Here is a 68,539-nt window from a genome sequence, read left to right on the forward strand (position 1 = left end):
AGAAGATGGCTGCCTCGAGTGTTCAGACAACAACAAAGACTTTACAAAGCAGTAATAACAAAACCCACATGGAAACATAGCAGGGACTTCACAGTCCTTTGCACAAAAGGCCGGAGAGGAGCAGAAAATGACCAGACCCACAGCATTAGTTGACAGTGATGAAAAGCGAATGCAACATTTTCCTTTTAGGATTTTCTGGAAGTTTATGATAGTTTTGTTCTATAAAAAAAAAGACTGTGAGTGTGTTATGGGGGCTTAGATTTCTTCCTGGGCAGGTGGATATAATCTGTGGAACAGATGGAAGGAAGGAAGGAAGGCAGAGAGAGAGAGAGAGAGAGGTCTGAGCAAGAAAGAGAGAGCAAGAGGTCGTTTATCAGATGTTGGCAGAGCAAAGCAGCGAGTGAAGCAGAGGAGAGTAGAGTAAGGTAACAGTGGATCGATAAGGCTTTAGCCAAACACAGAAAGACAATAGCTGGATGCTTGCCTGCCTCCACCCTCCATTCTCCCTCCCATTGATCTTCATTACTACCTCTCACTGAATTGGACTGGACTGGACTAGACTAGAGGAGAGGAGAAGAGACATGGTGATGCATGAGCGGTGTTGTACTTCTGAACACAGACGTAGTGGTTCACCTCACACACCTCACACACCTCACCACTCATACACACCTAGACAGACAACAGATGATGAATAACCTTGGCTGGGACCTGATGTCTACCTTTAGCTACCCCAGAGCTGATACCTCAATGTTAGCTTAGGGAGATAGCACAGGCTTGTGGGATGTAGAACCTACATCAACACAAACACACACTCCTTCATGCATCACAATCCATCTAGCTTCACTTTAAACCAGCCACTCCAAAAAAAAACTCATAAGAAAATCAACTAACCTCTTCAAACCTGCATCTTTCAATCTAGAATTTGCATATCTCCAGTCAAACATTATTAGCATCCAATTCATTACATGCTTCAAAAGCAAATAAACATTCTGAACATCATCAAAACCACTATTTTCAATATTTGGTTATGACAGACAGACGGACAGACAGACGGACAGAGAGAGACAGAGGCAGAGATAGAGCGAGAGAGAGAGTGAAAGAGAGAGCGAGAGAGAGAGCGAAAGAGAGAGCGAGAGAGAGAGCGAAAGAGAGAGCGAAAGACAGACAGACAGACAGACAGACAGACAGACAGACAGACAGACAGACAGACAGACAGACAGACAGACAGACAGACAGACAGACAGACAGACAGACAGACAGACAGACAGAGACAGGGACGGACAGAGAGAGAGAGAGAGAGAGAGAGAGAGAGAGAGAGAGAGAGAGAGAGAGAGACAAAGAGACAGAGACACAGAGACAGAGACAGAGACAGAGACAGAGACAGAGACCAAGAGAGCGGGAATGAAGGAGTGAATGAATGAATGAATGAATGAATGAATGAATGAATGAATGAATGAATGAAAGGTGGTTTATTGAATAGCTAAAGATCCCAGATGTTATTCTGTCTCAGTGACTAAGGCCCTGCATGTCCCCAGGCGCTCTCATTTGTTGACTTCTGTAACCGGAAAAGCCTTGGTTTCATGAGGAAGCCTCCTCCCTAAAGTTTGTTTTACTCACTGCTTTAGCACACTCTCTCTCTCTCTCTCTCTCTGTCTCTCTCTCTCTCTGTCTCTCTCTCTCTCTCTCTCTCTCTCTCTGTCTCTCTCTCTCTCTTTACACTCCGCCAAACCTGATGCCCTTGCCGTGTCTAAATCCTCGCTTAGGAAGGACACCAAAAATTCGGAGATTTCCATCCCCAACAACATTTTCCGTCAAGATAGAACTGCAAAACGGGGAGGAGTTGCAATCTACTGCAGAAATAGCCTGCCGAGTTCTGTCATACTTTCCAGGTCCATGCCCAAACAGTTCGAGCGTCTAATTTTAAAAATTAATCTCTCCAGAAATAAGTCTCTCACTGTTGCCGCCTGTTATAGACCCCCCTAAGCTCCCAGCTGTGCAGTGGACACCATATGTGAATTGATTGCCCCCCGATCTATCTTCAGAGTTCATTCTGTTAGGTGACCTAAACAATCTAAGCAAGATGCCCTCAATCTCACACAAATTATCAAGGAACCCACCAGGTACAACCCTAAATCTGTAAACATGGGCACCCTCATAGATATTATCCTGACCAACTTGACCTCCAAAAACACCTCTGCTGTTTTCAATCAGGATCTCAGCGATCATTGCCTCATTGCCTGCATCCGTTATGGGTCCGGGTCAAACGACCACCCCTCATCACTATCAAACGCTCCTAAAACACTTCTGCAAGCAGGCCAATCTGATCGACCTGGCCCGGGTATCCTGGAAGGATATTGACCTCATCCCGTCAGTTGAGGATGCCTGGTTATTCTTTAAAAGTAATTTCCTCACCATCTTAAATAAGCATGCCCCTTTCAAAAAAAAAGTAGAACTAAGAACAGATATAGCCCTTGGTTCACTCTAGACCTGACTGCCCTTGACCAGCACAAAAACATCCTGTGGCGTACTGCGCTAGCATCAAACCTCAACGCAGACAACCCCATTCTATATACATCTGGCTCTTCTTTGGACACTGTGTTAACTAACCTCCAAACGAGCTTCAATGCCATGCAACACTCCTTTCGTGTCCTCCAACTGCTCTTAAACGCTAGTAAAACTAAATGCATGCTCTTCAACCGATCGCTGCCTGCACCTGCCCGGCAGACTAGCACCAATACTCTGGACGGTTCTGACTTAGAATATGTGGACAACTACAAATACCTAGGTGTCTGGTTAGACTGTAAACTCTCCTCCCAGATTCACATTAAGCATCTCCAATCCAAAATTACATCTAGAATCGGCTTCCTATTTCGCAACAAAGCCTCCTTCACTCATGCTGCCAAACACACCCTCGTAAAACTGACCATCCTACCGATCCTTGACTTCGGCGATGTCATTTACAAAATAGCTTCCAACATTCTGCTCAGCAAACTGGATGCAGTCTATCACAGTGCCATCCGTTTTGTCACCAAAGCCCCACATACCAAACCACTGCGACCTGTATGCTCTCGTCGGCTGGCCCTCGCTACATATTTGTCGCCAAACCCACTGGCTCCAGGTCATCAATAAGTCTTTTCTAGGTAAAGCTCCGCTTTATCTCAGCTCACTGGTCACCATAACAACACCCACCCGTAGCACGCGCTCTAGCAGGTATATCTCACTTGTCATCCCCAAAGCCAACTAATTTGGCCGCCTTTCCTTCCAGTTCTCTGCTGCCAATGACTGGAACGAATTGCAAAAATCGCTGAAGTTGGAGACATATCTCCCTCACTAACATTTTGCATCAGCTATCTGAGCAACTTACCGATCGCAGCAGCTGTACATAGCCCATCTGTAATAGCCCACCCAACTACCTACCTCATCCCCATATTGTTTTTATTTACTTTTTGCTCTTTTGCACACCAGTATTTCTACTTGCACATCATCATCTGCACATCTATCACTTCAGTGTTAATTTGCTAAATTGGAAGATCTTCGCTACTATGGCCTATTCATTTCCGTACATCCTTACTCCATTTGCACACACTGTATATAGATTTTTATATTGTGTTATTGACTGTATGTTTTGTTTATCCCATGTGTAACTGTCACGACTTCCGCCGAAGTCGGCCCCTCTCCTTGTTCAGGCGGCGTTTGGCGGTCGACGTCACCGGCTTACTAGTCATCACCGATCGATGTTTCACTGTTCGTTTTGTTTTGTCTTTATTATACACACCTGTTTATGATTCCCTGATTATGTTCATTATTTAACCCTCTGGCTTCCCTGTTTGTCTTGTCCGTGATTGTTCATGTTTAGTGGTTGTTGGAAGTGTTTCTCCCAACCCTGTTATTTTGATGTGGGAGAAGTTTTATTGTGTTTTTGAGTAAACAGGTTTTGTTTGCACTCATCCCTGTGTCCTGCGCCTGAATCCTATACTTCTCCAAACATATTCGTTACAGTAACTCTGTAATGTTTTTTGTCGGACTGCTTTATCTTGGCCAGGTCGCACTTGAAATTGACAACGTGTTCTCAACTGGCCTACCTGGTTAAATAAAGGTGAATTTAAATATATATATATATATATAATAATAATTCACTTCCCCTCCCTGTCACATCATCAAACCCTGTCCCATCACACCCTGTCACATCATCAAACCCTGTCCTGTCCAACCCTGTCCCATTAAACCTTGTCCCATTAATCCCTGTCCCATCAAACCGTGTCCCATCATCAAACCCTGTCCCATCAAACCCTGTCCCATCATCAAACCCTGTCCTGTCCAACCCTGTCCCATCAAACCCTGTCCCATTTAACCCTGTCCCATCTACCATGTCCCATTAAACCTTGTCTGTTAAACCCTGTCCCATTAAACCCTGTCCTATCAAACCCTGTCCCATTTAACCCTGTCCCATTTAACCCTGTCCCATTTAACCCTGTCCCATCATTAAACCCTGTCCCATCATTAAACCCTGTCCTATCAAACCCTGTACCATCATTAAACCCTGTCCCATCATTTAACCCTGTCCCATCATTAAACCCTGTCCCATCATTAAACCCTGTCCCATCATTAAACCCTGTCCCATCATTAAACCCTGTCCCATCATTAAACCCTGTCCCATCATTAAACCCTGTCCTATCATTAAACCCTGTCCCATCATTAAACCCTGTCCCATCATTAAACCCTGTCCCATCATTAAACCCTGTCCCATCATTAAACCCTGTCCCATCAAACCCTGTCCTATCATTAAACCCTGTCCCATCATTAAACCCTGTCCTATCATTAAACCCTGTCCCATCAAACCCTGTCCTATCATTAAACCCTGTCCCATCATTAAACCCTGTCCCATCATTAAACCCTGTCCCATCATTAAACCCTGTCCCATCATTAAACCCTGTCCCATCATTAAACCCTGTCCCATCATTAAACCCTGTCCCATCATTAAACCCTGTCCCATCAAACCCTGTCCCATTTAACCCTGTCCCATCAAACCCTGTCCCATCAAACCCTGTCCCATCAAACCCTGTCCCATCAAACCCTGTCCTATCATCAAACCCTGTCCCATCAAACCCTGTCCCATCATTAAACCCTGTCCCATCATTAAACCCTGTCCCATCAAACCCTGTCCCATTTAACCCTGTCCCATCAAACCCTGTCCCATCAAACCCTGTCCCATCAAACCCTGTCCCATCAAACCCTGTCCTATCATCAAACCCTGTCCCATCAAACCCTGTCCCATCAAACCCTGTCCTATCAAACCCTGTCCCATTTAACCCTGTCCCATCAATTCCTGTCCCAATAAACCTTGTCTGTTAAACCCTGTCCCATCAAACCCTGTCCCATTTAGCCATGTCCCATTAAACCTTGTCCCATTATACCCTGTCCCATCAAACCTGTCCCACTAAACCCTGTCCCATCAACACCCTGTCTGAGAACAGATGACATCAAAAGCAGCACCAGGAAACTCAGAGTGTGTCTGTGTGTGTGTGTTTGCGTGTGTATCTGTGTGTGTGTGTGTGTGTGTGTGTGTGTGTGTGTGTGTGTGTGTGTGTGTGTGTGCGCGCGCGTACACACACAATCTATGAGTAGTCTTTCAGAAGCTTCATTTCTTTATTGGTCGACTTGTGTCCAAGCTAAAACGAAACAGTCCTGTCAGGGGCAACAAACACTAAACAAGGAACAACTACACACAAAATCCCATAGAAAAAACACCCCTCTTAAATAGGACCATCAATTAGAAGCAACTAGGAGCAGCTGCTTCCAACTGAAGGTCAACCCAACAAACACCACATAGAAATAGACATACTAGAACTAACGTAGAAATAGACTAACAAGAACATAAACCAACAAACCCCGAAACACTCTAAACAAACACACCCCTGCCACGTCCTGACCAAACTACAATAACAAGTAACCCCTTATAATGGTCAGGACGTGACAAGCAGCTGGTTGTCGTTGCTTCTAATTGGAGGCCCAAAAAAAGTTCAAATCATTTGGCGAAAACAGGCACATACTGGTAACCTCAGAAAAAATACTAAAGTTATTTTGCCAACACATACATTTTATTCACTTGCCTAATTTTGAAGTTATTTTGCACACACACACACACACACATCGTAATGTATTTGCATGTGTTGTGTAATATGAAATATAATTTTCCTGTTACATGTTTACTGTAATTGACAGACAATCAAGAAGAATTAGAGACTGACTGTGGTTTTTTAGAAGTGTCTCTCTCCATGCCTTCACCTCTACCGTCACAGAGCATTGTGAACGACAGGCCAGAGAGTCACCATGGATGAGGCTGGGGAGTCTTGTTCGCACCTGTCAATAAGGAGCAGGGCAGAATTGAGGAAAAAAGAGAGACACATTTATATATTAGATGTAATAGAAATATAAGTTTACTGTACCCATACATTCTGCCACCTGTACCCATACACTCTGCCACCTGTACCCATACACTCTGCCACCTGTACCCATACACTCTGCCACCTGTACCCATACACTCTGCCACCTGTACCCATACACTCTGCCACCTGTAGATGTACACTCTACCACCTGTAGATGTACACTCTGTCACCTGTAGATGTACACTCTGCCACCTGTAGATGTACACTCTGCCACCTGTACCCACACACTCTGCCACCTGTAGATGTACACTCTGTCACCTGTAGATGTACACTCTGCCACCTGTACCCATACACTCTACCACCTGTAGATGTACACTCTACCACCTGTACCCACACACTCTGCCACCTGTAGATGTACACTCTACCACCTGTAGATGTACACTCTGCCACCCGTAGATTTACACTCTACCACCTGTACCCATACACTCTGCCACCTGTAGATGTACACTCTGCCACCTGTACCCACACACTCTACCACCTGTACCCATACACTCTGCCACCTGTAGATGTACACTCTACCACCTGTACCCACACACTCTACCACCTGTACCCATACACTCTGCCACCTGTAGATGTACACTCTTCCACCTGTACTCATACACTCTACCACCTGTAGATGTACACTCTACCACCTGTAGATGTACACTCTGCCACCTGTAGATGTACACTCTGCCACCTGTACCCATACACTCTACCACCTGTACCCATACACTCTACCACCTGTAGATGTACACTCTGTCACCTGTAGATGTACACTCTGCCACCTGTAGATGTACACTCTACCACCTGTACCCATACACTCTGCCACCTGTAGATGCACACTCTGCCACCTGTACCCATACACTCTACCACCTGTACCCACACACTCTGCCACCTGTACCCATACACTCTGCCACCTGTAGATGTACACTCTGTCACCTGTAGATGTACACTCTGTCACCTGTAGATGTACACTCTACCACCTGTAGATGTACACTCTGTCACCTGTAGATGTACACTCTGCCACCTGCAGATGTACACTCTGCCACCTGTACCCATACACTCTACCACCTGTACCCATACACTCTACCACCTGTAGATGTACACTCTGTCACCTGTAGATGTACACTCTGCCACCTGTAGATGTACACTCTACCACCTGTACCCATACACTCTGCCACCTGTAGATGTACACTCTGCCACCTGTACCCATACACTCTACCACCTGTACCCACACACTCTGCCACCTGTACCCATACACTCTGCCACCTGTAGATGTACACTCTGCCACCTGTAGATGTGCACTCTACCACCTGTAGATGTACACTCTGCCACCTGTAGATGTACACTCTGCCACCTGTAGATGTACACTCTGTCACCTGTAGATGTACACTCTGTCACCTGTAGATGTACACTCTGCCACCTGTAGATGTACACTCTGCCACCTGTAGATGTACACTCTGCCACCTGTAGACGTACACATACACTCTGTACCTTTAGACGTACACATACACTCTGTACCTGTAGACCTACACATACACTCTGCCACCTGTTTTAGAGGGCAGAACTGTGGTTTTAGAGGGCAGAACTGTGGTTTTAGAGGGTAGAACTGTGGTTTTAGAGGGTAGAAATGTGGTTTTAGAGGGTAGAAATGTGGTTTTAGAGGGTAGAACTATGGCTTTAGAGGTTAGAGGTCAGAACTATGGCTTCAGAGGTTAGAGGTGCAATTTTCTGTTAATGGTTCAGAGTTGTTTTGTGATGGAATGTGCACACACACACACACACACACACACACACACACACACACACACACACACACACAGGCGCTATAGAGGACAGTTGGTTTGATCTACCTGGGATAATGAAGGCACAGAATGTTACAGATCAATCTATGTGATGAAAGACGCTGTGTGTGTGTGTGTGCGTGTGTGTGTTTGTTTTGGGGATTTTACTGTCCTCGTGGGGACCAAAATTAATGACAGTTTTCGGAGTTACCTTAGATTCATTCTGGGGATTTTGAGTGAAATGTCTTACGGCAAACAAATATCATGAGCATCATTAACCAAACGTGGAATCGGTCAGGAAACACACCTCCAAGACAGAAATCTTGTTTTTTTAATGAGCTACAGAGCTACAGAAAAACCAATCGGCGTGTTCAGTGGCTGTTTAATGTCAGGTTTAAATCAAATCAAATCACATGTTATTTGTCACATGCACCAAATACAAATACATTAACCAACAATGCAGTTCAAGAAATACAGTTAATAAAATATTTACTAAATAAACTATAGTAAAAAAAATGTATAAAAAGTAACACAATAAAATAACAATAACGAGGATATATACAGAGTGTACCAGTACCGAGTATGTGTGGGGATACAGGTTAGTCAAGGTAATTTGTACATGTAGGTAGGGGTAAAGTGACTATGCATAGATAATAAGCAGCAAGTAGCAGCAGTGTAAAAACAAAGGGAGGGGGTCAATGTAAACATAAAAGGCATCTTTGTATTTTGTAATAGTTTTCAAGCCCTGCCACATCCGACGAGCTTCAGAGCCAGTGTAGTACGATTCAATCTTAGTCCTGTATTGTTTTTTTGTTATTTTACCTTGGCCACTTTTTCCTCCCCAATTTCGTGGTATCCAACTGTCTCATCATTGCAACACACCGTACGGACTCGGTCAAGACCATACGTCCTCCAAAACACGACCCAACCAAGCCGCACTGCTTCTTAACACAATGCCTGCTTAACCCGGGAGCCAGCGTACACCTGGCGACCGTGTCAGCTTGCATGCGCTGGAGTCACTAGTGTGAGTCGCTAATGCGTGATGGGACAAGGACATCCCTGCCGGCCAAACCCTGACCCTAATGCAGACGACGCTGTGTCAGAGCCGGTGTAGTAGGATTCAATCTTAGTCCTGTATTGATGCTTTGCCTGTTTGATGGTTCATCTTAGGGCATAGCAGGATTTCTTATAAGTGTTGGGATTAGTGTGCTGCTCATTGACAGCGGCATCTCTAGCCTTTAGCTCGGTGCGGATGTAATCCATGGCTTCTGGTTGGGAAATGTACGTACGGTCACTGTGGGGACGATGTCGTCGATGCTCCTATTGATGAAGCCGGTGACTGAGGTTGTATACTCCTCAATGTCATTGGATGAATCCCGGAACATATTCCAGTCTATTCTAGCGAACCAGTCCTGTAGCTTACCATCTGCGTCATCTGACCACTTCCGTATTGAGCGAGTCACTGGTACTTCCTGCTTTAGTTTTAGAATTATAGTCAGATTTGCCAAATGGAGGGCGAGGGAGAGCTTTCTACACGTCTCTATGTGTGGAGTGAAGGTGGTCTATAGTTTTTTCCTCTGGTTGCACATGTGAAATGCTGGTAGAAATGAGATAAAACAGATTTAAGTTTGCCTGCATTAAAGCCCCCGGCCACTAGGAGCGCCACCTCTGGATGAACGTTTTATTGTTTGCTTATGGCCATATGCAGCTCGCTGAGTGTGGTATTACTGCCAGCATCGGTTTGTAGTGGTAAATAGATGGCTACGAATAATATAGATGAGAACTCTCTTGGTAGATAGTCTACAACTTATCATAAGGTATTCTACCTCAGGCGAGCAATACCTCGAGACTTTAGTATTAGACATCATGCACCAGTAGTTATTGACAAATAGACACACACCCTCGCCCCTCATTTTACCAGACGTAGCTGCTCTGTCCTGCCCGAAACACGGAGAAACCATATGTGTGTAAACTTCAGCAACTTCAGCATGTTTGTAAAATGGCTTGAGGTATATTAGGCTTTATTAGTTGAGTGACAACTATTAGAATTTGCTACGTTATTTTTTATCAAATGTGGTGTTGACAATTTCGGTCCCACTTTAAATGACGTTCCTCTTATAAAAGCTTCATTAAGCCTTCATCATGCCTTCATAAGGACAACGTAAGTGTGTTACAAAGCATCTATAACAGTATGTGATACTTTATAAAAGGGTTCATAAATGTGGCATAACTGCGTGACATAATCACCAATGTCAAATGTAACATAACCCACTACATCAAATATAATAATGTACTGTGTCACAACTGTCGGAAGGATTGGACCAAGGCGCAGCGTGTAAAGTGCTCATCTTCTTTTATTAACGTGAACACTTAACCAAAAAATAAACAATACGACAAAACAGTTCCGTAAGGTGCACAGACTATACGGAAAACAACCACCCACAAACCCATAGGAAAAAAACAGGCTGCCTAAGTATGGCTTCCAATCAGAGACAACGAAAGACACCTGCCTCTGATTGGAAACCATACTCGGCCACACATAGAAAATGAACATAGAAAATGAAAACTAGAACAAATCCCCATGAAACAAACCAACCCTAAAACACACCAAAAACAACACCCCCTGCCACTCCCTGACCATACTACAATGACAAATAACCCCTTTTACTGGTCAGGACGTGACGTGTACTTTATTAAAAAGGGTGACATATTGTGCTGAAGGACTCTAAAGGGCTCTAAAGTGAAGTCATGTAAGTCACATTGTAGCTAATGTCATTCCAAGACACTTCCACCAAATTTGGCCTTTATTAGTTAGGGTTTTGTTTAAAATCAACATTTTAAGAAGATACATTGTAGAAATGGGCAGGGTTTAGCCACGTGTTTTACTTTTTTGACTGTGTTAAGTAGTAACAATGACAAATATTTTACCCGGTAATGTCACTCCTATAGAATTCTATGGTCACTCCCATTAAGGCCAACTCTGAGTGGTTGATATCCCAGGCTTATATGTGCTGTGTGTGCATATAGCCTGGAGATGACGTTACACTGTCACGTCCTGACCAGTAAAAGGGGTCATTTGTCATTGTAGTTTGGTCAGGGCGTGGCAGGGGGTGTTTGTTTTGTGTGTTTTGGTGTTTTTGGTTTAGGTTCTATGTTTTCTATTTCTATGTTTAAATCTAGTTTTCTATTTCTACGTTGGGTTTTTGGTAGGACCTCCAATAGAGGCAGCTGGTTGTCGTTGTCTCTAATTGGAGGCCATATTTAGTTGAGGTTTGTTTCACTTGTGTTTTGTGGGTGGTTATTTCCTGTATAGTCTGTGCACCTTATGGGACTGTTTCGTCGTTCGTTTCTTTTGTTTAAGTGTTATTTCTAATAAATTAAGAAGATGAGCACTTTACCCGCTGCGCCTCGGTCCAATCCTTACGACACCAGTAACATACACCTAAAAACATGGAAACATAAAGAAAAATGAAAGTGTCTTTCTTCTGGAACCAAGTTCTTCAGTACACACACCCACACACACACACACGGTGTGGTGCAGTCAGTTCTTTGACACATTCATTCATCCACTGAATCAGCCATTAAATGTTGGCACCATTGTACAGGTTGTAATCAAGCCCAGCGTGGGAACAGCATGGGAACAGCGTGGGAACAGCGTGGGAACAGCATGGGAACAGTGTGGGAACAGCATGAGAACAGCATGGGAACAGCATGGGAACAGTGTGGGAACAGCTGGGAACAGTGTGGGAACAGCGTGGGAACAGCGTGGGAACATCGTGGGATGTCTGTGATCTTTTGCACATCTTAATCTTTTATTTTTATTGGCCAGTCTGAGATATTTTTGTATATATTTTTTTTATTTCACCTTTATTTAAGCAGGTAGGCCAGTTGAGAACAAGTTCTCATTTACAACTGCGACCTGGCCAAGACAAAGCAAAGCAGTGCGACAAAAACAACAACACAGAGTTACACATGGGATAAACAAAATGTACAGTCAATTACACAATAGAAAAATCTATATATATTGTGTGCAAATGAAGTAAAGATGTAAGGATTTAAGTAGGCCATAGTGGCAAAGTAATTACAATTTAGAAATGTACACTGGATTGATAGATGTCTAGATGAGGATGTGCAAGTAGAAATACTGGTGTGCAAAAGAGAAGAAAAAAATATATAAGGGGATGAGGTTGGTAGTTAGATGGGCTGTTTACAGATGGGCTGTGTACAGCTGCAGCGATCGGTAAGCTGCTCTGACAGCTGACGCTTAAAATTTGTGAGGGAGATATAAGTCTCCAACTTCAGTGATTTTTGCAATTCGTTCCAGTCATTGGCAGCAGAGAACTGGAAGGAAAGGCGGCCAAAGGGGGTGTTGGCTTTGGGGATGACCAGTGAAATATACCTGCTGGACCGCGTGCTACGGGTGGGTATTGTTATCATGACCAGTGAGCTGATATAAGGTGGAGCTTTACCTAGAAAATACTTATAGATGACCTGGAGACAGTGGGTTTGGCGACGAATATGTAGCGAGGACCAGCCAACGAGAACATACAGGTTGCAGTGGTGGGTAGTACATGGGGCTTTGGTGACAAAACAGATGGCACTGTGATAGATTGCATCCAATTTGCTGAGTAGAGTGTTGGAAGCTATTTTTACGAGGGTATGTTTGGCAGCAGGAGTGAAGGCTTTGTTGCGAAATAGGCAGCCGATTCTAGATTTAATTTTGGATTGGAGATGCTTAATATGAGTCTGGAAGCAGAGTTTACAGTCTAGCCAGACACCTAGGTATTTATAGTTGTCCACATATTCTAAGTCAGAACCGTCCAGAGTAGTGATGCTAGTCGGACGGGCGGGTGCGGGCAGCGATTGGTTGAAGAGCATGTGTTTCATTTGACTTGCATTTAAGAGCAGTTGGAGGCCACCGAAGGAGTGTAGCATTGAATTGAAGCTCGTTTGGAGGTTTGTTAACACAGTGTCCAAAGAAGGGCTAGACGTATACAGAATGGTGTCGTCTGCGTAGAGGTGGATCAAAGCATCAGCCACAGAAAGAGCAACATCATTGATATATACAGAGAAAAGAGTCAGCCCGAGAATTGAACCCTGTGGCACCCCCATAGAGACTGCCAGAGGTCCAGACAACAGGCTCTCCAATTTGGCACACTGAACTCTATCTGAGAAGTAGTTAGTGAACCAGGCGAGGCAGTCACTAGAGAAACCAAGGCTGTTGAGTCTGCTGATAAGAATGTGGTGAATGACAGTGTCGAAAGCCTTGGCCAGGTTGATGAAGACGGCTACACAGTACTGTCTTTTATCAATGGCGGTTATGATATCGTTTTGGGCCTTGAGCGTGGTTGAGGTGCACCCGTGACCAGCGCGGAAACCGGATTGCACAGCAGAAAAGGTACGGTGGGATTCGAAATGATCGTGATCTGTTTGTTAACTTGGCTTTCGAAGACTTTAGAAAGGCAGGGCAGGATGGATATTGGTCTGTAACAGTTTGTGTCTAGTGTCTCCCCCTTTGAAGAGGGGGCTGACCGCGGCCACTTTCCAATCTTTAGGAATCTCAGACAATATTAAAGAGAGGTTTAACAGACTAGTAAATAGGGTTGCAACAATGGCGGTGGATAATTTTAGGAAGAAAGTGTCCTGATTGTCTAGCCCAGCTGATTTGTAGGGCGCCAGATTTTGCAGCTCTTTCAGAACATCAGCTGTGGATTTGGGTGAAGGAGAAGTGGGGGAGGGGGGGCTTGGGCCAGTTGCTGCAGGGGGTGCAGAGCTGTTGGCCGGGGTTGGGGTAGCCAGGTGGAAAGCACGGCCAGCCGTAGAGAAATGCTTACTGAAATTCTCGATTATCTTGGATTTATCGGTGGTGTCAGTGTTTCCTAGTCTCAGTGCAGTGGGCAGCTGGGAGGTGCTCTTATTCTCCATGGACTTTACAGTGTTCCAAAACTTTTTGGAATTAGTGCTGCAGGATGCACATTTCTGTTTGAAAAAGCTAGCTTTTGCTTTCCTAACTGACTGTGTATATTGGTTCCTGACTTCACTGAAAAGTTGCATGTCACGGGGACTATTCGATGCTAGTACAGTACGCCACAGGATGTTTTTGTGCTGGTCAAGGGCAGTCAAGTCTGGATTGAACTACGGCCTATATCTGTTCTTAGTTCAACATTTTTTGAAAGAGGCATGCTTATTTAAGATGGTGAGGAAACCACTTTTGAAGAACAACCAGGCATCCTCTACTGACGGGATGAGGTCAATATCCTACCAGGATACCTGGGCCAGGTCGATTAGAAAGGCCTGCTTGCAGAAGTGTTTTAGGGAACGTTTGACAGTGATGAGGGGTGGTCGTTTGACCGCGGACCCATAATGGACGCAGGCAATGAGGCAGTGATCGCTGAGATCTTGGTTGAAAACAGCAGAGGTGTATTTAGAGGGCAAGTTGGTCAGGATGATATCTATAAAGTTGCCCATGTTTACGGATTTGAGGTTGTACCTGGTAGGTTCCTTGATAATTTGTGTGAGATTGAGGGCATCTAGTTTAGATTGTAGGACGGCCGAGTTGTTAAGCATTTCCCAGTTTAGGTCACCTAACAGTATAAACTCTGACATTAGATGGGTGGAAATCAATTCACATATGGCGTCTAGGGCACAGCTGGGAGCTGAGGGGGGTCTATAAAATGCGGCAACATTGAGGGACTTATTTCAGGCGAGATGGATTTTAAAAGTTAGAAGCTCGAACTGTTTGGGCATAGACATGGATAGTATGACAGAACTCTGCAGGCTATCTCTGCAGTAGATTGCAACTCCGCCCCCTTTAGCAGTTCTATCTTGACGGAAAATGTTGTAGTTGGGGATGGAAATTGGACTTCCTAAGCCAGGATTCAGACACGGTTAGGACATCAGGGTTGGCGGAGTGTGCTAAAGCAGTGAATAAAGCAAACTTGGGGAGGAGGCTTCTGATGTTAACTTTTATGAACCCAAGGCTATTACGGTTACAGAAGTTAACAAATGAGAGCACCTGGGGACACACAGGGCCTGGGTTAACCTCTACATCACCAGAGGAACAGAGGAGGAGTAGGATGAGGGTACGGCTAAAGGCTATAAGAACTGGTCGTCTGGTGCGTTGGGAACAGAGAATAAAAGGAGCAGATTTCTGGGCGAGGTAGGATAGATTCAGGGCATAATGTACAGATAAGGGTATGGTAGGGTGCAAGTACAGTGGCGGTAAACCTAGGCATTGAGAGACGATGAGAGAGGTTGCATCTCTGGAGGCGCCAGTTAAGCTAGATGTGGTCTCCGCATGTGTGGGGGGGTGGGACACAGGAGCTATCTGAGGCATGTTGAACGGGATTAGGGGCTCCGCAGTAAAATAAAACAATGAGATCTACCCTAAACAACAGTATACAAGGCATATTGACATAAGAGAGAGGCATAAAGCAATCACAGGTGTTGATTGGGAGAGCTAAGACAACAACAGGTAAGACAACAACGGATAAATAGCTAAGACAACAACAACAGGTAAATGGCGATGAATGGGCACAGAGGGTCAGTTAGCTACACACAGGGCCTGAGTTCGAGGCTGGGGCCGACAGACAAACAAAATGAAGTACTGTGTTAATGAACAGTCCAGTAGGCATTAGCTGTGTAGCCGAGTGATCATTGGGTCCAATGAGCTGCAATAGATGAAACAGGGAGCCGTTCGGTAGTCGTTACTATGCTAGGCGAGCGGGAGACACGGCGTTCAGAAAAGCTAGCGGGCCGGGGCTAGTAGCTGGGTCCTCACTGACATCCACGACGCAGAGGCCGGTTGAGAGCACATCGGCTGAATTATGTCAGCAGACCAGCAGACCAGTCGTGATAGATCGGTGGGGCTCCGTGTCGACAAAGGGTCCAGGCCAATTGGCAAGAGAGGTATTGTAGTTGGTGTACTTCGTTTGCTAGCCGGGAGATGGGCCTAGCCTGAGGCTAGCTCGAGGTTTAACTGGTGCTTGCTTCTGGACAAGTGCGTTAGCCACAATAGCCACTTGGCAGCAGCTAGCTAGCTGAGATGATCCGGTGTAATGGTCCAGAGCTTGCGGCAGGAATCCGGTGATGTAGTGGAAAAAGCAGTCAGTTATGCTCAGGGCTGATATCGCGCTGTGCAGACTGGCATGTATTATGCAGGCTAAAGCGGCGGGTGTCTGAGCTGAGGGTAAAGACCGCTAGCAGTGGCTAACAATGACTAAATAGCTAGTAGCTAATTAGCTGGCTAGCTTCAAATGGCTAGCTTCTGATGGAGGTTCCAGTTATAAGGTCTAAAAAAAATTTGCAGATCCGTACCACATTGGATGAGGCGGTTTGCCGTAAGGTATATTTAATCCAAAAAAGGAAAAAAGAGATTGAAATATATTGAAATGTATACAAAAAAAATGAGAGAAAAAAAGGAATATTTACACAAAATTTAAACGGGACAAAAACAAACACGTCTTATTTCTACGCCGTCATGAATGAGTATGGTTTTTGCTTTGCAACTTTACCTAGAAGGCCAGCATCCCGGAGTCGCCGCTTCACTGTTGACGATGAGGCTGGTGTTTTGTGGCTACTATTTAATGAAGCTGCCAGTTGAGGACTTGTGAGGCGTCTGTTTCTCAAACTAGACACTCTAATGTACTTGTCCTCATGCTCAGTTGTTCATTGGGGCCTCCCACTCCTCTTTCTATTCTGGTTAGAGCCAGTTTGCGCTGTTCTGTGAAGGGAGCAGTACACAGAGTTGTACAAGATCTTCAGTGTCTTGGCAATTTCTCGCATGGAATAGCCTTCACTTCTCAGAACAAGAATAGACTAATGAGTTTCAGAAGAAAGGGCTCTGTTTCTGGCCATTTTGAGCCTGTAATCGAACCCACAAATGCTGATGCTCCAGATACTCAACTAGTCTAAAGAAAGCCAGTTTTAGGCTGTGCTAACAAAATTGCAAAAGGGTTTTATAATGATCAATTAGCCTTTTAAAATGATAGACTTGGATTAGCTAACACAACATGCCATTTGAACACAGGAGTGATGGTTGCTGATAATGGGCCTCTGTACGTCTGTGTAGATATTCCACTAAAAAATCTGCAGTTTCCAGCTACAATATTCACTGAATATTCACTGTATACTGAATACAGATTGGTTTAGAGCAATTCCACCCATTTTATTGGCCACAATGTGAATCACTGTCTAAGGAATACATAAATAACATAAATACATAATCATCACGTGCTCTTACTGCACTACAGAAAACCCAAACAACAGTGCAGGGTATGCTCACTGAATTAAAGGGCATCTACACAAACAAAGTTTCTTAAATTTATCCCAGACCTCAAAAGTAATCTCCTGATGTGGTTTAAGCATTGTTGTTAACACAGAAAATCTAATTTGGTTGTAAAAATAAATAAAAATAACTGGGGTAAACCAGAAAAAGTCTGGGAAATCCAAAACCTGGAAAAGCAAAACGAAGAAAACGGAATTTGGGGGAAAAAAAACTGAAGTATTTTAATTTAAAATGATTTATAAGGCCTATATTAAGCGGTGCTTATGCCACCCTTTATAAAGCACAGGTTTATGTCATATTTGACATAGTGGGTTATGTCACACAGTTATGCCACGTTTATGAACCCTTTATAAAGCATGACATACAGTTCAAGATGATTTGTAAACAAATTTATGAAGGCTTTAAGAAGGCTTTATGAAGGCTTTATCAGCTGCACATCATTCAAAGCGGGACCAAAATGTTGTTTTACTGGAATAAAAGTAGCGTAGCTCCTGAGTGGCGCAGCGGTCTAAGGCACTGCATCTCAGTGCTAGATGCGCCACTACAGACCCTGGTTCGATTCCAGGCTGTATCACAACCAGCCATGATTGGGAGTCCCATAAGGCAGCTCACAATTGACCCAGTGTCGTCCGGGTTAGAGTTTGGCCGGGGTAGGCCGTCATTGTAAATAATAATTTGTTCTTAACTGACTTGCCTAGTTAAATAAAGGTTAAATTAAGGTAAAATAAAGGTAAAATAAATCAATAAAAAATACCTCTGGAGGAACAACTCTCATCTGGCTATAGGTAGGCTAAATGCTGATCAGGGCTTACATTAGATTTTATTTTGATTGTTCAGGTTTACAATCAGCAATAGTTTTGGTAGTTTTGCTTGAAACAATCAGTATATATAGTCATTTTTAGATATTCAGGCCAAGGTAAAGTTGATCATTTCATAACGAGGACAGCGATCATTTTTTGCTTCTCCCCCACTACAGCAGAAGAAGAAGAGAAGTCCTCTCCAAAACCATGAAAACTTTCAAATGGTCTAAACTATTAGAAAATGAGACGGGGGTGAAATCCCAAGCTGTGCTTTGCAGTATATTTATTGGCTATGTCATAGATCATTTTCTGAGATAAATATTGATACATTACTAGCTCTAACACTTTGAATTTGCAAAAAAAAAATGACATTAATTAGCGGATGATGGTGACTTCCGATCAAAAAGCAAACATTGCCCCCTCCCCCCCCAACTGATAGGTGGTAGATGCCCAGCTTCCCTTATGGTTCAGTTCAGATGCCTACAATACATACACCATAGAAATATACACTATTTACACACACACACACACACACACACACACACACACACACACACACACACACATCAGCTCAGAGAGGCCCAGCTCATGAGCTCAATCAACAGCAGATTTGAATTTAAATGGAAAATGAATGTATTTGTATAACAATTGTTAATATCATATCTTATCGATTCGTTCCTCTAATCAAACTAAATCGCACGGAATCGTTTTCTTAGCAAGGGAGGAGAATTATCAAACTGGGCAGACAGTGAGAGGATCACGTACAAACGCAATGATATCCTTGGGGGCATGCTGCAGTCGTCTTCCAATCTGGTTGGAGAAGTTGTCCCTCAGCTGCTTGATGAAATCTTCCATGCTGCGGGCTGGTCCCTCTCTGCCTGTCATTTCTTCTTTGTGCCGAAGTTCAGTAGCCTTCCCGGATGACAAGTCCAAATCGCACAACTCAAGCTTCCTAGTTAAGGCCTCTTGTTTTTTCCACCATGTCCACGAGTGTTTTCCATCTTCCTTGTAACTAGAGATTTAACCCGTTTTAAGTGACAGAATATGTCAGCCCCCAAAAAGCTGTGTGTGTAGCTTGCAGTTAACGCTTCGATGTTTCTGCGTCGGGCCTCTGTCTGGGGGCGGGGAAGGCCACTTTGAAAGTTCCATGCTTGGATTCATAATGACGTCTGATTTTGAATTCTTTGCAAACAGAGACGTTTTTCATTGAAAATAGGACACAAGGGCTTTGGCATTTTTGGGAAAAGATGGTAAGTTGAGCGCATATCTCCGTGTACATTTCTTTTCTCCCCTGAAACTTAGATTTTCATTATCCATCCTTTCTTTCTATACTTTTTTAAGAGCGACATGTCCTCTTGCTGAAGGAAATGTGCGACGTGGGCTACGGTAGGCTACGTAGACCTGTTATTCCCCAACCAATCAACGCACAGAGAAATAGACCAAAAAATAAATAAAAATTGAATAGAGACTTTATGACCGTAATTAGATCGAAATTATTATGTTATTGTCAATTAATGTATTGTGCGTTAATCAGATGTGTTTAAAATATTGTTGAATTTGTAGTGTAAGCCAATTAATTGCGATATTACAATATACTATTTATGTTCTGGAACGTCAACTATAAGTGCAGAAATTTCTAGTTGACGAACCCTCGTTTAAACAGTACAATGCTATAGAATAAAATGTGTGAGAAGAGACAGACAGTAAGACAGTCAGAGTGGGGAGGTGGGGGTAAGAGAGACAGTAGGAGAGAGAGAGAGAGAGAGAGAGCCCTCAACAAATATTTCACAGGGCAAATGGAAAAATCCCCTTTTGCAAATTGTCCAACAAAACCAATTTCCTGGAGTGTGTGTGCGCACGAGAATGCATGTGCCTGTGAGTACATGTGTGCATGTTTGTCCTTAGTGGAGAGAGCTGAGAGAGAGAGGGGAGAGAGAGAGAGAGAGAGAGAGAGAGAGAGAGAGAGAGAGAGAGAGCTGAGAGAGAGAGAGAGAGAGGAAGAGAGGTAGAAAGGTAGAGAGAGAGAGAGAGAGAGAGAGAGAGAGAGAGAGAGAGAGAGAGAGAGAGAGAGAGAGAGAGAGAGAGAGAGAGAGAGAGAGAGAGAGAGAGAGAGCTCTCATTTTCTGCCACTCAACCCTTTCAGAGTCATTTTTCCAACCCCATGTCCAGAACCACTTTACGACCAGCTGTTTCGGTTGCTTTCCAGGGTTGGCGATAATGAGTTTGACTGTAATCAGCCCTCTCTTGTCTGCCTGTTTCAAGCCTCTCTTCTGAATCACATTTTCTCTACAGTATATCCAAACTTCAGTACTTTTGCTCATTCGTTGCTATAGCTGTCTGGCTCAATTGTTAGCGTCTCACTCATGTTGCACAGAATTTAACACACTTGAATAATGCAACACGGCATTTAGAAATTGTTCATTAGGTTTCATTTCTGTTTGCAAAACCAATGTCCGTACAGGCCAGAACACGTTTACAATGCAAAATGACACCTGTAGCTTCCAGCTTTAAATGTGTAGGCTAACTTTCCTTGCTAGCTGACAGCTAGGGAGGGAGGGGGGGAAGAGGGAGGGAGGGAGGGAGGGAGGGGGGGGGAGGGAGGAGAGAGGGATGGTAATGGGCAGTAATGGACAGAGACAGGGGATGGACATAAAGCTTTGTCTACACTACAGCCTTAATGGGTTTTTTTTAATCCGTTTTGGAATACTGATTGACCTAACATCAAATTACAAGTGACCAAATCTAATTTATGTGTGTTCAGACATAGGGCTGTTTACACCGGCAGTCAATAGGGCTGTTTACACCGGCAGTCAATAGGGCTGTTTACACCGGCAGTCAATAGGGCTGTTTACACCGGCAGTCAATAGGGCTGTTTACACCGGCAGTCAATAGGGCTGTTTACACCGGCAGTCAATAGGGCTGTTTACACCGGCAGTCAATAGGGCTGTTTACACCGGCAGTCAATAGTCATGAAGTGTAGCAAAATTCCACGTGAGTCACGCTAATCTCCTTTTATGCACTCTGGACATGCGTTGGTAGTAGCCAACTTGCTAACGATCATCAGGTCCTAATGGTCTGGTTAGTTAGTGCTCTATTATCCCTCTGACCACATGCAATCGAAAATCATCAAAACCACTATCATCCTTTTAATAAACTCACCTCACTGTGATGATCCATTAGAAGAAAGAAGTTCAATAGCAGGTTGAAACTGAGTGTAAAACATGGTCGCTCTGGTTGTTTCAAGGTCTAACACAACGAAATGGACAGTACTTCCTAAAGGTGATGATAAATTCATAACCCCCCAGACCTTATCTGCCCAAACCAGAAAAAAAAACGGGATTAAAATAACGATTATGCTGTTATACAACACGTAGCCTACCGTATATTACACACAGCGGAAAAACATGAAACAAAAACTGATTTATAGTTGGTCTAGACTTTAACTCCAATATTAAACTAATTAGAGTAACCACCTTGGAGTGTAGACTGTATTATCATGCATACTGGATGGACTGGTTACCTTATGCTACACTAAAACAGGTCTATCCATGAGTCTAGGAGAGAACACTAGGCGATGCTGTTGGTTCATTGATTGTGCAGGGCGGCTAACAGGTAGCTTACAAGTATAGTGAATTTGTATTTGATTTTGAATAGCCTAGTAATAGGGAATGTATTATATTTTCCTAATTAGTTGGTGGCACTTTACCTTTAGTTATACAGAATATCTCACCAGTGTGCGTTTCCATCTCATCCTCTCTCTCCTTTATTCCGATCTTGAGCTCGCAGAGGGGCTGTCAACAGTTTAGTGAAACATGTTGCTATCGATGTTCCCGAACAGATTTCCCAATTTAATCAGTGGGACATGGTTTGAAGAGCCCATGGCTCAAAGAGTTTGTGCAGAATATCACGTCACGCAGCAGGAGCCTCAAACAATAGTTGATTCTGGAGTGAAATAAGTATTTTATATTTATTTCTCAGCTCATATTAAGCTCCGCTATAAAACCGACGTAGCCCAACAGGCATCATTGAAAAAACGAACCAGCAGGAAAGCTCTCGGCCTCCATTCGCCACCATGTTTTTTACCCCCACCATTGCCAATATTCCTGCCCATTTGATAATGGGCCATTCTAAATCAAAAACGAATTTTACATACGAGTAAAGAGAAGATTACAATGAGAATAGTCTGATGGGTGAAAATATGATCACTTGATGAGAAAACAGCATTTCAGCCTGAGGCAAGGAACAGAGAGCTGCAAGCTTTTATTGCGACTTACTCCAATCATCAATAGCCTATCGTCGCATCATGCAGCCCGTATATGTTTTGATTTCTAAGACATTCTAAGGTTTGTATCATTCACAAGCAAAGTTGGCAAATGACTCTAAATCTTATAGGACCTGTTTCAAATGTTCACTTTTACGGGTCAACAGCCACTTATTAATATGCGCACTCACTCCGGAATGGGAAAAAATATCCTTTATATTTTATTCAGCTAAGTTCAATTATATTCTTCTTACTATAAAATCATATCATATAAAATATTGCCACTGGACTTATAAGCATATAACTTATTTTTCTGCTGTATTATTGACTGTATGTTTGTTTTACTCCATGTGTAACTCTGTGTTGTTGTATGTGTCGAACTGCTTTGCTTTATCTTTGCCAGGTCGCAATTGTAAATGAGAACTTGTTCTCAACTTGCCTACCTGGTTAAATAAAGGTGAAATAAATCAAATAAAATATCTTGTCAGCTAAATGAACAAGCCTATGGCTCATAGCCAGATAATACATACACTCATATTCTGTTCTTCTTCATATCATATTGTTTTTGTTAGACCTCACTAAAACTAAATCATGGATGTATTGTGATGGTGTATATTAAATAGATTTATTAGACTTTTTTAAATGATGATTTTTCCAAAGTTGTGCATCAGTGGCTTGTATGCTAGAATGGAGGCCTGGAGATGCTAAACTTGTTGATGTTAATTAACGGTCAAGTATCGTGGAAAAACCCGGAAGTCATTTTAAATGACTATAACCTGGCTGACAAAAATGTCATGACCTACAAATCAGACAGCAGCCGTTTGCTGTCATGGCTAAGCTATTTGTAATAGTAACGAGCGCTCCGTGGTGTAGTTTGATTGGTGATTGGTGATCGTGCTCCTTATCACTCAGAAGTTATGTATTTATTAGGGATCCCCATTAGATGATGTCATGGCAACAGCTACTCTTCCTGGGATCCAAACACATTGAAGCACATTACATTACATATATAAAACAAAATATCAAACACTACATCATATAACATTATTGCACCACTACATATCTACGGCAGGTAGCCTAGCGTCTCCTCACAGTCCCCGCTGTTCCATAAGGTGTATTTTTATCTTTTTATCTGATGTGAAATAAAGTTCTATGTGGTCATGGCTCTATGTAGTTCTGTGTGCCTCCCATAGCCTGTTCTGGACTTCGGGATTGTGAAGAGACTTACACTTAAGTCATTTAGCAGACGCTCTTACAAAGAGCGACTTACAGTAGTGAATGCATTCATTTCATACATTTTTTTCCTGTGCTGGCCCCCTGTGGGAATCGAACCCACAACCCTGGCGTTGCAAACACCATGCTCTACCAACTGAGCTACAGGGAAGGCTTCTGCTGGCGTGTCTTGTGGGGTATGCATGGGTGTCCGAGATGTGTGCTAATAGTTTAAACAGACAGCTTGGTGCATTCAGCTTGTCAACACTTCTTACAAAAACAAGTAGTGATGAAGTTAATCTCTCCTCCACTTTGAGACATAAGAGATTGCTCATTAATGATCATTAATGTTTGCACCCTGTGTACATTTATTAAGGGCCAGACATGCTGCCCTGTTCTGAACCAATTGTGATTTTCCTAAGTCCCTCTTTGTGGCACCTGACCACATGACTGAACAGTAGTCTTGTTGGTAGTGCTGTTAAAAAGGCAGAGAAACACTTTATTATGGACAGACTTCTCCCCATCTTAGCTACTGTTGTATCAATATGTTTTGACCATGACAGTTTACCATCTAGGGTTACTCCAAGAAGTTGGAGTAACTTCAATTTCTACATTATTCATTTTAAGATTTAGTTTATGTTTAAGGTTTAGTAAATGATTTGTCCCAAAAACAGTGCTTTTAGTTTTTGAAATATTTAGGACTAGCTTATTCCTTGCCACCACCCATTCTGAAACTAACTGCAGCTCTTTGTTAAGTGTTGCAGTCATTTCAGTTGCTGTAGTAGCTGACATGTATAGCATTGATTCATCCACATACATAGACACATTGGCTTTACTCAATGCCAGTGGCATGTCGTTAGTAAATATTGAAAAAAGTAAGGGGCCTAGACAGCTGCCCTGGGGAATTCCTGATTCTGCCTGGATTATGTTGGAGAGGCTTCCATTAAAGAACACCCTCTGTGTTCTGTTAGACAAGTAACTCTTTATCCACATTATACCAGGGGTGTAAAGCCATAACACATACGTTTTTTCAGCAGCAGACTATGACTGATAATATCAAAAGCTGCACTGAAGTCTAACAAAACGGCCCCAGTATCTTTTTTTATCATCAATTTCTCTCAACCAATCATCAATCATTTGTGTAAGTGCTGTGCTGTGCTTGTTGAATGTCCTTCCCTGTAAGCGTGCTGAAAGCCTGTTGTCAATTTGTTTACTGTAAACTAGTAGAGTATCTGGTCAAAGACCATTTTTTCCAAACGTTTACTTGGAAACAGGCTGATTGGTCAGTAATTTCAGCCAGTAAAGGGGGTTTTACTCTTCGTTGGTAGAGGAATGGCTTTAGCTTCCCTCCAGGCTTGAGGGCATACACTTTCTAGTAGGCTTAAATTGAAGATATGGCAAATAGGAGTGGAAATATCGTCCACTATAGGTCCTCTGTAATTTTCCATCCAAGTTTTCAGACCCTGTTTGCTTGTCATAGTTGATAGACAACAATACTTTTTTTCACCTCTTCCACACTCACTATACAAAATTCAAAATTCCAATGCTTTTCTTTCATAATTTGGTCAGATATACTTGGATGTGTAGTGTCAGCGTTTGTTGCTGGCATGTCATGCCTAAATTTGCTAATCTGGCCAATGAAAAAAAATCATTAAAGTAGTTGGCAATATCAGTGGGTTTTGTGATGAATAAATAATCTGATTGTGATGAATAAGCCATCTGATTCAATGAATGATGGAGGTGAGTTTGCCTTTTTGCCCAAAATGTAATTTAAGGTGCTCCAAAGCTTTTTACTATCATTCTTTATATCATTTGTCTTTGTTTCATAGTATAGTTTATTCTTCTTTTCATTTAGATAGTCACGTTTTCTCAATTTGCAGTACGTTTGCCAATCGGTTGTCCAGCCAGACTTATTTGCCACTCCTTTTGCCTCATCCCTCTCAACCATACAATTTTTCAATTCCTCATCAATCCACAGAGATTTAACAGTTTTTTACAGTCATTTTCTTAATGGGTTCTTATTAGTAACTGGAATAAGTAGTTTCATAAATGTGTCAAGTGCAGTGTCTGTTTGCTCCTCATTACACACCACAGACCAGCAGATATTCTTCACATGAACAACATAAGAATCACTACAAAACGTATTGTATGACCTCATACACCATATTAGGCTCAGCCTTTGGAACTTTGCTTTTCCTAGATATGGCTTCTATATTGTGATCACAACATCCTATGGATTTGGATACTGCTGTAAAGCAAATTTCAGCAGCATTAGTAAATATTTGACAACACATGTTGATGATTTCATTCCTGTGCTGTTTGTAACTACCCTGCTAGATTTGCTGATAACCTGAACCAGGGTGAAGGCACTGGTTACAGTTTGAAGCTTTTTCTTGAATGGGCAGCTTGATGAAAGCCAGTCAATATTGAAATCACCCAGAAAATATACCTCTCTGTTGATATCACATAAATTATCAAGCATTTCACAAATATTATCCAGATGTTTCTTACAATAGAGCTGCCGATGACGACAGCTGGTGCAACGGCTGAGGAGGCCGTTATTTTGCCTCGAGCGGTTTCGCAAACCACTCGAGGACCAAAGGGCGGTGGGGCCCGATGGTACCTGTGCCAGCTGTAGTATCCACATGGATGATGAATGGGCCGGTCTCTCAGGCAGCCTCACGGTCTGGTGAGGGTGGGAGCTCTGAGGATCTGAACCCAAGGTAGGAGCCACAGGAGAGGGAGACAGAGCAGAGGACGAAGACGCAGGTACCTCCGGCTCCGATCTCAAATCGGAACCCCCCCCCCAGGGATGAAGGCGCCAAAACCTCTGGATCCAGAGTGGCGAAGCCGTTTCTGGTCTGTGTCCGGGTTTAAAATCTCAAGGAGGCCCCCGTTGCCAGAGGACGCTGTCTTCGACTTCCACGGCAAAGTGACATATCTCCATGGCTGGTTGGTACTGTACGGTGGAGAATAGGAACATCCCCCAAGCTAAGGTAGCATAGCTACGCTAGTTGTCATGGTAACACTGGGTGTGTATGTGCAGTGGCGTAGGCTGCTTGTGTTTTCTATCACTTAGAAGTTATGTAACAAGCTAAGGTGACAACAATGCCTGCCAGGGATGTTCCCCAGTTGCTATTAGTGTTCAACATCATAGTGTAAGAACACTTAAAGCTTCAAAGGATCAGATGATCCAACCTTCAAAACAAGTTATTTTTGGCTAGCCACAGCGGTCAACCAGCAAGCTAGGTCGCTGTTTAGCTTTCAAGCATATTCACTAAAGTGCTTGTAAACAATTAACAAGTTAGTTAGCTACCACGTGTTATTGTCAAACTGTCAACATAGTAGCTAGCAAGCTGCAGGATATGCCAAAGAACTGTCTAAAAACTACTTGGGGCAAATAAAATCAGATTTGACCATTCAGACACAAGTCACATGCCCAGGAATCAGATATGTTTCTGACTTCAAACCAACTACAAAGGCAGTTTGAAATTAACCTTTAATTGTACGATTATATGTGCTTTTTGGCTGTTCAGAATACAGGAAGAAAAAAGTATTTGAATAAGATATACAAAAAATATATATATTTAAGTCATTGTTAACTGATGACAGTTTAAGAGACACCAGATGAAAGAAAGTGAGGAGAGGGGGAGGTCAGGGAAGAGGTGGGGGAGGGCTGGTTTAGACTGTCTTCACTGTCACAGGATAGAAGGGAGGGCTGGTATAGACTGTCTTCACTGTAACAGGATAGAAGGGAGGGCTGGTTTAGACTGTCTTCACTGTCACAGGATAGAAGGGGGGGCTGGTATAGACTGTCTTCACTGTCACAGGATAAAAGGGAGGGCTGGTTTAGACTGTCTTCACTGTCACAGAATAGAAGGGAGGGCTGGTTTAGACTGTCTTCACTGTCACAGGATAGAAGGGAGGGCTGGTTTAGACTGTCTTCACTGTCACAGGATAGAAGGGAGGGCTGGTTTAGACTGTCTTCACTGTCACAGGATAGAAGGGAGGGCTGGTATAGACTGTCTTCACTGTCACAGGATAGAAGGGAGGGCTGGTTTAGACTGTCTTCACTGTCACAGGATGGAAGGGAGGGCTGGTATAGACTGTCTTCACTGTCACAGGACGGAAGGGAGAGCTGGTTTAGACTGTCTTCACTGTCACAGGATAGAAGGGAGGGCTGGTTTAGACTGTCTTCACTGTCACAGGATAGAAGGGAGGGCTGGTATAGACTGTCTTCACTGTCACAGGATAGAAGGGAGGGCTGGTTTAGACTGTCTTCACTGTCACAGGATGGAAGGGAGGGCTGGTATAGACTGTCTTCACTGTCACAGGACGGAAGGGAGGGCTGGTTTAGACTGTCTTCACTGTCACAGGATGGAAGGGAGGGCTGGTATAGACTGTCTTCACTGTCACAGGACGGAAGGGAGGGCTGGTTTAGACTGTCTTCACTGTCACAGGATAGAAGGGAGGGCTGGTTTAGACTGCCTTCACTGTCACAGGATGGAAGGGAGGGCTGGTTTAGACTGTCTTCACTGTCACAGGACGGAAGGGAGGGCTGGTATAGACTGTCTGCTTGTCATGGGCAGGAATGGATAGTGATGTGGCTGCAGACATACATGGCATTGTAGCTGATGCATACATCTTAGCCTGGCGTTGCAGAAAGCAAGTGTTTCTGCTCCCTTCAGTTTACTGCTCCCTTCAGTTTACTGCTCCATTCTGAGAGATAACCAGAGAAGGAGGCATCCAAAGAATCAGAGTTCATAACTAAATGCAGAAACAGATCAGTCCAGATAAAGGAAAAGAGACCAGGAGAGGAAGACACTTAAGTCACTTTCAGAGATGTAACCTAGATCTTGTACCCACTACAGAGGGAAGTGAGAACGGCCCAGTACATCACTGAGAAGTGAGAACGATTCAGTACATCACTGAGAAGTGAGAACGGCCCAGTACATCACTGGGTAGTGAGAACGGCCCAGTACATCACTGAGAAGTGAGAACAATTCAGTAATCCACTGGGTAGTGGGAACAGCCCAGTACATCACTGAGAAGTGAGAACGATTCAGTACATCACTGAGAAGTGAGAACGATTCAGTACATCACTGAGAAGTGAGAACAATTCAGTACATCACTGAGAAGTGAGAACGATTCAGTACATCACTGGGTAGTGGGAACGGCCCAGTAATCCACTGGGTAGTGAGAACGATTCAGTAATCCACTGGGTAGTGAGAACGATTCAGTAATTCACTGGGTAGTGGGTATTGTCCAGTACATCACTGGGAAGTGAGAACGGCCCAGTACATCTCTGGGAAGTGAGAACGGCCCAGTAATCCACTGGGTAGTGAGAACGATTCAGTAATCCACTGGGTAGTGAGAACGATTCAGTAATCCACTGGGTAGTGGGTATTGTCCAGTACATCACTGGGTAGTGAGAACGGCCCGGTACATCACCGGGGCCAAGCTTCCTGCCATCCAGGACCTCTATATCAGGCGGTGTCAGAGGAAGGCCCTAAAAATTGTCAAAGTCTCCAGCCACCCAAGTCATAGACTGTTCTCTCTGCTACCGCATGTGAAGCGGTACCGGAGTGCCAAGTCTAGGTCCAAGAGGCTTCTAAACAGCTTCTACCCCCAAGCCATAAGACTCCTGAACAGCTAATCAAAGGGCTACCCAGACCCCTCTTTTACTCTGCTGCTACTCTCTGTTTATCATATATGCATAGTCACTTTAACTATACAGTCATTTACATAATACCTCAATTACCTCAACTAACCGGTGCCCCTGCACATTGACTCTGTACCGGTACCCCATATATATAGTCTCGCTTGTTATTTTACTGCTGCTCTTTAACTATTTGTTACTTTTATTTTCTTTATTTCTTTATGTTTTTTTACTTATCTAACACTTGTTTTTATTACTTAAAGCATTGTTGGTTAAGGGCTCGTAAGTCAGCATTTCACTGTAAGGTCTACACCTGTTGTATTCGGTGCATGTGATAAATAACATTTGATTTGATGTTCTCTTACAACTCTTGCCCAGCTATCTCTCCTCCATATCTTCCGGGATACAGTACTAGAGGATTACAGCAGGGTAATGTGATAGAGCACTACCACCCTCTAGTGGTCAACCTCTGAGACAGTACTAGAGGATTACAGCAGGGTAATGTGATGAAGCACTACCACCCTCTAGTGGTCAACCTCTGAGACAGTACTAGAGGATTACAGCAGGGTAATGTGATGAAGCACTACCACCCTCTAGTGGTCAACATCTGAGACAGTACTAGAGGATTACAGCAGGGTAATGTGATGAAGCACTACCACCCTCTAGTGGTCAACCTCTGAGACAGTACTAGACTACAGCAGGGTAATGTGATGGAGCACTACCACCCTCTAGTGGTCAACCTCTGAGACAGTACTAGACTACAGCAGGGTAATGTGATGGAGCACTACCACCCTCTAGTGGTCAACCTCTGAGACAGTACTAGAGGATTACAGCAGGGGAATGTGATGGAGCACTACCACCCTCTAGTGGTCAACCTCTGAGACAGTACTAGAGGATTACAGCAGGGTAATGTGATGGAGCACTACCACCCTCTAGTGGTCAACCTCTGAGACAGTACTAGAGGATTACAGCAGGGTAATGTGATGGAGCACTACCACCCTCTAGTGGTCAACCTCTGAGACAGTACTAGACTACAGCAGGGTAATGTGATAGAGCACTACCACCCTCTAGTGGTCAACCTCTGGGACAGTACTAGACTACAGCAGGGGAATGTGATAGAGCACTACCACCCTCTAGTGGTCAACCTCTGAGACAGTACTAGAGGATTACAGCAGGGTAGTGTGATGGAGCACTACCACCCTCTAGTGGTCAACCTATGGGACAGTACTAGAGGACTACAGCAGGGTAATGTGATGGAGCACTACCACCCTCTAGTGGTCAACCTCTGAGACAGTACTAGAGGACTACAGCAGGGTAATGTGATGGAGCACTACCACCCTCTAGTGGTCAACCTCTGGGACAGTACCAGAGGATTACAGCAGGGTAATGTGATAGAGCACTACCACCCTCTAGTGGGCAACCTCTGAGACAGTACTAGAGGACTACAGCAGGGTAATGTGATGGAGCACTACCACCCTCTAGTGGTCAACCTCTGGGACAGTACTAGAGGACTACAGCAGGGTAATGTGATGGAGCACTACCACCCTCTAGTGGTCAACATCTGAGACAGTACTAGAGGACTACAGCAGGGTAATGTGATGGAGCACTACCACCCTCTAGTGGTCAACCTCTGAGACAGTACTAGACTAAAGCAGGGTAATGTGATGGAGCACTACCACCCTCTAGTGGTCAACCTCTGAGACAGTACTAGACTACAGCAGGGTAATGTGATGGAGCACTACCACCCTCTAGTGGTCAACCTCTGAGACAGTACTAGACTACAGCAGGGTAATGTGATGGAGCACTACCACCCTCTAGTGGTCAACCTCTGAGACACTGATCTTCACCCTGTTAAAATATCCACCCTCTTAACATTTGATCGTCACCCAGTTAACATCTGATGATCTCCACCCTGTTCAGTAGGAAAAGTTTCCACATCATTAGGGCTGGTTTCCACATCATTAGGGCTGGTTTCCACATCATTAGGGCTGGTTTCCACATCATTAGGGCTGGTTTCCACATCATTAGAAGACTATTAAACCGCGCTGTCATCAGAGTGTCAGTCCTTCAGTTTACCGAGAATCAGAAGACTATTTTTTTCTCCTTTTCTCCAATAATTTCCTGCAATTCTACATCATTTTACATGACTGGAGACATTACAATAAAAAAATGATTTACCACACACACACATGACCATAATGATAAGCTACTATGACACTGACATACTGAGATCAATACAACAAACGAACCATCACTTAAATTGTCATGCTCTTGACCTATGAGAGCTGTTTTTTCTCTGTGTAGTTAGGTCAGGGTGTGATATGGGTGGGCAGTCTATGTTTGTTGTTTCTATGTTTAGTTCTTGATTTTCTATTTCTATGTTGAGTTTTGGGATGATCTCTAATTAGAGGCAGCTGGTTCGTGTTGTCTCTAATTGGAGATCATATTTAAGTTGGGGGTTTTCTATGGTGTTTTGTGGGTAGTTGTTTTCCGTTTTGTGGCTGTTGCCTGATGGAACTGTTTGCTGTCGTTTTTGTTCCTTTGTAAAGTGTTTTATTTTTTCATTAAATAAGAATCATGAGCACTCAACACGCCACGCCTTGGGCCCCTCTATGCGACTGCCGTTACATAAATGCAACCAATAGCATAGGCCGCTGGAAAGTTGGTGGACAATAATGTTCTCTTCATACCGTGGACAGTTCTTAGGCCTACAATAAATTCAGGAGATTATAGTCCACCAACTTTCCAGTGGCACTCACGTATCCAAACTGTTTTTTCCAGAAAATGTATTTAGAAATATCGCGAAAGACCTTTCTGCTGCTGCCAGATAGTTGATATATGAGGTGCGGTCTGCGGGACTGTAGGCCTTAATCTATACAATCTACAGCAATTGTTTTTAAAGAAGCCATTGGATTCTCTATGGTTAAATTATGCTCTCTGGAGTAATATTTTCAATGATTTAATTTATTTCCGTACAGACAGGAGTAATTATGCAATTTGGCACATTTAATTAACTAATTAATCTGCAGCCCTTCTAGCAGCTCTTCCTGCGGCTCTGTGTTCCTCCTGCAGCCCTTCCTGCGGCTCTGTGTGTTCTTCCAGCAGCCCTTCCTGCGGCGCTGTGTGTTCGTCCTGCAGCCCTTCCTGCAGCGCTGTGTGTTCTTCCTGCAGCCCTTCCTGCAGCGCTGTGTGTTCTTCCTGCAGCCCTTCCTGCAGCGCTGTGTGTTTTTCCTGCAGCCTTTCCTGCGGCTCTGTGTTCTTCCTGCAGCTCTTCCTGCGGCACTGTGTGTTCTTCCAGCAGCCCTTCCTGCGGCGCTGTGTGTTCGTCCTGCAGCCTTTCCTGCGGCTCTGTGTTCTTCCTGCAGCTCTTCCTGCGGCTCTGTGTTCTTCCTGCAGCTCTTCCTGCGGCGCTGTGTGTTCTTCCTGCAGCCCTTCCTGCGGCACTGTGTGTTCTTCCTGCAGCCCTTCCTGCAGCGCTGTGTGTTCTTCCAGCAGCTCTTCCTGCAGCGCTGTGTGTTCTTCCTGCAGCCCTTCCTGCAGCGCTGTGTGTTCTTCCTGCAGCTCTTCCTGCGGCGCTGTGTGTTCGTCCTGCAGCCCTTCCTGCAGCGCTGTGTGTTCTTCCTGCAGCCCTTCCTGCAGCGCTGTGTGTTCTTCCTGCAGCTCTTCCTGCGGCGCTGTGTGTTCGTCCTGCAGCCCTTCCTGCAGCGCTGTGTGTTCTTTCATGCGCTGTGCTGTCCTCAAGACAATCAACACTTCTTGTTATTGGTTCAATGGATTGTGGTCAGTAACCTCATATGAGGTTATTGTGTAGGTAGGCCTACTGTTACAATAATACTTAAAATAATCTACCAGCAAGTAGCCTTGCCTACAATTACAAGAGAATAAATTCAGTAAGTCAATGAAGCCAATATTGGCTTCAGCTATATTGTTGTAGAAATGATATAGGCCTTATGACCTGTTTAACCAAAAATAAAATATGTCAATTGACTTGAATAGCCTAGGAGAAAAGTGTCAAAATGTGTATTTGCATCATTAACAAAAGTATTGGAAAGTTCAGGAAAACAATAGAGAAGTTCAATTGCTTTACAGTTGAATGAGTACTCACCTGAAATTACAGTTGAATGAGTACTCACCTGAAATTACAGTTGAATGAGTACTCACCTGAAATTACAGTTGAATGAGTACTCACCTGAAATTACAGTTGAATGAGTACTCACCTAAATTACAGTTGAATGAGTACTCACCTGAAATTACAGTTGAATGAGTACTCACCTGAAATTACAGTTGAATGAGTACTCACCTGAAATTACAGTTGAATGAGTACTCACCTGAAATTACAGTTGAATGAGTACTCACCTGAAATTACAGTTGAATGAGTACTCACCTGAAATTACATTGATGGATTTATGAAGAGGACTTGCCATGTTTGTCTCAAAGCAACGCAATGATGCAATTGAAACATATTGGTATTATAAGTTGACTACACAAGTCAATTGCTGTACATGTGTAATAACCGGTGGTGTAGTGGTCTTGTGTTATGTAGCCTACTAGAGCACCATTTAAAAAATATATATTATTATGTCATCATTTCTGAATGAAAGTTGGTAACTTTTCATGTTCAAAATTGTGCACTCTCCTCAAACAATAGCATGGTATTCTTTCACTGTAATAGCTACTGTAAATTGCACAGTGTAGTTAGATTAAGAAGAATGTAAGCTTTCGGCCAATATCAGATATGTCTATGTCCTGGGAAATGTTCTTGTTACTTATGTAACAGTGTAGGTTCCGTCCCTCTCTTCGCCTCAACCTGGGCTCGAACCAGGGACCCTCTGCACACATCAACAACTGACACCCACGAAGCATCGTTACCCATCGCACCACAAAAGCCGCGGCCCTTGCAACGCAAGGGGAAACCCTATTTCAAGTCTCAGAGCGAGTGACGTCACTGATTGAAACGCTATTAGCGCACCACCGCTAACTAACTAGCCATTTCACATCGGTTACACTGACATGTAGCCTATTATATAAAATAATTTTAGAATGTACAGTTGAAGTTGGAAGTTTATATATACCTTAGCCAAATACATTTAAACTCAGTTTTTCACAATTCCTGACATTTAATCCGAGTACAAATTCCCTGTCTTAGGTCAGTTAGGATCACCACTTTATTTTAAGAATGTGAAATGTCAGAATAATAGTAGAGAGAATGATTTATTTCAGGTTTTATTTATTTCATCACATTCCGTGGTCAAAAGTTTACATACACTCATTTAGTATTTGGTGCCATCGCCTTTTAATTGTTTAACTTGGGTCAAATGTTTCAGGTAGCCTTCAACAGGCTTCCCACAATAAGTTGGGGAGAATTTTGGCCCTTTCCTCCTGACAGAGCTGGTGTAACTGAGTCAGGTTTGTAGGCCTCCTTGCTCGCACACGCTTTTTCAGTTCTGCCCACAAATGTTCTATGGGATTGAGGTCAGGGCTTTGTGATGGCCACTCCAATACCTTGACTTTGTTGTTCATAAGCCATTTTGCCACAACTTTGGAAGTATGCTTGGGGTCATTGTCTATTTGGAAGACACATTTGCGACCAAGCTTTAACTTCCTGACTGACGTCTTGAGGTGTTGCTTCAATATTTCCACATCATTTTCCTTCCTCTCAATGTCATCTATTTTGTGAAGTGCACCAGTCCCTCCTGCAGCAAACCACCCCCACAAAATGATGCTGCCACTCCCGTGCTTCACGTCTGGGATGGTGTTCTTCGGCTTGCAAGCCTCCCCCTTTTTCCTCCAAACATGACGATGGTCATTATTGCCAAACAGTTCCTTCTTTGTTTCAACAGACCAGAGGATATTTCTCCAAAAAGTACAATCTTTGTCCCCATGTGCAGTTACAAACCTTAGTCTAGCTTTTTTATGGCGGTTTTGGAGCAGTGGCTTCTTCCTTGCTGAGCGGCCTTTCAGGTTATGTTGATATAGGACTCGTTTTACTGTGTATATAGATAATTTTGTACATGTTTCCTCCAGCATCTTCATAAGGTCCTTTGCTGTTGTTCTGGGATGGATTTGCACTTTTCGCACCAAAGTTCGTTCATCTCTAGGAGACAGAACGCGTCTCCTTCCTGAGCGGTATGACGGCTGCGTGGTCCCATTGTAACGCCCTGGCCATAGAGAGGGGTTTTTTGTTCTTTATTTTGGTTAGGCCAGGGTGTTACATTGGGTGGGCGTTCTATGTTCTGTTTCTATGTGTTTGTATTTCTTTGTTTTGGGCCGTGTGTGGCTCCCAAATCAGGCACAGCTGAAGTTCGTTGCTGTTGATTGGGAGTCACACATAAGTGCATGTTTTTCCGTTGGGGTTTTGTGGGTAATTGTTTCTGTTCGTGTTACTGTTTAGTGTGTTTCACCTGACAGGACTGTGTTGGCTGTCAGTTCCTTGTTTTGTTTGAATAGTGTTACGGCAATAATTAAATATGTTGAACACTAACTCCGCTGCATTTTGGTCTTCTTCCGACGACAGCCCTTACACCCATGGTGTTTATACTTGCGTACTATTGTTTATACAGATGAATGTGGTACCTTCAGCTATTTGGAAATTGCTCGCAAGGATGAACCAGAATTGTGGAAGTCTACAATTTCTTTCTGAGGTCTTGGCTGATTTCATTTGATTTTCCCATGATGTCAAGCAAAGAGGCACTGAGTTTGAAGGTAGGCCTTGAAATACATCCACAGGTACACCTCCAATTGACTGAAATGTTGTCAATTAGCCTGTCAGAAGCTTCTAAAGCCATGACATAATTTTCTGGAATTTTCCAAGCTGTTTAAAGGCACAGTCAACTTAGTATATGTAAACTTCTGACCCACTGGAATTGTGATACAGTGAATTATAAGTAAAATAAACTGTCTGTAAACAATTGTGGTAAAAATGACTTGTGTCATGCACAAAGTAGATGTCCTAACCGACTTGCCAAAACTATAGTTTCTTAACAAGAAATTTGTGGAGTGGTTGAAAACAATGTTTTAATGACTCCAACATAAGTGTATGTAAACTTCCGACTTCATTATTGCCTATGCTCATAAACACACACACAAAAGTGTCTCAATGAAAATGTTCTATTTTTCATTCCTAAAAACACAAAATTAGACCTACCTTATTATAAATTAGGCCATCATTATTGTCAATCGTGAATGATAGTTGTTCACGTTAGGTGAAACGTCCATGCCGCAAGCATGCCAACCATTTGATCCCAATCTGTTTTCATGCGAATATGCTTTTCGATCTCCTTGAATGATATAGTTGTCCAACTACTGGCTGCAGGTATCCTAGTGGTTAGAGTGTAGAGGTGGCAGGTATCCTAGTGGTTAGAGTGTAGAGGTGGCAGGTATCCTAGTGGTTAGAGCGTTGGACTAGTAACCAAAAGGTTCCTAGATCGAATCCCTGAGCTGACAAGGTCAAAATCTGTCGTTCTGCCCCTGAACAAAGCAGTTAATCCACTGTTCCTAGGCCGTCATTGTAAATAAGAGTTTGTTCTTAACTGACTTGCCTACTTAAATACAATTAAATTAAATACTGTTTCATCCAATGTTCAAAATCAAATCAAAATTGGTCACATAGACATTGTTAGCACATGTTAATGCAAGTGTAGCTAAATGCTTGTGCTTCTGGTTCTGACAGTGCAGTAATATCTAAGAAGTAATCTAACAATTCCCCAACAACTACCTAAAACACACAAATCTAAAATGGGGTGAATGAGAATATGTACTTATAAATATATGGATGAGCAATGGCTGAGTGGTATAGGCAAGGTGCAACTACATGGTATGAAATACAGTATATACATATGAGATGAGTAATGTAGGATATGTAAACATTATTAAAGTGGCATTATTAAAGTGACTAGCGATCCATTTGTTAAAGTGGTCAGTGATTGGGTCTCCATGTAGGCAGCAGCCTCTCTGAGCTAGTGATTGCTGTTTAGCAGTCTGACGGCCTTGAGATAGAAGCCGGTCAGGAAGTCCAGGACCCAATTGCACAGGGCCTTCAGCTTGATGATGAGTTTGGAGGGTACTATAGTGTTGAATGCTGAGCTGTAGTCAATGAACAGCATTCTTACATAGGTATTCCTCTTGTCCAGATGGGATAGGGCAGTGTGCAGTGGGATGTGGATTGCATCTTCTGTGGACCTGTTAGGGCTGTATGCAAACAAATCAAATCAAATTTTATTGGTCACATACACATGGTTAGCATATGTTAATGCGAGTGTAGCAAAATGCTTGTGCTTCCGACCATGCAGTAATATCTAACAAGTAATTTAACAATTTCACAACAACTACCTTATACACACAAGTATAAAGGAATGAATAAGAATATGTACATATAAATATATGGATAAGCGATGGCCGAACGGCATAGGCAAGATGCAGTAGATGGTATAGAGTACAGCATATACATATGAGATGAGTACTGTATCGTATGTAAACATTATATAAAGTGGCATTGTTTAAAGTGACTAGTGATACATTTATTACATCCAAATGTTAATTATTAAAGTGGCTAGAGATTTGAGTCTGTATGTCGGCAGCAGCCTCTCTCTCTGTGTTAGTGATGGCTGTTTAACAGTCTGATGGCCTTGAGATAGAAGCTGTTTTTCAGTCTCTCTGTCCCAGCTTTGATGCACCTTTACTGACCTCTCCTTCTGGATGATAGAGGGGTGAACAGGCCGTGGCTCGGGTGGTTGATGTCCTTGATGACCTTTTTGGCCTTCCTGTGACATCAGGTGGTGGTTGCCCTCTTGGCGTAGCAAATTGCAATTGCAAGCAAATTGGAGTGGGTCTATGGTGACAGGTAGGGTGGAGGTGATATAATCCTTGACTAGTCTCTCAAAGCACTTCAAGATGACGTAAGTGAGTGCTACGGGGCGATAGTCATTTAGTTCAGTTACCTTAGCTTTCTTGGGAACAGGATCAATGGTGGCCCTCTTGAAGCATGTGGGAACATTTCCCGGTTTTGACCACTCTGCCTAACCTGACCCTGAGCCTGCCTGCCGTTCTGTACCTTTCTGACTCTGCCCTGGATTACCGACCTCCATCCACCTGTCGGCTGCCTGCCCCCGGATTTGTTAATTAACATCTGTGATTCGAACTGCCTGCATCTGGGTCTTATCCTGAGTTCTGATAGAGCCTGGAGGTCTTTGCCAGAGCCCTATTGATGAGCATGGCAGCTTAGATCAGCGCCTGGCCACTTATCGAAGATACTGGTGGGTCACACACGCACGCACGCACACACACACACACACACACAGAGAGAGAGAGCCCTGATGACATTGTCAATAGTGGTTATGCTTAGCCTGGTGGAACCAACCTGATCACTGTGTTCACCATTCTATTTCACTTCAGATATCAGAATAGTGAAATAGAAATGGTGAACACAGCGACTAGGCTGGTTCCACCAGGCTAGGTTATGAGGGTGAATTGGGACAAAACTCAAAACTGATTCAAGTGTCCTCCCTGTTCCATTCATAGGAATACCAACAGCGAGGGCATGTCTTTGTGATAGTGCTGAGCGATTAACCAATATTTTGTTTTTTTGGAGGGGTTAGTACACCATTCCTGCAGTCAAATGACCAAACCTCTAGTGCTCTCATGGGTGGAATGATATTAATATTTTTCATACTTTCATAAATTAATAAACATTTATTTAATGCCGAAAATCCGGTGTTTCTATGTCAAACGGTTTTGTTATATTTCAGTCTTCTGTGAGATATATAAAGTCTTATATTGGGATGCAAATTCAAAATGTAATACATTCCATCTCTATATCTGACATGGTCCAGGTGTCTTCTCTCTTTAAAGTCCATAACCACGTGTGTGAGGTGGATACTTTAGTTTCAAAGTAGATTTGTTTAAGACTACCAAGAAACACTCTGTGTGACCCTGATTTAGATCACTGCAGTAAAAGTTTATTAAACAACTAATTGGCCGACGTCGGTTCAATTACTTTGAATTCCATTTATTTATTTATTTATTTATTTGTGAGTCCAACACAGCGTTTCTCTAGAGAGAAATCAAATAATTCAAGGGAGAAATTAAGTCATTGGTCCTTGTTAGGTTAGATACACAGATCACATAGATCACATGAGAGAGGAATGTACATAACATAAAGATGAGAGAGAGGGACACAGACAGTTGGTGAACGTATGCCTTATCTTTGAAGAACTAGTAAAATGATTGAAAGACAGCTTTGCAGCTACCCTAGATAAATAGGATTATTAAACACAGAACAGTATGGGGAGTACATAGATTGGCTGGCTGGCTGTCTGGCTGGCTGGCTGGCGGTCTGGCTGGCTGGCTGGCGGTCTGGCTGGCTGTCTGGCTGGCTGGCTGGTGGTCTGTCTGGCTGGCTGGCTGGCTGGCTGGCTGTTTGGCTGCTACTGCCTGATCAGAGAGATGAGATGATGACTTTAAGGACTGAAAAATAATCAAGTTTTCAAATAAAAGGAGGTAATATAACACAACTGAAATATGTTATTATTTCATATTAATTTCCAGTTTTCTGTTGATGTCTAATGTGGACCTGGACAGAGACCATCGAATGTTTTGGCAATTGAATGTTCACTATTTTTTTGCCTTTGGAATTGCAATTAGAAAACTAATTTTAATGTAATTATTTCATAATGCATTTATTTATATATATTTTAATCATCAAAACCAAAATTAAAAAACTAGATTTTTTCCCTATTTTTTGGTATTTATTCTAAACGAAACCAAACCGACCACAAAAAAATCACTAATCGCTCAGCACTACTGCGTAATGCTGAGGGTCCCCTTACTGGTCTTTTCTATGTTGCATGTTCAGCTGCAAACTGGACATCTCTCAAATAACTGCAGAAGGAAATCCTCATAAACAGTGTACTTCCTCATTTTAGGAGGTGGTGTTGACTGGCAGGGCCTGTGACAGGGTGATATAATAAACAGCCAAGTGGTAAATTGCATTTGGTTCTAAAGAAAGGATTAAGCTTTTTGATAATGCACAAAACAACCAAAATGGTCTCTACTGCTTGCATCATAACACACATTACCAATGTTGATGACGATGTCTGTTCTTCACTAGTTACCAAAGCCACAAAGTCATAAAGCCCGCCTTCTTCTACAATTTCCATTCTTAAAATGTGATTTTAAACCTAACCCCTAACCACACTGCTAAACATACACTACCATTCAAAAGTTTGGGGTCACTTAGAAATGTCCTTGATTTTGAAAATAACATCAAACTGATCAGAAATACAGTGTAGACATTGTTAATGTTGTAAATGACTATTGTAGCTGGAAACGGCTGATTTCTTTTAATGGAATATCTACATAGGCGTACGGAGGCCCATTATCAACAACCATCACTCCTGTGTTCCAATGGCACGTTGTGTTAGCTAATCCAAGTTTATAATTTTAAAAGGCTAATTGATCATTATAAAACCCTTTTGCAATTATGTTAGCACCACTGAAAACTGTTGTTCTGATTAAAGAAGCAATAAAACTGGCCTTCTTTAGACTAGTTGAGTATCTGGAGCATCAGCAATTGTGGGTTCAATTACAGGTTCAAAATGGCCAGAAACAAAGAACTTTCTTCTGAAACTCGTCACTCTATACTTGTTCTGAGAAATGAAGGCTATTCCATGCGAGAAATTGCCAAGACACTGAAGATCTCGTACAACGCTGTGTACTACTCCCTTCAGAGAACAGCGCAAACTGGCTCTAACCAGAATAGAAAGAGGAGTGGGAGGCCCTGGTACACAACTGAGCAAGAGGACAAGTACATTGGAGTGTCTAGTTTGAGAAACAGACGCCTCACAAGTCCACAACTGGCAGCTTCATTTATTAGTACCCGCAAAACACCAGTCTCGACGTCAACAGTGAAAAGGCGACTTTGGGATGCTGGCCTTCTAGGCAGAGTTGCAAAAAAAAAGCCATGTCTCAGACTAGCCAATAAAAATAAAAGATTAAGATGGGCAAAAGAACACAGACGCTGGACAGAGGAACTCTGCCTGGAAGGCCAGCATCCCGGAGTCGCATCCTCTTCACTGTTGACGTTGAGACTGGTGTTTTGCGGGTACTATTTAATGAAGCTGCCAGTTGAGGACTTGTGAGGAGTCTGTAACGCATCTTCTTATTCAGAGGAGTTAAATGTGGAAGACACATTTCAGTTGAATGCATTCAGTTGTACCACAGTCTAGCTATCCCCCTTCCCCTTTATCACAGTCAACACACCTATTTTGAATTACTTTTTTAAATGCCTTAGCCTCAAGGCAATGTTGAAACTGCACATTTTTCTCTTTGACCCAAAATGTGTATTTTTTTTTTTAAAGATTTGGCCCACCCAAATTTCTGCACGCCCACACACTAACAAATTTCTAGCTACGTTACTGATAAACAAACACACACACAAACACACAGCACTATGTAACATATTACATAGCCTGGCTAGCAGCTCCATCCCCAACCCACATTCATCCCTTGTCTATCCATTTCCTGCAAGTTATGTATTTATAACTGTCATTTCTCAAAGCCTGTAAATTTAGACCAAGTTGATGAAGGGACTTTGAGGTTCCACTGAACTATTCAAACAATTACCCAGGCCTTGATCAGCAGGCTTTGATCAGCAGGCCTTGACTTGCAGGCTTTGATCATCAGACATTGACCATGTACAGGGCATTCGCAAAGTATTCAGATCCCTTGACTTTTTCCACATTTTGTTACGTTGCAGCCTTATTCTAAAATTGATTCAATATTTTTTTTCCTCATCAATGTACACACAATACCCCATCATGTCAAAGCGAAAACAGGTTTTAAGAAATGTTTGAAAATGTATGAAATATAAAGAACAGAAATACAGTTGAAGTTGGAAGTTTACATACACCTTAGCCAAATACATTTAATCTCAGTTTTTCACAATTCCTGACATTTAATCCTTGTAAAAATTCCCTGTCTTACGTCAGTTAGGATCACCACTTTATTTTAAGAATGTGAAATGTCAGAATAATACTAGAGAGAATGATTAATTTCAGATTTTATTTATTTCATCACATTCCCAGTGGGTCAGAAGTTTACATACATTCAATTAGTATTTGGTAGCATTGCCTTTAAATTGTTTAACTTGGGTCAAACATTTCAGGTAGCCTTCCACAAGCTTCCCACAATAAGTTGGGTGAATTTTGGCCCATTCCTCCTGACAGAGCTGGTGTAAATGAGTCAGGTTTGTAGGCCTCCTTGCTCGCACACGCTTTTCAGTTCTGCCCACAAATTTTCTATGGGATTGAGGTCAGGCCTTTGTGATCGCCACTCCAATACCTTGACTTTGTTGTTCATAAGCCATTTTGCCACAACTTTGGAAGTATGCTTGGGGTCATTGTCCATTTGGAAGACCCATTTGTGACCAAGCTTTAACTTCCTGACTGATGTCTTGAGATGTTGCTTCAATATATGCACATAATTTTTCTTCCTCGTGATGCCATCTATTTTGTGAAGTGCACCAGTCCCTCCTGCAGCAAAGCAAACCCGCAACATGATGCTGCCACCCCCGTGCTGCACGGTTGGGATGGTGTTCTTCGGCTTGCAAGCGTCCCCCTTTTTCCTCCAAACATGACGATGGTCATTATGGCCAAAAAGTTCTATTTTTGTTTCAGACCAGAGGACATTTCTCCAAAAAGTACGATCTTTGTCCCCATGTGCAGTTGGAAACCGTAGTCTGGCTTTTTTATGGCGTTTTTGGAGCAGTGGCTTCTTCCTTGCTGAGCGGCCTTTCAGGTTATGTCGATATAGGACTAGTTTTACTGTGGATATAGATACTTTTGTACCTGTTTCCTCCAACATCTTCACAAGGTCCTTTGCTGTTGTTCTGGGAATGATTTGACCTATTTCTGAGGTCTCGGCTGATTTCTTTTGATTTTCCCATGATGTCACGCAAAGAGGCACTGAGTTTGAAGGTAGGCCCTGAAATACATCCACAGGTACACATCCAAATTTGGGGAGTGGTTGAAAAACAAGTTTTAATGACTCCAACCTAGGTGTATGTAAACTTCCAACTTCAACTGTACCTTATTTATATAAGTATTCTGACTCATTGCAAAGAGACTCGAAATTGAACTCAGGTGCATCCTTCAGCAACACTGAAGCATGCATGAGAGCACCAGCTGTTCCAGACGACTGTGTGATTTGTATTTGTATGTTTTATTTATTATGCCAAGGCAGCAGATACTCATCCTGGGTTCCAGCAAAATTAAGGCAGTTTTCACAACACACCGTGTGCCCTCAGGCCCCTACTCCACCACTACCACATATCTACAGTATTAAATCCATGTGTATGTGTGTGTATAGTGCGTATGTTATCGTGTGTGTGTATGCATGTGTCTGTGCCTATGTTTGTGTTGCTTCACAGTCCCTGGTGTTTTTTTAATCTGTTTTTTAAATCAAACTTTACTGCTGCATCAGTTACCTGATGTGGAATAGAGTTCCATGTAGTCATGGCTCAATGTAAACTCAGCAAAAAAAGAAATGTCCCTTTTTCAGGACCCTGTGTTTCAAAGATATTTTGTAAAAATCCAAATAACTTCACAGATCTTCATTGTAAGGGCTTTAAACACTGTTTCTCATGCTTGTTCAAATAGCCATTAACAATTAATGAACATGCACCTGTGGAACGTTCGCTAAGACACTAACAGCTTACAGACGGTAGGCAATTAAGGTCACAGTTATGAAAATTTTAAATTTAGGACACTAAAGAGGCCTTTCTACTGACTCTGAAAAAACAACAAAAGAAAGATGCCCAGGGTCCCTGCTCATCTGCGTGAACGTGCCTTAGGCATGCTGCAAGGAGGCATGAGGACTGCAGATGTGGCCAGGGTAATAAATTGCAATGTCTGTACTGTGAGACGCATAAGACAGCGCTATAGGGAGACAGGACTGACAGCTGATCATCCTCGCAGTGGCAGACCATGTGTAACAACACCTGCACAGGATCGGTACATCCGAACATCACACCTGCGGGACAGGTACAGGATGGTAACAACAACTGCCCGAGTTACACCAGGAACGCACAATCCCTCCATCAGTGCTCAGGCAATAGGCTGAGAGAGGCTGGACTGAGGGCTTGTAGGTATTCACCAGGTCCTCACCAGACATCACCGGCAACAACGTCGCCTATGGGCACAAACCCACCGTCGCTGGACCAGACAGGACTGGCAAAATGTGCTTTTCACTGACGAGTCGTGGTTTTGTCTCACCAGGGGTGATGGTCGGATTCGAGTTTATCGTCGAAGGAATGAGCGTTACACCGAGTCCTGTACTCTGGAGCGGGATCGATTTGGAGGTGGAGGGTCCATCATGGTCTGGGGCGGTGTGTCACAGCATCATCGGACTGAGCTTGTTGTCATTGCAGGCAATCTCAATGCTGTGCGTTACAGGGAAGACATCCTCCTCCCTCATGTGGTACCCTTCCTGCAGGCTCATCCTGACATGACCCTCCAGCATGACAATGCACCATCCGTACTGCTTGTTCTGTGCGTGATTTCCTGCAAGACAGGAATGTCAGTGTTCTGCCATGGCCAGCGAAGAGCCCGGATTTCAATCCCATTGAGCACGTCTGGGACCTGTTGGATGGCAGGGTGAGGGCCATTCAGAGGGTGAGGGCCATTCAGAGGGTGAGGGCCATTCAGAGGGCTAGGGCCATTCCCACAGAAATGTCCGGGTGGAAGAGTGGGGTAACATCTCACAGCAAGAACTGGCAAATCTGGTGCAGTCCATGAGGAGGAGATGCACTGCAGTACTTAATGCAGCTGGTGGCCACACCAGATACTGACTGTTACTTTTGATTTTGACCCCCCTTTGTTCAGGGACACATTATTCCATTTCTGTTAGTCACATGTTTGTGGAACTTGTTCAGATTATGTCTCAGTTGTTGAATCTTGTTATGTTCATACAAATATTTACACATGTTAAGTTTGCTGAAAATAAATGCAGTTGACTGTTCTGGACTTGGGGGCTGTGAAGAGACCTCTTGTGGCATGTCTTGTGGGGTATGCATGGGTGTCTGAGCTGTGTACCAGTAGTTCAAACAGACACCTCAGTGCATTCAACATGTCAATACAAGTAGTGATGTAGTCGATCTCTCCTCCACTTTGAGCCAGGAGAGATTGACATGCATATTATTAATATCTGCTCTTTGTGTACATCCAAGGGCCAACCGTGCTTCCCTGTTCTGAGCCAATTGCAATTTTCCTAAGTCCTTTTTTGTGGCACCTGACCACACAACTGAACAGTAGTCAAAATGCGACAAAACTAGGGCCTGTAGGACCTGCCTTGTTGATGATGCTGTTATGAAGGCAGAGTAACGCTTTATTATGGACAGACTTCTCCCTATCTTAGCTACTGTTGTATCAATATGTTTTGACCATGACAGTTTACCATCCAGGGTTTCAAATCATCTTGCGCGACTTCCACATTATTTATTACAAGATTTAGTTGAGGTTTAAGGTTTAGTGAGTGTTTTGTTCCAAACACAATGCTTTTAGTTTTAGAAATATTTAGGAATAACTTATTCCTTGCCACCCACTCTGAAACTATCTGCAGCTCTGCAGCTCTTTATTGAGTGTTGCAGTCATTTCAGTCGCTGTAGTAGCTGACGTGTATAGTGTTGAGTCATCCGCATACATAGACACTCTGGCTTTACGCAAAGTCAGGGGCATGTTGTTAGTAAAGATTGAAAAAAGTAAGGGGCCTAGGGACAGCTGCCCTGGGGAATTCCTGATTCTACCTGGATAATGTTGGAGAGGCTTCCATTAAAGAACACCCTCTGTGTTCTGTTAGACAAGTAACTTTATCCACATTATAGCGGGTGGTGCAAAGCCATAACACATACGTTTTTCCAGCAGCAGACTATGATCGATAATGTCAAAAGCTACAAAACAGCCCCCACAATCATTGTATCATCAATTTCTCTCAGCCAATCATCAGTCATATGTGTAAGTGCTGTGCTTGTTGAGTGTCCTTCCCTATAAGCATGCTGAAAGTCTGTTGTCAATTTGTTTACAATGCTTGTCTTTCATAATTGGGTACGATATACTTGGATGTGTAGTGTCAGCGTTTGTTGCTGACATGTCATCCCTAAGTTTGCTTATCTTGTCAATGAAAAAGTAATTAAAGTAGTTGGCAATATCAGTGGGCTTTGTGATGAATGATCTGATTCAATAAATGAAGGAGTCAAGTTAGCTTTTTTTCCCAAAATGTCATTTAAGGTGCCCCAAAGCATTTTACTATCATTCTTCATATCATAGTATAGTTTATTTTTATTTAGTTTAGTCACATGATTTCTTAACTTTTTAAGGTATAGGGGGCAGTATTTTAATTTTCAGATGAAAAGAGTGCCCAGAGTAAACTGCCTAATACTCGGGCCCAGAGTCAAATATTTGCATATTATTGGTAGATTTGGATAGCAAACACTCTGAAGTTTCTAAAACAGTTTGAAGGATGTCTGTGAGTATAACAGAACTCATATGGAAGGCAAAAACCTGAGAAAAAATCCAACACACAGTGAGTTAGGGTTCATTTTGCACTTCCTAAGGCTGCCACTAAATGTCAACAGTCTTTAGAAAGTTGTTTGAGGCGTCTATGGTGAACAGAGAGCCAACAAAGGAAGTTGGAAGTTGTTGACTCAGGAAAGCACATGAGTTCATTGGCGCGCATTCACGTGAGGGGTAGCTGTGTTCCAAAATGTTTTCAAGACATTGGAATCGTCCTGTTGGAATATTATTGAAGTTCTAAGTTAAAAAAGCCCTAAAGATTGATGCTATACAACGTTTGACATGTTTGAACGAACGTAAATATAACTTTTTTTGACTTTTCGTCATGACATTTTGGCCGCGCTTCCTACACTTGGAGTAGCTTACTGAAGGCGCAAACAACAAGGAGCTATTTGGACATAAATTATGGACTTTATCGAACAAAACAATATTTATTGTGGACCTGGGATACCTGGAAGTGCCTTCTGATGAAGATCATCAAAGGTAAGTGAATATTTCTAATGCTATTTATGATTTTAGATGACTCAAAAAATGGCGGGTATCTGTATTGCTTGATGTCTTTTTCTGAGCGCAGTACTCAGATTATTGCAGTGTGTGCTTTCCTCTTGAAGCTTTTTTGAAATCTGTCACAGCGGTTGCATAAAGGAGATGTTCATCTATAATTCTTTGAATAACAGTTTAATATTTAATCAACGTTTATGATGAGTATTTTTGTAAATTGTTGTGCTGATTCCCCGGCAGTATTGCAGGCAAAATATTTTCTGAACATCATGCGCCAATGTAAAATGCTGTTTTTGGATATAAATATCAACTTGATCGAACAGAAAACGCATGTATTGTGTAACATGATGTCCTAGGAGTGTCATCTGATTAAGATCGTCAAAGGTTAGTGCTTAATTTTAGCTGGTTTTCTGGTTTTTGTGACGCCTGTCCTTGCTAGGAAAATGGCTGTGTGGTTTTTCTTGTGTTGGAACTGTCCTAACATAATCTAACTTTATGCTTTCGCCGTAAAGCCTTTTTAATGTAAAGCCTTTTTACATTAAGGAGACGTGTATCTTTAAAATGGTGTAAAATAGTCATATGTTTGAGAACTTTGAATTATGACATTTTGTGGTTTTGACGCTAGCGTCCCACCTCCCCAAGAGAGGTTAAGTTCCTCTGCATACATATCACTGACAAACTGAAATGGTCTACCCACACAGACAGTGTGGTGAAGAAGGCGCAATAGCGCCTCTTCAACCTCAGGATGTTGAAGAAATTTGGCTTGTCACCTAAAACCCTCACAAACTTTTACAGATGCACAATTGAGAGCATCCTGTCGGGCTGTATCACCGCCTGGTACGGCAACTGCACCGCCCACAACTGCAGGGCTCTCCATAGGGTGGTGTGGTTTGCACAACGCATTACCGGGGGCAAACTACCCGCCCTCCAGGACACCTACAGCACCCGATGTAACAGGATGGCCCAAAAGATCATCAAGGACAACAACCACCTGAGCCACTGACGGTTCACCCCGCTATCATCCAGAAGGTGAGGTCAGTACAGGTGCATCAAAGCTGGTTCCAAGAGGCTTCTATCTCAAGGTCATCAGACTGTTAATTATTTTAATTTTATTTAACTAGGCAAGTCAGTTAAGAACAAATTCTTATTTTCAATGACAGCCTAGGAACAGTGTTGTTCAGAGGCAGAACAACAGATTTTTGCCTTCTCAGCTTGGGGATACGATCTTGCAACCTCCCAGTTACTAGTCCAGGGCTCTAACCGCTATGCTACCTGCCTCACTAGCACAGTGGGGCTGCTGCCTACATACAGACTTGTAATCACTGGAATTGTTAGATATTACTTATTAGATATTGCTGCACTGTCAGAACTAGAAGCACAAGCATTTCGCTACACTCGCAATAACATCTGCAAATCGTGTTTAATGTTAGCAATAAAATTGGATTTGATAGCCACACGGTAGTTCGGTTGCCTAGGCTTAATTCTGGCACATATCACCCCCCATAGACGATAGCGTCAGCGTGCATGCTCCCGGCCTGCCACAGGAGTCACTAGAGCGCGATGGGACAAGGGCATCCTGGGCGGCCAAACGGGATGACGCTGGGCCAATTGTGCGTCACCTCATCGGGTCTCTTGATTTGATTCAATGTATGTGTGTAATGACGACTGATTCATATGTTCATGTAGTTTCGGTGCATTCTCGAGGTATGACTCATTAGTTCCACCGTGATCATTTGTTCCACTCTCTCGACCCAATCAGACGCGTTGGACGCGGGTGTGGTTTTGACTGACAAGCAAAACGCGCCAATCCGCTTCGAGAAGGTGGTTGAATTTATTCTGTCCGGATACGTGGGTATCGAAGTTCTTTTCGAAATGAGTTTTCACTACGGCCAGGTAAATAGACCTTATCCTGGTTTGGTATTTATTATAAACATGTATAATAGTTATTTATTGTTGTGCGTTTTGTGTGTAGTCGTTTGAGGTGGTGAAGTGAGTGGACTGCGGTGTAACCTATTATGTGGACCGGCTACAATAAAAAAAGTTGCAGCGGTTAGCCTTTAGCAAGGCGCGTATAAACATGTAACTAGTTACAATAAAAGCCTGTTTCTGTGTTCTAGCAGAGTGATACACTGTTACATTTTTATGTAATAAGTATAATTTGTCCCTTGAAAGAAATTGCCTTTTTGTTACATTGTAACTATAAGTAGACATAGCTTGTCCTACCCATAGTATCATCTGATCAGCTTGTTGTTGTGAACATTTACACGCATCGGTACTTTCAAATCAGCAACACATCCATTTTCAAAATAACTTTTTAATAGAGTTAGTCTTCCCACACGGACATCATATCTCCATGTTACAGCGTGTATTTGCAGATAAAAGGCGGAAGACCTGGCCTCTCCTAGACTACCTGGGTGGAAACGGAAGACCAATGTCTTATCGCTGAAAACACTCTGTCCTCTACAACTCTGTGTTAACCGGTTAAAACACGGCGCAGCAAATGTTTCATTTTCTACTTGTGAAATATCTTGGATGTAACAGGGAAAGTAGAGTGCTAATGTTTCTAGAACCGGACCACAGTTGTGAATCGATTCACGTTTTAGATGGGGAGTATTTTTTTACTCTTTTCTTTTCTCAATTAGCATTTTTAAACAAATCATGTAAGTTTCCTGGGACTATTATGGAGTAACGTTCGACTCCATTAGTCCAATATGTGGTGTTGGGCTAAGTTTCCCCTGCGGCTACATGTGTTTTTGGATGAAGCCTTCTGCTTTAGTGGCCTAATGTTGCTCAATTCATGACCGGTAGAGTCCAATGGCTGTCAACCAGGCTTATTGTTTCAGTTGTATGTAGTAGGCTATAATGGGATGATGATGATGATGATGATGATGATGATAATCCGTATCGGGTGATTTGTATTGTATGCTGTCTTTTACTAATAGAAAAGGGAATCAACAGTAACCTAGGCTACTATATTATGATTTATGTTTTATCATATTAACCAATTAAATATCCTCCTTCCCTTCCTCCAGGGTTACCCAGGAGGACCAGCTGGAGGGGCTAATTTCCCCCGTCAACACCCACCCCCTGGTGCTCCATATGGGGGTAGCGCTCCACCTGGCGGCCCCTCTCCCTACGGGTCTCCATACGGGGGTAGTGCACCCCCAGGACAGTACGGGGGCTCTGGCCCATCGGGCTACGCCCCTCCAGGGAGTCAGAATGCCGGAGGGGCTGCCCCAGGAGGGCCCTACGGTGGCTATGGGGCCCCAGGACAGGGGAGGCAGGCTGGGGGAGCACCAGGGGCCCCATACGGCGGGGGACAGGGAGGGCCCTATGGACAGCAGTCTCCAGCAGGTCAGTTACTGTGTTAATAGTTTTCGCTGTGTGGTTTGGTGGGGACTACAAGTCTTCACATGGATAGTAAAACTATGAAAACATTTTGCCAGTCCCCACCAGGGAAAAGGCTATTTTTAGGCTTACGGGTCAGGCTTACAGGTTAGGGAAAATAGGATTTTGAATGGGAATCAATGGTTTGGTCCCCACAAGTATAGTAAAACAAACATGTGTAATACTGAGTAGCTCAGACAAAGGTTCAGACAGGGTCTCTGCCTCTATAGATTTTCCTCTATGGAGACTGACCGGCAGCCCTGTGGAGGCTGACCGGCAGCCCTGTGGAGGCTGACCTGTAGAGACTGACAGGATTTAGTTTGTACCACTGAGCAGGACTTAGACTGGTGGAGTGATGACTGGGTTAATTGTGTGTGTGTGTGTGTGTGATATTGTCCCCCTGTGGTAGCTGAGTCACAGGGCTGATAAAACAGACTTATTACCACTCCCCACAGGGACAGCATGCATCTGGGCTCAGCTTTAAATGGCACTCTACCTCCTTCTCTCTCCCTCTTTCACTCACTCTACTTCTCCTTCTCTCTCCCTCGTTCACTCACTACTTCCCCTTCTCTCTCTCTCTCTTTCACTCTTTCCCCCACTCCCTCTCTCTCTCTGTCCGTCTGTCTGTGGTCCGGCTGCCCTTTCAATCTGTCAGTCTCCTTCCATCTACCAGTATTATTTTGCCATGGTTATCTTTCCTATCTACTACAACCTGCATGGAAGTGTGTTTATTAATCAGTGTCTTCTTAACTGATCTGGAAACAGTTCTGTCTCTCTCTCTCTCTCTGTCTGTCTGTGTCACTCTCCAGAGATGGCATGACGTATGCACAGACAAGATTTCCATTTTCCAAGGCATGCACACAAACCTCAACCAAAGACTTTGTTATAATGGTTTAACCTGTAAGTCTCTTCTTGTATAACACTCATCCCTCTCTCTCTCCTCCCTAGGTAACATACCACCAGGGGTGAACCCAGAAGCGTACCAGTGGTTCCAGACAGTGGACACCGACCATAGCGGCTCCATCACTCTGAAGGAACTGAAACAGGCTCTGGTAAACTCCAACTGGTCAGCCTTCAACGACGAGACCTGCCTTATGATGATCAGTGAGTTAAACAGGGAAGAGGGGGATGGAAAGAGGGAGGTGTAGACATTTTATCAGCCGGTGATTGTCATGCAAATAACTGTCAGTCTCATGGTAATTGACCATTTAATTAACATAAACACGGCTACGTTTTTTATCCGGCCGTGAAAATACTGCCCCCTATCCCAAAACAGGTTAACAGATAGGACAGAGTGAAGACTTGGGCTAAGTGTTCAAATCTTCACTCTTTTCAAGTCACACATCACAGTTTATGTGAATGACATATTCATGGAGGTAGTGTATAGTGGTGTCCCAGTAGATATCATGTAGTTTCCATACCCTTCTGTTATAGACTTGTCGTATTGACTCCATACCCTTCTGTTATAGATTTGTCGTATTGACTCCATACCCTTCTGTTATAGACTTGTTGTATTGACTCCATACCCTTCTGTTATAGATTTGTCGTATTGACTCCATACCCTTCTGTTATAGACTTGTCGTATTGACTCCATACCCTTCTGTTATAGACTTGTTGTATTGACTCCATACCCTTTTGTCAAAATGGACTCATACCCTTGTGTCACAGACTTGGCATATTGACTCATACCCTTCTGTTATAGACTTGTCAAAATGGACCCATACTCTTGTGTCATAGACTATTGACTCCTCACTGGGTTTTTACCAACCATAGTTTTCCCATTCACTGAAGGCCATCTGTACTTTTCCCTTAGAACATAAATGTACCTGACAGTAACTCTCGAGAATGGGATGAGTGAAGAAAAGAAGCATGGTCATTTTCTACAAATCACCGGTGTGGTTACCAATACAACCCATTAGGCTATTGTTGTCAGCTGTAGACCTGCTGTGAATTCATGTATTTTTTTCTCTTCTCTCTCCTGTTTTATACCAGACATGTTTGACAAGAGCAAGTGTGGTCGTATCGACCTGTTTGGGTTCTCAGCCCTGTGGGTCTTCATGCAACAGTGGAGACAGCTGTTCCAACAGTATGACCGCGACCGTTCCGGCTGCATCAGTGGCACTGAGCTACACCAAGGTGAGGTGTGTGTGTGTGTGTGTGTGTGGGGTGTGCCTGTGTTCAGTATGAGGTGAATCCTAACTCCCACTTTTTAAATAGAATTTTCATTTTGACGTCTCCCCAATGACGTCTATGCATGACTTAGTGAAAACTCTCTGATGACGATGTAAACAGAAGACATTTTGATTGATGGAGGAAAAAATGAAAAAAAAAAAAAAAACATTCTGTTTGTCTTAATCTCTTGATCTTTGTCCTCTGTCTCTCTCTCTCTCCCTCCTTCCAGCCTTGTCCCAGATGGGATATAACCTGAGTCCCCAGTTCACTGAGACGATAGCGGCTAAGTATGCCGCGAGGTCTGGGCGTCCTGGTTCCCTGCAGCTAGACTGTTTCATCCAGGTGTGTACACAGCTACAGAGCATGACGCAGGCCTTCAGGGAGAAAGACTCCGCCATGACGGGAAACATACGCATGAGTTACGAAGACTTCCTCTCCACCACAGTCAACAGGCTCATGTGAGAGGGACAATGGTAATATCCATCTCCTAGTGGTGCCTGGTGACACTTTACACGGGTTGGGCACAGGCTTATAGCATCATCTTTCATTTACTCCATTCCAGGCTGTTATTTTGAGCTGTCCTCCCTTCACCAGCCTCCGGTGCCAACCACCAATAATAGGCAAAAAAGGGTCCACCTAAAGCCAAACACCCTGAAATCAAGATGGTGTGATGGAGGACAAATGAGTCAAACTGAGGATGAGGAAATGGAGGAGACATGATTAATCACTCTCTTTGTCTCTAGTGTGTGTGTGTGTGTGTGTACATATATACATATATATACACACACACACACACACACACACAAAGGGTATGGAGTCTATATATATGCCTACTGTAAACCTGCTCGCCAGCATCCTTAATATGTAAACTACAGGACTTGATTTGCATGGTGGAACTTGATGTGCCAGTTCAACCTCATGTGTAGTGTCAATCTCATCGGGCCAGTTTCCTGAACCAAGATTAAGCCTCGTCCTGGACTAGAAAGCATTTTCAGTAGCGATTCCCAATTGACAATGCTTTTTAGTCCAGGGGGAACTCTTTAATCTTGGTCTGGGAAACCAGCTCAAAGTATAGCTGGTTAACAGTTACATTGCATGTATGACACTCGGTACACTCGAACAATGCGCAAAAGCCAATTTTTTTATAATTTTGACAACATAGCTTTACTCCAAACCACTACCTTATCTGCTGGTAGCTGTGATGGTTATGACTGTTGATGATCGCCGTTGCACATTGTCGCACAGTTATATTTCAGCCATTGGCTAGTTCAGGACCATTCTTTTAATTTTTTTTAATCAAATGTATTGTTTACTGCCATAACTTGAAATTGTATTCTATTAAAGTTTTCAAAACTTGAAATGCCATCTTTTTAATGAAACCCCTTTCGCGCTGAGGCGCCATTTAATGAAATCCCTTTCGCGCTAAGGCGCCATTTAATGAAATCCCTTTTCGTATTACTACTTTGTTCCCCTCTCTCCTCCTGCGGCTTAGTATGAAACGTAATAATGCTACGGCACTCACTATGCGCTTAAAACGCTTGACGGTTGCTAGGCAGCGCCCGTTAACCATCCTCCTGCCAGTTCCGAACGTTGCAAGTCACTTTTTGCCCATTTTGTTTCACCACTAAGGATGCACTGTTTTCTGAATGACACAAATATTGGAATAAAGTAGGCTAATGCAGTTGAAGACATGTATCAAATGTCATTCAGTCTTTTGTAATAAATCTGAAGCAATAGTCTTATCTGCGTGTGGTCAACTACACTGAACAAAAATATAAAACGCAAAAAAAAGTTACGTTTTGGCCCCATGTTTTATGAGCTGAAATAAAAGATCCCAGAAATGTTCTATACTAACAAAATGTTTTTCTCTAAAATGTTGTGCACAAATTTGTTTACATCCCTCTTAGTGAGCATTTCTCCTTTGCCAAGATAATCCATCCACCTGACAGGTGTGGCATATCAAGAAGCTGATTAAACAGCATGATCATTACACAGGTGCACCTTGTGCTGGGGCCAAAAGGCGTGTGCAGTTTTGTCACAAATCAATGCTACAGATGTCTCAAGTTGAGGTGTCTGCAATTGCCATGCTGACTGCAGGAATGTCCACCAGAGCTGTTGCCAGAGAAGTGAATGTTAATTTCTCTTTCTCTTGGAAGCTGAAAATGGCCCAGTTCTTCCATAGCCTGCATACTCACCAGACATGTCACCCATTGAGCATGTTTGGGATGCTCTGGATCGACATGTACAACAGCGTGTTCCAGTTCCCGCCAAAATCCCGTAACTTCTCACAGCCATTGAAGAGGAGTGGGACAACATTCCACAGGCCACAATCAACAGCCTGATCGACTCTATGCGAAGGAGATGGTTTGCTGCATGAAGCAAATTATGGTCACACCAGATGCTGACTGGTTTTCTGATCCACGCCCTTACTGTGACCAACAGATGCATATCTGTATTCCCAGTCATGTAAAAATCCATAGATCAGGGCCTAATTAATTAATTTCAATTGATTGATTTCCTTATATGAGCTGTAACTCAGTAAAATCTTAAATGTGGCATGTTGTGTTTTATTTTTTGTTCAGTATAGATAATTTCAGCACTTTTTACTTGGGACATTGTCATTGCGCTGCCTTGAGACAAGCGTTGGGGGGGGGGGGGGGACTCCTTTTGATAAATCAGTACAATGTCAGATTTTTTGTTTGTTTAGGCTATAATTAAAAAGGCTGTAGAAATGTTAGCTAACTTGAGGTGAGTGCTGCTCATGATCATCTTGTCTGGTTGGTTCATTAATTACACGTTGCCATGTTATGTAGTTTTAACAAGGGGATTATTTTGTTCTCTTCTGTCGCTTAGTAGCCGAAGTCTACTCCCGACCAAAACGCTGACTTGTCTGATAATCAATCAAGTGATTTTGTTTGAGTGAATCTCTGTATAGGCAAACAAAAGAAATCTTCTGTCTGGGCTAATACGTGTTGGCTCATCTATTTGTTTTTCTCATCTAGCATTGCTCAGAAACAGTTAGCATGCTATATTGTAGCCTAAATCAAGTGTAGGCATATTTTTGTGCCATCGCATATAGGCAACTCCAAACGCCTGCTAAGGTTGTGAAATATGAAGCGGGACATATGCTTTTAAAAATAGGATTGAATATATATATATATAATTTTTTTATTATGATGATGAAGGTAAGACCCTATGCCTGCTCGCTAACAAAGTGGAGTGAGGATAGGAAAGAGATGAAACATGGATAATACAAATATAAGCATCGGCTTGGGCTCTGTTTTGAAACAACTTTTTTTGTTGTTGACATTGTTCCAGTGACAAGTTGTGTGGGTCAAAATGTTTAGTTTTTTTTTCTGTTTATATTCCATTTTATTCTTACTATAAAATACTTTGTGTTGACTATTAGTGGGTAGATGAGTCTTGTTTATATCTTAATGAACAAAAAAAATGAACTATTGATTTAATTTGGATGGTACAGCTATGGCTGCACAGATCCATAACCCTAGGCCTAATTCAACTACAAAATATGCTATTCTTTTCACAATTACTTTGTTAGTCATAATGTTTCTTAGGACCTGCCTAAATGAATGAACAATGTATTTCTATTTTATTAATGGGTTTATTAAAAATAGAAGCCCACCCACATCTGCACACAACGACTACCACTTGTCCCCGCCATGCGCATGGGAGATATGGTGTATGCGGTCAAGAATGTGGTTAAAATGGACCTGCTTGTACGAGGGTCATATAAACGTTGCCCTTTTTTTGTTGTTGTTGTTGTTGTTGAGGCTAAATACCGTAAAATCAATATCATATTCATATTGCAAGGCTTTCTGCAATAAAATGTTGGACAGTTTTTTCCCCCCAGTGCTGATGTTTGTCACTATGACCTCTGAATGTTGTTCCCAGCTCAGAGGAACACATAAGTGATTGCGAGTTTAGGATTGGCTCAACACGGGTACCTCATATCCAATCAAAAATCATTTGGAGGCGCGATTATCAAGCCACACGGAAGTTACTGCGCATTTCACGTTTTCGAAGGTGAGTCAATCCCGAGTTGTTGAACAATGTATTATTATTATTATATTTTTTTAACAAGAATCACAACGTGAACGTTGTAATTTTATGTGCGCAGTAGTTACTGTTTTACCAGTGAATGAAGTGTGAGCTTCAAAAGGAAAATAAAGCGTAGTTTTTTTTACAAGCTGTAGTTTACAGCTAACGTTAGCTAGCTAGGTCCATTGGTTGATTCCACTACCCTTTTTGCCTTCTGGATGACCCCAGGATTTTTTTTTACTTATGTAGTTAAGCTATGTAACCGGTCGGCTCATATAAAAACGATGTACCTATGTAATCAGAAGTTTATAACAAGCTACTATTAACTAGCTAGTGAGGCCTACTTGTGGTTGTGACTCAAGTCAAGTCGTTAGCTAACTAGCTAGGCTGGAAACCCGACCTTGAATTTCTATGTCGGGTATAAATTCACGTTTTGGATCAGGAACGTTTCCTCTCAGGAACGTTTACAAGGCAGAATGTTTAATATAATTATATTTTAACTCGCTTTAGCAGTTGTATGCGTGTTTGGTCCTTTTTCGCAGGTAGGAATGTGAGACAATATATCCACAGGAAAGTATAATGACATGATCTTTTTCAAAGTGTGTTAAAATGTATATCACCTGAATCATGTAAACGGATGCACAAGCGTCTCATGTGTGTATTGTCATGTTGTGCACAACATTCTGCCCTGTAGAGGTCAGTGAGAGGAAACCTTCCTGATCCAAAAGCTCATTTATTCCTGATGTTGAATCCAATGTAATTCAACCTCGGATCTATTAACTAGCTAAGTAACTTGCATATATAGTTAGCCCCAGTTTTATTGTGCAGTTTCATTTGATGTCATGTCTGATTTTGTTTTTAATAAGTGCCATTCACCAACAAATAATTTAGTTTCAATAAAAGGTCAACACAACAGTCTGTCTTGATATGTAAAACCTGTGGTACTATGCTGTCTCTCCTCGTACTACAGGGAATAGAAGACCCAGGTATTTAAAAACTCCTTAGTTTGAACCCTCTCTGTGTTGTCTCCCAGGCTGAACACCTGCACATCCTGTCACTGTGCAGTGGCCTTTCTAGATCCTTGAATGAACAAATTAAAAACTGTTGTGGCACCCTCAGTTTGTTTTCTTTTTGTAAACCTGAGTTACCACAACAGCTACTAAACCCCACCCACCCCTCTCTCTGTCTCTCTCTCTGTCTCTCTCTCTCTGTCTCTCTCTTTCTCTATTTCACTCCCCAGCTGAGCTTACACTGCACCAGCACCCCAGCTCCAGTGAGCCCGTCCCAGCTCCAGCCCCAGTCATTATGTGGCCAGTGTTATGGATGTCCATGCGGACCTACGCCCCCTACATAACCTTCCCGGTGGCCTTCGTGGTGGGGGCGGTGGGGTACCACCTGGAGTGGTTCATTAGGGGGGACACCATCGCTAAACCTGGTGAGGAGAAGAGCATTGTGGAGCTGAGGGAGGATAGGAAGCTGGAAGAGGGGGCAGGACGGGACAGCACCCAGGTCCTCAGTCTCAAAGAGAAGCTGGAGTTTACTCCCCGGGCAGCGCTGGACCGCAACCGACCCGAGAAGAGCTAACTGTGCCTGGGGTTAAGCTGACTGGTGTCCACCACCCCCCTAGTCCTGGATCAAGGGGTGAAGGGAGTGGAATGATGGATATAAACCCTGGTTTCCTGATGCTATGTATTGGCCAATGAGAGGCCATATTGTCACTCCCCAGAAGAAGCAGTCCACCAATAGGAATGAATGGAATTCTACAGTATTTCAATTACCTTTTTCAAGGAGAAACTTGAAAACATTTAATTATTTTGTTGTTGTTGTGGTGGGGACAGTAACTTTACAACTTAAAAAAAAAAATTATGCTTTAAGAAAAGTGTTTATTTTTTTATTTTGTTTAGTTCACATAATTTAAGAGTATGCATTAAGGTGTCTGTAATAGAATACATGTGTCAAAAACAAATGTAGACAATAAAGGCATTTCTATAGAAACCAAAATATTTTTTACAATGGTGGAGGAACAGCGCCCCCTGTCAGTCATCTAGTGTGTGCGTGTGTATATAAATCATTGTCGTAGAAGGTGCTAACCAAAGGGATCTGAGTCATCTTCTCCTCAACATACACACGCCAGCCAACCGTTGTCACTTGTACGCCCAAAGCACTGGCATCATACTGTACTTGGATATCATTGGCTTGGGCACCTGTGGTGGCACTGTTCTGTTTGAGACTGGAGGATCATGGGAAATGGAGTCTTTTGTTTTAGGGTGCTGAATATCCATGCACATCATTAATGATTTGTGATTGTCTCGCTCTCATATATATATATATATATATATATATATACACACACACACACAAATGTAGTCTACTGGTTATTCAGTTTTCATAGTTGTGATCAGGTTCACCACATAAACCATTGGAGAATGTTGGTCTGTATTTTCCAAGCTTAGTATATAAGTCCCTGGGCACTCGATCTGATGACTACCACTGGGGTAACTCCTGATGAGACATTGATCATCTTCTGCTCCTCAGATGCTCACAAGACAGATGAAAGAACAAAGGGCCCTTATTGTGTGTGTGTGTGTGTGTGAGAGACTTTCAATGTGTTTTCATATTTTAAAATGTCATGAAAGAGAAGACGGTGTCAACAACTTAAAATAACTGTTCAGTTTGAATGAACGAGTGCCGCGGTAGAATAACACAGAAGGGAAACAAGCTACTATTTTTATCCCTCCGTTCTCCAGAAATTAAAATGGGTTCCAGTCAGCAAGCATTGATGGAAGGGAGGAGTGTTTGCTCTCATCTGGTCTTTTTACCTCTTTGCTTTGATGCCTTCTCGTTTCCGTTACTTGGATTCATTACCAAGAAAGACTAAATCTGAGTGCTCTATTAGAGAACTCAAAACTGGTCTTTTTCTGTCTTTCATTTACCTGGTATGCTTTCATTTAGAAAGTCTGTGAAGGTACACTGGTTCATGTGTTTCATGGATTAAAATATATTTTAGGATTTGGATGGAAGATATAAAATGTGACAGTCTGTCGCCGCGTACGAACCGCTCATTGCATGTTCTAAGTTACTGCTGTAACATGATTGTATGTTATAACATAATAAAAATGTCATGTATCTCACAACCATTGATATTGTATTTCCCTCACACGACAACGTCGACAGACCCCCCCCCCCCCCAAAAAAAAGATCTGAAATGGGGAACGAGCGGGAGTAGACAGCCTAGAACAAAGGATGATGGAGAGGAGTCATCATCCATGGCCTGTGTTCCTTGGGGATCAACAACAGACCTTATTTAAAAGTATACAATCGTATAATTAAGACAGATATCCTACCAGAACTAGAGAAATAACACTATTATCAGATTGATGAAGGACTTGTTTACAAGTTATGGTAGGTCATGGGAAAGTCTTTTTTTTTTTTTTTTTGGACTGGGCCCATTCATGCCATGGGACAGGGAAGTGATGACACAGCCTGCTCTCTTCCTAACAGGAAATGAGATTTCCCAGGCAGGTGAAACGGCTGCCAGCACAAAGGGAAAAGACATTCCATTCTTGACGGGAAAAAAATACCCATTCTCCTTTTTTATTCATGTGTCACATGATTCAGCTGTTTCTAGGGTTAGGATGAAGCTGCCTCTAGATACTGACCTGGCTTCATGATTCAGCTCTTTCTAGGGTTAGGATGAAGCTGCCTCTAGATACTGACCTGGCTTCATGATTCAGCTGTTTCTAGGGTTAGGATGAAGCTGCCTCTAGATACTGACCTGGCTTCATGATTCAGCTGTTTCTAGGGTTAGGATGAAGCTGCCTCTAGATACTGACCTGGCTTCCCAGACTCCTTGCTCCGGCCCAGCGCTACACCCACGGACGTTCATTTCTTTTCCACAATGAGTCTGGTTCTGAGTACCTCCGCGACCCTTCACCCGAATGCGAAAAACATTTTGGGCTGTCTGTTTGGTCCAGAAACCCGATGTGTTGAGCCAGAACACACGTGGTAAAGGTGCAGGTTTGAAAATTCCTCATATGTTTTGATACTCTGGTTAGAGAAGATCCAATCGCTGGTGACTTTGTCCAAAACCCTCGTGCCCCTCTTCACCACAAACTACTTCAAGGATGATGATCAGGTCCTCTCCTTTAACGCTAGGTCCTCTCCTTTAATACCAGGTCCTCTCCTTTAATACCAGGTCTTCTCCTTTAATGCCAGGTCCTCTCCTTTAATGCTAGGTCCTCTCCTTTAATACCAGGTCCTCTCCTTTAATACCACGTCCTCTCCTTTAATGCCAGGTCTTCTCCTTTAATGCTAGGTCCTGTCCTTTAATACCAGGTCCTCTCCTTTAATACCACGTCCTCTCCTTTAATGCCAGGTCTTCTCCTTTAATGCTAGGTCCTGTCCTTTAATACCAGGTCCTCTCCTTTAATACCAGGTCCTCTCCTTTAATACCAGGTCCTCTCCTTTAATACCAGGTCCTCTGCTTTAATACCAGGTCCTCTCCTTTAATGCCAGGTCCTGTCCTTTAATACCAGGTCCTCTCCTTTAATACCAGGTCCTCTCCTTTAATACCAGGTCCTCTCCTTTAATACCAGGTCCTCTCCTTTAATGCCAGGTCCTCTCCTTTAATGCCAGGTCCTCTCCTTTAATGCCAGGTTCTCTCCTTTAATACCAGGTTCTCTCCTTTAATACCAGGTCCTCTCCTTTAATGCCAGGTCCTGTCCTTTAATACCAGGTCCTCTCCTTTAATACCAGGTCCTCTCCTTTAATACCAGGTCCTCTCCTTTAATATTAGGTCCTCTCCTTTAATACCGGGTCCTCTCCTTTAATACCAGGTCCTCTCCTTTAATACCAGGGCCTCTCCTTTAATACCAGGTCCTCTCCTTTAAAACCAGGTCCTCTCCTTTAATACCAGGTCCTCTCCTTTAAAACCAGGTCCTCTCCTTTAATACCAGGTCCTCTCCTTTAATACCAGGTCCTCTCCTTTAATGCCAGGTCCTCTCCTTTAATGCCAGGTCCTCTCCTTTAATACCAGGTCCTCTCATTTAATGCCAGGTCCTCTCCTTTAATGCCAGGTTCTCTCCTTTAATACCAGGTTCTCTCCTTTAATACCAGGTCCTCTGCTTTAATACCAGGTCCTCTCCTTTAATACCAGGTCCTCTCCTTTAATACCAGGTCCTCTCCTTTAATACCAGGTCCTCTCCTTTAAAACCAGGTCCTCTCCTTTAATACCAGGTCCTCTCCTTTAATACCAGGTCCTTTCCTTTAAGGTCTGACTGCGTGACTGCATATTAAATGTTCTATCTGTGATTTAATCAGCAATGTTAATTGCATGGAATTGTCAAATCACGCCAATAGAAAAAAAGTGGTGGACCATCTCATCCTGATTGAGACGTTTCTAACGTTTGCTTTCTGAGTTGGTCATTGGAAGACTGGGAAGAGTAGAGCAGAAAACTAACAGCCTATGTGCATTTGTGTTGAAGGTCAGAAACACATTCCAGAAGGCTTTCCAGATCAAGAGAAACGTCTGGCTCTGCTCATTCATATCTTTTCAATCAAATGCTTCAGGTAAATGTTAATTGATGTTGTTTAGAAATCAGTTCACCACGGGATGTTTTTAAATAACTAAACTCATCTTTTGTAATTTCATCCCCTAACAGACCACTATGAGAGCCTTTATAATAACCATAACCTCTCTCTACCACACACTTTACCTCCACTACCTAAATAATAACCTACACACCTACCTACACTTTACCTCCACTACCTCAATAATAACCTACACACCTACCTACACTTTACCTCCACTACCTCAATAATAACCTACACACCTACCTACACTTTACACTTTACCTCCACTACCTCAATAATAACCTACACACCTACCTACACTTTACACTTTACCTCCACTACCTCAATAATAACCTACACACCTACCTACACTTTACACTTTACCTCCATTACTAAAACACTTCCTGTGATTAATAGGGAACGAGAGAGAGAGAGAGACAAATCTCTCCAGCATCTGAGGACCAGTCTTAATGGAGCTAACTCTTAATGGAGCTAACTCTTAACGGAGATAATGGAGCTAACTCTTAGTGGAGCTAACTCTTAATGGAGCTAACTCTTAATGGAGCTAACTCTTAATGAAGCTAACGAGCTAACTCTCAATGGAGCTAACTCTTAATGGAGCTAACTCTTAATGGAGCTAACTCTTAATGCAGCTAACTCTCAATGGAGCTAACTCTTAATGGAGCTAACTCTCAATGGAGCTAACTCTTAATGGAGCTAACTCTTAATGGAGCTAACTCTTAATGGAGCTAACTCTTAATGGAGCTAACTCTTAGTGGAGCTAACTCTTAATGGAGCTAACTCTTAATGGAGCTAACTCTTAGTGGAGCTAACTCTTAATGGAGCTAACTCTTAATGGAGCTAATGGAGCTAACTCTTAATGGAGCTAACTCTTAATGGAGCTAACTCCTAATGGAGCTAATGGAGCTAACTCTTATTGATTGAGCTAACTCTTAATGTAGCTAATGGAGCTAACTCTTAATGGAGCTAACTCTTAATGAAGCTAACTCTTAATGGAGCTAACTCTTAATTGGAGCTAACTCTCAATGGAGCTAACTCTTAATGGAGCTAACTCTTAATGGAGCTAACTCTCAATGGAGCTAACTATTAATGGAGCTAACTCTTAATGAAGCTAACTCTTAATGGAGCTAACTCTTAATGGAGCTAACTCTTAATGGAGCTAACTCTTAATGAAGCTAACTCTTAATGGAGCTAACTCTTAATGGAGCTAACTCTTAATGGAGCTAACTCTTAATGGAGCTAACTCTTAATGGAGCTAACTCTTAATGAAGCTAACTCTTAATGGAGCTAACTCTTAATGGAGCTAACTCTTAATGGAGCTAACTCCTAATGGAGCTAATGGAGCTAACTCTTAACTCTTAATGGAACTAACTCTTAATGAAGCTAACTCTTAGTGGAGCTAACTGTTAATGGAGCTAACTCTTAATGAAGCTAACTCTTAATGGAGCTAACTCTTAATGGAGCTAACTCTTAATGGAGCTAACTCTTAATATAGCTAACTCTTAATGCAGCTAACTCTTAATGGAGCTAACTCTTAATGAAGCTAACTCTTAATGGAGCTAACTCTTAATGGAGCTAACTCTTAATGTAGCTAACTCTTAATGAAGCTAACTCTTAATGTAGCTAACTCTTAATGTAGCTAACTCTTAATGGAGCTAACTCTTAATGAAGCTAACTCTTAATGGAGCTAACTCTTAATGGACCTAACTTAACCTTTTCTCTGCACCACTATAATCTACAGTCTTCAGCCCTGCCAACCAGCACTGCCAGACTTTATGACTGCTACATTTAAACTGTAAGTGTGTGTGTGTGTTGCACTGGGTTCAAGATGGAGGACGTTTCATTTTAAAGTGGTCAGGGCATTCAGAGTTATGGAAAAGGAAAAATGTTGAATCTCCCTTTCACTGGTAACCTCTAGAGAGAGACAATGTATGGTGGTCTGGATGAATGGATGGATGATGGATGGATGGATGGAAGGGGGGACGGAGGGATGGAGGGATGGATGGATGGAGGGATGGAGGGATGGATGGATTGTGAGTGTGATTGTCTTTTCCTCTGTGAATGATTTTACCTCTGTGAGTGTATGTGTTTACATTTACATTTACATTTAAGTCATTTAGCAGACGCTCTTATCCAGAGCGACTTACAAATTGGTGCATTCACCTTATGATATCCAGTAGAACAACCACTTTACAATAGTGCATCTAAATCTTTTAGGGGGGGGGGGGGTTAGAAGGATTACTTTATCCTATCCCAGGTATTCCTTAAAGAGGTGGGGTTTCAGGTGTCTCCGGAAGGTGGTGATTGACTCCGCTGTCCTGGCGTCGTGAGGGAGCTTGTTCCACCATTGGGGTGCCAGAGCAGCGAACAGTTTTGACTGGGCTGAGCGGGAACTGTGCTTCCTCAGAGGTAGGGAGGTGAGCAGGCCAGAGGTGGATGAACGCAGTGCCCTTGTTTGGGTGTAGGGCCTGATCAGAGCCTGAAGGTACGGAGGTGCCGTTCCCCTCACAGCTCCGGAGGCAAGCACCATGGACTTGTAGCGCATGCGAGCTTCAACTGGAAGCCAGTGGAGAGAGCTGAGGAGCGGGGTGACGTGAGAGAACTTGGGAAGGTTGAACACCAGACGGTCTGCGGCGTTCTGGATGAGTTGTAGGGGTTTAATGGCACAGGCAGGGAGCCCAGCCAACAGCGAGTTGGAGTAATCCAGACGGGAGATGACAAGTGCCTGGACTAGGACCTGCGCCGCTTCCTGTGTGAGGCAGGGTCGTACTCTGCGAATGTTGTAGAGCATGAACCTACAGGATCGGGTCACCGCCTTGATGTTAGTGGAGAACGACAGGGTGTTGTCCAGGGTCACGCCAAGGTTCTTAGCACTCTGGGAGGAGGACACAAGGGAGTTGTCAACCGTGATGGTGAGATCATGGAACGGGCAGTCCTTCCCCGGGAGGAAGAGCAGCTCCGTCTTGCCGAGGTTCAGCTTGAGGTGGTGATCCGTCATCCACACTGATATGTCTGCCAGACATGCAGAGATGCGATTCGCCACCTGGTTATCAGAAAGGGGAAAGGAGAAGATTAATTGTGTGTCGTCTGCGTAGCAATGATAGGAGAGACCATGTGAGGATATGACAGAGCCAAGTGACTTGGTGTATAGTGAGAATAGGAGAGGGCCTAGAACAGAGCCCTGGGGGACACCAGTGGTGAGAGCACGTGGTGCGGAGACAGATTCTCGCCACGCCACCTGGTAGGAGCGACCTGTCAGGTAGGACGCAATCCAAGCGTGGGCCGCGCCGGAGATGCCCAGCTCGGAGAGAGTGGAGAGGAGGATCTGATGGTTCACAGTATCAAAGGCAGCAGATAGGTCTAGAAGGATGAGAGCAGAGGAGAGAGAGTTAGCTTTAGCAGTGCGGAGAGCCTCCGTGACACAGAGAAGAGCAGTCTCAGTTGAATGCCCAGTCTTGAAACCTGACTGATTAGGATCAAGAAGGTCATTCTGAGAGAGATGGCAGGAGAGCTGGCCAAGGACGGCACGTTCAAGAGTTTTGGAGAGAAAAGAAAGAAGGGATACTGGTCTGTAGTTGTTGACATCGGAGGGATCGAGTGTAGGTTTTTTCAGAAGGGGTGCAACTCTCGCTCTCTTGAAGACGGAAGGGACGTAGCCAGCGGTCAAGGATGAGTTGATGAGCGAGGTGAGGTAGGGGAGAAGGTCACCGGAAATGGTCTGGAGAAGAGAGGAGGGGATAGGGTCAAGTGGGCAGGTTGTTGGGCGGCCAGCCGTCACAAGACGCGAGATTTCATCTGGAGAGAGGGGGGAGAAAGAGGTCAAAGCACAGGGTAGGGCAGTGTGAGCAGGACCAGCGGTGTCGTTTGACTTAGCAAACGAGGATCGGATGTCATCAACCTTCTTTTCAAAATGGTTGACGAAGTCATCCGCAGAGAGGGAGGAGGGGGGGAGGGGGAGGAGGATTTAGGAGGGAGGAGAAGGTAGCAAAGAGCTTCCTAGGGTTAGAGGCAGATGCTTGGAATTTAGAGTGGTAGAAAGTGGCTTTAGCAGCAGAGACAGAAGAGGAAAATGTAGAGAGGAGGGAGTGAAAGGATGCCAGGTCCGCAGGGAGGCGAGTTTTCCTCCATTTCCGCTCGGCTGCCCGGAGCCCTGTTCTGTGAGCTCGCAGTGAGTCGTCGAGCCACGGAGCAGGAGGGGAGGACCGAGCCGGCCTGGAGGATAGGGGACAGAGACAATCAAAGGATGCAGAAAGGGAGGAGAGGAGGGTTGAGGAGGCAGAATCAGGAGATAGGTTGGAGAAGGTTTGAGCAGAGGGAAGAGATGATAGGATGGAAGAGGAGAGAGTAGCGGGAGAGAGAGAGCGAAGGTTGGGACGGCGCAATACCATCCGAGTAGGGGCAGAGTGAGAAGTGTTGGATGAGAGCGAGAGGGAAAAGGATACAAGGTAGTGGTCGGAGACTTGGAGGGGAGTTGCAATGAGATTAGTGGAAGAACAGCATCTAGTAAAGATGAGGTCAAGCGTATTGCCTGCCTTGTGAGTAGGGGGGGGAGGTGAGAGGGTGAGGTCAAAAGAGGAGAGGAGTGGAAAGAAGGAGTTAGAGAGGAATGAGTCAAAGGTAGACGTGGGGAGGTTAAAGTCACCCAGAACTGTGAGAGGTGAGCCATCCTCAGGAAAGGAACTTATCAAGGCGTCAAGCTCATTGATGAACTCTCCAAGGGAACCTGGAGGGCGATAAATGATAAGGATGTTAAGCTTGAAAGGGCTGGTAACTGTGACAGCATGGAATTCAAATGAGGAGATAGACAGATGGGTCAGGGGAGAAAGAGAGAATGTCCACTTGGGAGAGATGAGGATTCCAGTGCCACCACCCCGCTGGCTCGATGCTCTAGGGGTATGCGAGAACACGTGGGCAGACGAGGAGAGAGCAGTAGGAGTAGCAGTGTTATCTGTGGTAATCCATGTTTCCGTCAGCGCCAGGAAGTCTAGGGACTGGAGGGTAGCATAGGCTGAGATGAACTCAGCCTTGTTGGCCGCAGACCGGCAGTTCCAGAGGCTGCCGGAGACCTGGAACTCCACGTGGGTCGTGCGCGCTGGGACCACCAGGTTAGAGTGGCAGCGGCCACGCGGTGTGAAGCGTTTGTATGGCCTGTGCAGAGGGGAGAGAACAGGGATAGACAGACACATAGTTGACAAGCTACAGAAGAGGCTACGCTAATGCAAAGGAGATTGGAATGACAAGTGGACTACACGTCTCGAATGTTCAGAAAGTTAAGCTTACGTTGCGAAAATCTTATTGACTAAAACGACGAAAATGCTAGCTAACTAACACTAACACTACACTGATCAAGTCGTTCCGTTGTAATGTGATAGTTTCTACAGTGCTGCTAGTCGGTAGAGGTTGGCTATTATACAAAAGCAACTTTGTAGCTACCTAACATAACACTAATCAAGACGTTCCTTTGTAATGTATTTAGTTTCTACAATGCTGCTCGTCGGTAATAGTTGGCTAGGTATGGAACAATGGCGTCGCGGGGGACGGAAATAGCTGGCTAGCTAACCTCGATAATTACTAAACTACACAATTATCAAGCTATGACAAAGACAACTATGTAGCTAGCTAGCTAACACTGCACTAGTCAAATCGTTCCGTTGTAATGTATTAGTATCTACAGCGCTGCTAGTCGGGTTTGATGTCTAGGTGTGTTGACTAAGTCTGGAGTCAGGACAAGGCGTCGCATCGCGGCTGGCTAGCTAGCCTCGATAATTACTCTAAACTACACAATTATCTTAGATACAAAGACAGCAAAGCCAACTATGCAGCTAGCTAACTAACACTAA

At 43.3% G+C, this 68,539-nt stretch overlaps 2 protein-coding genes across 4 annotated transcripts; both read left to right on the forward strand.

The window, feature by feature from the left end:
- The first annotated feature begins 49,091 nt into the window (after nucleotides 1–49,091).
- On the forward strand, nucleotides 49,092–54,408 carry pef1 (penta-EF-hand domain containing 1). Of its 2 annotated transcripts, XM_029736208.1 has the most exons (6): nucleotides 49,092–49,382; nucleotides 50,522–50,843; nucleotides 51,825–51,980; nucleotides 52,869–53,012; nucleotides 53,278–53,521; nucleotides 53,611–54,408. In XM_029736208.1, exons 1-5 carry the CDS (start codon nucleotides 49,362–49,364, stop codon nucleotides 53,508–53,510), a joined length of 876 nt encoding a protein of 291 aa, XP_029592068.1. In that variant the 5' UTR covers nucleotides 49,092–49,361; the 3' UTR covers nucleotides 53,511–53,521; nucleotides 53,611–54,408. The 2 variants fall into 2 exon arrangements, with proteins under 2 accessions (XP_029592068.1, XP_029592067.1); XM_029736207.1 differs by having other exon boundaries at nucleotides 49,093–49,382; nucleotides 53,278–54,408.
- Nucleotides 54,409–57,019: 2,611 nt separating this feature from the next.
- smim12 (small integral membrane protein 12) lies at nucleotides 57,020–60,241 on the forward strand. Of its 2 annotated transcripts, none has more exons than XM_029736210.1 (2): nucleotides 57,020–57,092; nucleotides 58,348–60,241. In XM_029736210.1, exon 2 carries the CDS (start codon nucleotides 58,413–58,415, stop codon nucleotides 58,689–58,691), a length of 279 nt encoding a protein of 92 aa, XP_029592070.1. In that variant the 5' UTR covers nucleotides 57,020–57,092; nucleotides 58,348–58,412; the 3' UTR covers nucleotides 58,692–60,241. The 2 variants fall into 2 exon arrangements, with proteins under 2 accessions (XP_029592070.1, XP_029592069.1); XM_029736209.1 differs by lacking the exon at nucleotides 57,020–57,092 and adding an exon at nucleotides 57,144–58,093.
- Nucleotides 60,242–68,539: the final 8,298 nt, after the last annotated feature.

The sequence above is a fragment of the Salmo trutta genome, chromosome 36 (genome assembly GCF_901001165.1).
Source record: "Salmo trutta chromosome 36, fSalTru1.1, whole genome shotgun sequence".
Lineage (NCBI taxonomy): Eukaryota > Metazoa > Chordata > Actinopteri > Salmoniformes > Salmonidae > Salmo > Salmo trutta.

Excerpts from the sequence above, each read along its gene's own strand:
- pef1 (XM_029736208.1), top strand. The coding sequence starts at position 49,362 with ATGAGTTTTCACTACGGCCAG. Across the intron at positions 51,981-52,868 it reads GACCTGCCTTATGATGATCA|ACATGTTTGACAAGAGCAAG; the intron begins GTGAGTTAAACA and ends GTTTTATACCAG. Across the intron at positions 53,013-53,277 it reads TGGCACTGAGCTACACCAAG|CCTTGTCCCAGATGGGATAT; the intron begins GTGAGGTGTGTG and ends CCCTCCTTCCAG.
- smim12 (XM_029736209.1), top strand. The coding sequence starts at position 58,054 with ATGCTGTCTCTCCTCGTACTACAGGGAATAGAAGACCCAG. Across the intron at positions 58,094-58,347 it reads ACAGGGAATAGAAGACCCAG|CTGAGCTTACACTGCACCAG; the intron begins GTATTTAAAAAC and ends TTCACTCCCCAG.